The sequence below is a fragment of the Telopea speciosissima genome, chromosome 7, assembly GCF_018873765.1.
Source record: "Telopea speciosissima isolate NSW1024214 ecotype Mountain lineage chromosome 7, Tspe_v1, whole genome shotgun sequence".
Lineage (NCBI taxonomy): Eukaryota > Viridiplantae > Streptophyta > Magnoliopsida > Proteales > Proteaceae > Telopea > Telopea speciosissima.
In genome coordinates, this window is record NC_057922.1 from 46,169,880 (window position 1) to 46,241,968 (window position 72,089).

The 72,089-nt window shown below is 40.4% G+C and overlaps 1 protein-coding gene, 1 non-coding gene and 1 pseudogene across 3 annotated transcripts; all 3 read right to left on the reverse strand.

The window, feature by feature from the left end:
• Positions 1–9,186: 9,186 nt before the first annotated feature.
• LOC122666977 lies at positions 9,187–26,023 on the reverse strand (annotated as a pseudogene).
• Positions 26,024–35,473: 9,450 nt separating this feature from the next.
• TRNAL-AAG lies at positions 35,474–35,554 on the reverse strand. The gene has a single exon. It is a non-coding gene; the product is annotated as a tRNA-Leu (tRNA).
• Positions 35,555–38,524: 2,970 nt separating this feature from the next.
• LOC122669635 (40S ribosomal protein S14-like) lies at positions 38,525–53,253 on the reverse strand. 2 transcript variants are annotated; one of them, XM_043866438.1, is made up of 6 exons: positions 53,178–53,253; positions 48,567–48,689; positions 48,434–48,479; positions 45,948–46,033; positions 45,265–45,394; positions 38,525–38,803 (listed from the first exon to the last, which is right to left on the reverse strand). In XM_043866438.1, exons 1-6 carry the CDS (start codon positions 53,178–53,180, stop codon positions 38,739–38,741), a joined length of 453 nt encoding a protein of 150 aa, XP_043722373.1. In that variant the 5' UTR covers positions 53,181–53,253; the 3' UTR covers positions 38,525–38,738. The 2 variants fall into 2 exon arrangements, with proteins under 2 accessions (XP_043722373.1, XP_043722372.1); XM_043866437.1 differs by having other exon boundaries at positions 38,525–38,806; positions 53,178–53,235.
• Positions 53,254–72,089: the final 18,836 nt, after the last annotated feature.

Consider the following 72,089-nt stretch of genomic DNA (forward strand, 5'->3'; position numbering starts at 1 on the left):
GGTCACTCGAAGCTCCTCAGACACCTCTAAGAGCTTCCCGGACTCCACCGCGAGCTCCTCCGACGCCCTCTGTACATGGGCCTCGGCCCTCTCACGGGCATCGATATGTCCCTGGAGCTCCCTCTCCACATCACGCAGGGTGCGCTATATCTGTACCTCGCAAGAAGCGTGACCCTCCAGTCCAAGCACCACCTCAGTAAGACGGTGATGGACCTACAATCAGCATGACAAGCGGTAGACACTCTAAGTATAAGAGGAGCAGCGTACGTGACGAAACCAAAAGGAATAACTCACTGAAGCCATATCATGGTAGAGAGTCTGGGCCAGACACGCGTCAATAAGCCTCTGCAAGGCTACTCTCATGGTAGGAAGCCTCCCCTTGTCTACCCATTCCCATGACACGCCGGACCCAGCCAAGGTCGAACCCTCCGGCACGCCCAACGTGATCACCAGGGACTCATCCATAGCAGGAAGATCAGTGGCAGCACCATCGGAGGAACTCACCCCTTTCCCCTTGGAGAGGGGCAATGCAGAAGACCCGGAGGGGGTGACAGTAGGAGGCGGAGGCACAGAGCCCAAAACACCATCATCATCAGGAGAAGTACGGGAAAGGAGGACACGCACACCAGAGCTCATCACATGTGCATGTCCTGGACCACCCTTCCGCTTCGCCCCAACAGCCACAGGCATGGAAGAACCACCAACATTTGTTACTCCAGTAGATGAACCACCCTGAGAAGCGGCCTTCTTCTGTAGATTACCACGGAGCAAACTGAAATCCGGACGCATATTCACTGCATGACAACATCAAGCCAAGACCGCCCAACCAGTCAAATGACATATATATTAAAATACAAGCATGCCAATCAAGTACAAAAGACAATGCTCTTACCAAGACTCAGCTTCCAAAGCGACCCAGGCACTGCTTGAGGGAGTCACCCTCAAAATCACTCAGCTTAAGCCCCCGGTTGACCCTCTTGAGGTCAATGACTTCCCTAACAGTCGGTAGTGGGCATCGGGGGACCATGGCAAAAAAGAAGCGATCCCTCCAATACTTCACGTTGCTAGTGATCCCTGTGAGAAGCTCCAAAGAGGCATAGGACCCCTTGAGCAAGCGGTGAGCAAAGTGGTAACATCCATGATTCCCCTTCTTCAGCAGATAAAAGTGGGAGAACAGGGGAACAGTGGCGGCACGCCCCATGCGGGCAAAAAATAATAGAAACTCAGAATCACCCTCCAAGAATTGGGTAACACCTGCCCAGGGGTGAGGTGCCAACGCTCTAGCACCAACTCGACAAAGCGAGGGATAGGAAGGTGAAGACCCTGGAGGAAAAAGGTACAGTAGAGACAGATCTCGTTTGCATGGTGAGAGAAGGCATACTCACCAGGTCTGGGAATACGTAACATGACCTTAGCGGGAATGTGGAACTCCTCACGAAGGGAGACCAAGTCAGAAGGGGACAAGATACTAGCAACATGACCCAACATATCAGCAGGACCGGTGACTGAGGACGCCACCCCAGAAGGCCTACCAGGACCAGAGACACTAGAAGGTCCCACACCCCCATCACTAGCACTGGGAGAAGGTACAGAGGATGGAGTACACACAGAAGAAGGCGATCCTGGGGAACGCTCCTCTGAAGATCCAACCCCGATTGAAGCAGGGCCAGGGTCCTTAGGAGACGACATGAATGACAAGAGAAGAATAGACTACTTACTCGAGAAAGCGATCTCCCTCTAAGACAAGAAGCTAGCAAGAAAAATGAAATGAAGACCACCTGCAAAGTATAAACAGTAGATCCATCACAGACAAGAAGAAGGAGAGTGGAGAAGCATGAGGGTCCATCGCACCCACGGGACCAGCCTCCCATGGGCGCGGCCTCACACCCATAGGCACGGCCACACCCGCAGGCACGGCCACCCCAGGCGCAGCCTCAAGGTTCGGCCACCCTAGGCGCGGCCTCACACCCGCAAGCGCGGCCTCACCTAGGTGTGGCCCTGCACACACAAAAATAAAAAGGGGTTGAACTTACCTTAGGGGGAGGACGATCGCACGGGGGAGCAAATACACGACGACGCGACCACACCACGGGCACGATCAAGTGACAGAGACCACCAAATGTAAGGCACTTAAGCCAAGCACCACTTAAGCCCTCCAAGTAAGCAAGGCACTAAGTGAGCACAAGGCATGCACATGGACCCAAAACCAAAGGAAGGAAAACCAAAAAGTTGACACTAGTCTAGGTGACCCAAGGACAAGCACATGGTGGACACCAAAAAGAGGGCAAAAGACAATAGTGCAATGCAAAGGAGAAATTCAAAAAAAAAGCAAAAAGTGGGAGACAAAAAGTAAGAAAGAGAAATAATGAGGAAAAATGAGAAGTGAAAAAAGAGAAAGTGAAGAAGAGGGACATATATATACAAAAAACAAAGTAAAAAAGAAGAAGGAAAAGTGTAGGAGGAGAGGTTTGAACCTCCAACCTCTCCTACCTCACTATGCAATTCTGAGCAAGCCCACAAAAGAAGTTCATTCGCGGCGGACCCCTCACTATATAAAGGCATCTACTCTCTTGGACATTCTATCTCAAGAGAGTGGGGGGCAAATGATACATCCGAGATTCACCGAACCAGTCAGCGGCTGCCACGTGTCACAAAGCGACCCGCTCCAGAACCAAGGAGAACCAACTGGGGGTCCCATCCGGGCGCGGCCTGCACCCTGGCGCGGCCTCACCCAGGCACGGCCTCACCCAGGCACGGCCTCTCACCCAGGCGTGGTCTCACACCTAGGTGCGGCCTGCACCCAGGCGCGGCCTCTCACCCAGGTGTGGTCTCACACCCAGGCACGACATCATGGACGCAGACGTGATATACATGGACACCGAGGCCGCTCGTCTATGACCCAATTGTGTCACTGCAAACTTATGCCATCACCAGGACTCTGGGCCACCGCTTAGAAATCACGTCACCCAGACGGATTCAAGCACCAATGACGTTATCACCACACGCGAGTATCTATCCGCCAAGGATCGTGATACCACTAGGACACTCCCTCCCACGGGGAGATGGCCAATCAGGATAGAGCCCTACTACCCAGGGCCTCTATCCACTCAATGACACACTCGCCATCAAACTGGGACTCTCCACTCTGCCACAGACCACTATAAAAGAAGAGGTATCTCACACCCTCAACCTATCTAGAATAATCACTATTCATCTATTTGCTCAGGAGATCTGACTATGGCATCGGAGAGCCCTAGGCCGGAACCATACCTGTTCTTTCTGGTGACTTCTTAGTCCTCTTGCAGGTGACGGCACTCGCAGGACCGCCCGACGATTTCTTAACGCAACAAATATATAGCCTTTCTTCCTCGAGCTTTCCTCCTCTTGTTATATAATAGCAATTTAGCTCTCTTAGAGTCATTCCTTATTCCATCTTATTCTGCTATCGAGATCCTTAATAAAATCTCCATCTAAATAAAGCTTCCGTTTGTTCCCATTCCTTTGTTTTCTTTGTATCAAGTATCAACAACCATGATCAATTGGGTAGCACTTTCCTTTACTAAAAAGGAAGAAAGTAAAGGAGCTGATGAACAAAAGGGGTTTACAATGCCGCTCGGAGAGTCGCGGGAGATGAATAAGAAGTTACACAAATATGCCGAGATTTGCGTTGGAGTTTGAAACCATCGTCGTGTCGATGGAGATGATGATGAAGAAGAAGTAGTTGTCACCATCGATGCAGTTGCAGTTATGGGGACCTGGGATTTGCATTGAGATGGATGGAGTCGTAGTGCTTATGGGGACCTGGGAGCGAGTTTTGGACTCTGAGAGAGTTTAGTTTAATCTTCTTCTTCGTTTTCGTTTTTTGCCTTTTTTTTTACCTTTTCTAATTTTGGGTGAAACTCGTTTTCTTTACCTGGATCGATCAGATTCTTTTGGTAATTTCAATTTTATTCTGTTTTAGACTAGTAGATCATTAGAGGAGAATCACGTATTATTAATTCTTGCATCTTCATATTGATTTTATTCTTTCTTGATTTCGTTTCTCTCTCCACAATCAATTATCAAATTCCTTGTTTGCATGAACAGAGCATAGAGCAGAGATTTATTATTAGTGATCGGGATTGGGTTATATCGATCCGGATCGGTCTGTATCGGTGCAGATCAGACAGACTTATTACCCCTATTTTTCTTCAAAAGTGGGATTTTTACTGTTTTACCCTTGTTCCATATCGATAGGAGATTGATCAAAAATTGATATTGGTTAATGGTCTATGTCGATATACCTATACGAATCAGCTGATCTGACCGATCCAATCCTAATTCCTCAAACGATGGTGCAGTGAGCAACTAGCATATAGAGAAAAAGCAATCATGGATCCAACAAAAAGAATATGGTGCGTGACAACTAGGGGTGTCAAAAGATCGGTTTGGTCGGTTTCGATTTCAGTCTAGTACGGTTTCAGTTTATATTGATTTTTTTACTATCAGGTCAATATCCGGTTTGATCGTTTTATTTTCGGACTTAAACCATAATGAAATTTTACATTCATAACCTATAAGCTTTACCATCATTAAAGAGATAATTTGACTTTGCAAGTATCATTTATAGAGTCCTAGTACATGTTGATATAGGTTTAATTGTCATACTAAGGAAAGAAAAGCTAGGGACGGGTGGGGCAACTAGCAAGGTTGGATTTCATCACACCATTACTTGGAAAGCCATGCCATGTGGCAAATTTGGTTGGGTTAGATCTGTTGGATTTGTGAATATTATCGTGTACCCTTCCCCAAAGCTTCATAGATAGACCACAAAGGGATATATTTGGCCATGTCGGCTTGAGCCCACCCTAAGCCTAAACTAGGTTTGGGCTGGATTTTTCAACCTTACGAGTGGGTTAGGGTTGAAATTTTCAAACTCTAGGTTAGGGTTGAAGCCTTCGGTTGAGCCCAGTTCGCCTGTATTAGGTTATGTTTTCCCTTTTATAATTTTTTTCAAGATGTGACGTCAAGTATCTCTCTCTCTCTCTCTCTCTCTCTCTCTCTCAATCAAGGCCAGACCTGACAAAAATTAAGGTTAATGATCGGGCCAGGCTGGGCTTTGTTGGCCCGGTAGGGTTGGGTCTGGACTGAGATATCTCAGTCCGACCTCAAGGCTGGGTTGGACTTGGGCTAAGCTAAGAAGATTTAGGGTCGGGCTGGGGTTTTAAAAAACCCATCACAATCCCGTCCTATTTCACCCCTAGTCTCTTACATGACAAAATAAAGCATAGATTTTACCATAATAAATAAAGCATAGAAAAAGTCAAGATTAGATCCTCTACTGCCGAGACACAGCGAAACGGTGAATGACCACCTTACCCCTGCTTGGGCAAGGTGCTCGGGCAGGGGTAAGGCGGTCATTCCCTGCCTTGCTGTGTCTCGGTAGTACCGTCCTGCCGGGCAGCTCGCCAGTAGAGGATCTGAATCCCAAAAAGGACGCATGGATAGATGGGAGGAAATGTCCTTGCATAGGATGATAAATATATCTGATACATATTCAACGTGGACCATTCCCTCCAGTGGTTGAAACTTGCACATAATCCTTCCATGAAGCATAGTTAGATTTGCCACCTAAATAACTTTGGATGGGTGGTTCAACTAGAGAAGGAAAGTCTAAGGAGCCCGAATTTATTTTTGGAATTTTAGCAAAAGTTTGAAACACAGCTTTGGAATGATGAAACATCCACAGCCAAATATGCGGCATGTCTTAATGTTTTTTTTTTCTTTTTTTTACGTAGAAACCCCACAGATGTGAGGGGGCAAAATTTTATTCATCTTCAAGGGAGAAAAAATATGTATTACAATAGACATGTCTCAACTATTAACAATCAGCAAATCGATCATTACATTCATCAGTGTTCTTTCCTTTCCTTTCCTTTACAAAAACGGAGAAGTTCTAACATACGTTCCCATGAAAAGTAGTTGCTGGAACTGATGAGTCTCAACAACAAAGGCGACAGAAACTTTGATGGCCTTTCATCATCGACTATTACGGTGCTCATTCTGAATCAGTTCTTCTTCTTCAACTAAAAATAAATAAATAAATAAATAAATGATTAGAGAGCGAAAAGAGGTAAAGCAAACAAGTTTTGAAATCCGAACACAAAACCCTAACAAAAAAACAAAAACCGGTTTTGATGTCCGAACTCTGAACCACTAAAACCCTAACATGGTCATTCGAACAGGTTTCTGGATTGATATTAATAAATATCTAATTAAAAAGCAAAAGATGGAACAGAAACGAGAAAGAATTTCAGATATATAAAAGATTGATTTAACTGTCTCGCTGATTTGAGTTAGCTTTGATCTCAAACTATTGATGTTTTTACCGTTGGTTGCTATAATAAACGAAAGGCTGAAATCGACGGTGAGGATTTGAAATCCACAGTTTTCCTCCATGGATCAATAATAAGCGTGTATTTAATTCTTCCAGGTCTTAAAAAAAGAAAAAAAAAAAAAATTTCTGGCCGGTCATGGTCATGGGCAAGGACATGGCAATCCCAGGCCCATCTCACTAGATGCCCATGGTACCTTGGCATTTTAAGAAGGACCTGATCCTAAACCCCCCTCCTATAATTCATGGGCCTTCCAAAGTTTCAAACCTGCCCATAATCCAAAAAATGTAGCCTTATTTATTTATTTATTGGGCTCATGTTCTCTGTGCCACAGCGCAGGCTGCGCCCAGACACATGGGCCTGCCACTCACAGGGGCAGGGTGGTCATTGCACCCACCCCCATGTGTCTGAGCGCAACCTACACCCCCAGCACAGAGAACATTCTCCCTTATTTATTTTAGGAGGAAAGAATGCTACCTAGTTACGTGTTGCATAGCTCTTGCATCTAAACATAGGTTCACATGAAATGACCACTATACCCTATGGAAAGGCAGAAATTCCTGATGATGCGACGGTCTTTTTACGCTGCCCTATGTCAAAGCCACTATCCCCTGCTCTTGTTTCAATTTTGGGTCAAAAACCATTTATGCATGATTGGATGAAGTAAACTTATGAAAAAATTATAAATACCATGCAATATATGGTGGGCCATCTAATTTAGTTAGGGGCTGAAATTTGATACTTGACGGCCCGATACAAATTATCTTCTTTCATTTTGTTACTCACGGGCCTTATTTATTTTTTCTCCTATTTTTATTTTTGTTTATTTTTCTTAAATTGTAGCGTACACATGCACATGCACCTCCACCAAAGGGAGTATATACTTTCAAATATCTAGACTGATTTATGTCTTCGACAATATGCGTTTTATAAACTAATCTATTGGATAGGATTAAATTCAAAAACATAGATTTACATTTAGGTTATCATGTTAATTCAAAGTATGGGAAAATATTGGGTATGTTAGCGGTATACCGTATACTAGCACCCTATGTATCTAGGAGTGTAAATGAATGACCGAAATCCGTTACCGTATCCGTGTCCGTATCCGTTTAGCATTATCCGAATCCGTCCGAAAGCTAAACGGATGCGGATATGGATAGGCTATAGCTATCCAAAAAGCTATATTTACACGTAAACGGATAAAATATCCGACCCGTATCCGTGTTCGTATCCGTTTAGCACTATCCAAATCCATCCGATAGCTAATCGAATGCAAATGCGGATATAGCACTATCCAAGCCGAATCCGATCCGTTTACAGCCCTATATGTATCTATCTCTCTTCCTCCTTTTGAGGGGTGAGGGAGTCATTTTAAAGGGGGAAGAGAGAGATAGACACATAGGGTGTTATATTGATGCCCTTTCGTGCACAAGAGGGTGTGAAAGCAATGCCCTACCTCCATGAAATAAAAAATCACATTCTATGTTGATACCCTTGCATGCACTGTCTCATTGACCCCCATGCTGATGCAAGTGCTACACGACCAGAGTGATCTCTCGCCCTATATTATTTTCTTTTTATTGGGAGGTGAGAGGTAATATTTGGATCATATAATTCTTTTTAGAACAAGTTTTTTATCACCCACGAGGCCACCATGAAAAAGAGAACCTGTTCACTCATGGGTGGGAAGAACCTTGAAATTCATATAGGGAGGAAGGAAAGTTATTTTGACATCCACGGATTCCCTTCACTTAGTGAAAAAAAAAAACTGACTTTTTTTTTCTTAAAATACCAATACATAGTTAGTTTTACAACTTTTTTGTGACCAAAATGGTGAACTAAGATTCAAAAACAAAAAAATAAAAAAAATTTATAACGTTCTTTAAACTACTCATTTCTCATATTTCCAAAAGTTATTTAATGCAGAAGGACCAAGACCTATTCCCTGTGTGCCTCAAGTCAACGTGGGTTAATTTTCCCTAATATTTGTTGGTTGGGAAATTTCTACAAGGACCAATAGAAGGATTAATAGGCATACACGAGCGAGTACTTGATTGAATTTGAATCTGAAATTTATAAGCAATGTTTTCTCCTAAAAATTTTGCCCTTGGGAAATGGGAATTATATCCATGTACAACGTTCCATATCTTTACGACATAATTCCAGTTCAATTTACCAATCATGGATACGAATGATCCTCCCCCCACCCCCTTTTTTCTTAAAGGGTGCTCATGTAGGTCAAAGCTAGGAATCCAAAGCCGTGTTTCATATACATTCTTGGAATGTATTCTAGGTCGATTTCACATTCTTGAATGATAATAGAATGTAAAATCAACTTGAAATACATACCAAACACTGCCCAAGTGTTGTACTATCGTACCCCTAGCAAGTTGCATTCTGATTGGCAACATGATTTTGCATGCAATAACCAAGAAAAAAATAAATTAATTGTATATAAAGAAAGGGAAAAAGATCTCTACTTAGTGGTGTTTCCTGCACCCTCTCACAGACCACCGTGAGATGATGCCTCTACCTCTGAGTAGATACCCAGGCGTGGTCACCCATTGGCCTAGACGCTTGTGTAGAGACACCACCAAGTAGAGATCTCTTGCCCATAAAGAAATTAAAGGAGGGGACTATAATGACCACCCTTAATGGAATTGTTCAATCTACTTCATAGAGCAGCAAAAAAGACTGTTTTACAGCCCCTTCATTAATCATAAATGTAGCATCATACTCTCTGGAAAACAATAGATATTCCATTCCAAGAAAACCAATTAACTTCACCTTCAACGAAGACTTTACAAGATTCATGGCACCAAAAGATCTTCGGATACTTCTTTATCGAACTGTTATGAAATCCTTCACTTTATAACATGAAGATCCAGTGTTGGAAACAACCTAATTCTCCTCAAATTTCCAGTAGAAAGGATTTTAATTTCCTCGAGAGAGAGATAGTCAGGCCTTCAGAGATCCATCATATATGGCTTAAGAATCTGCATCTGAATTTGACTCTGAATCTGAATACAAATCAATGGATCTGGTTCTGTTCAGATTACCCTCCAGTGGGGCAAGACCATCACTGTCACTTGAATTCAATTCCTCAGGACTGGAAGTGGGTATTTCCATTTGCGACCGCTGTTCTGAAAATTTCTGGCCTGCATCAAGCATTAAAAGCAACCTCCAGAATAAATGGCAGCGAGTTCATCAAGCCAAGCTATTTAGTAAAATAATTTAATAATACTTAACCGAATAGGATTCCATAAGCTATTTCTGCATATTAACATCTCATACCCCAAGAGTATATCGAGTTCATCTAGCCAAGCTAATAACAATTACTCTAACAAAGGTGGTTTTAATATAGTAAAGGTAAAGATACAATGGAAAATATATATTATTGACAAAAATATGGTGGAAACAATGGTGGTCTGAAGACGTAAGAGCGTTTGGATCTATTCAAGATTCAGTATGGTTGATTTGGTTAACAAGTGTCCAAGTAGAATGAGTCATGACCACCATAAACCTCCAACCAAACGTAAGACCTGCATTCATTATAGGTCCTTCTATGTGTCACTGGATTCAGATCGTCTACAGCCAAAGTCTTGGCAGCCATCGCGCTGCCACGCCCATGGGAGCGACACATGAAGATATTACCATCTAACGGTTAAGTTATAAAAAATTCAAGTTTCATGGAAGTAACTGGGTTATCTCCACAACCAACCCGACCGGTCCGAGCTGACCAAGATTGACCGAACCGAAATGGTTTCAAAATACCCTAAGTTAGACAATGCGATGAGAAGAGGAACCAAAGGTCGTCTTCTTCCTCTCCTCACTGTGCCTCTCTCTGAACCAAAATGCTCTTCAGCCACTCTTCACCTTATCTCCGACCTGAAACACAACCAATGTCGTCTTCTTCCTCTTCCACCTTGCCTCTCACTGATTCAAAATCGTCTTCTTCCTCTTCCCCAGTCGTGAAAGGGCTTTGCAACCTCCGTAAAAGGGCTTTGCATTTACTTATTTTTCACCAAAATCGTCTTCCTTGATTGTGAAACATGTCACCTATATTCAGACCTTCAGGGCAGAGGAAACATTATTGTTGACCCTGATGAATGGGTACATCATCTTCTCTTTCTTTTCTGCAATGATTTCTTCTGGGTTTTACTTGAATATTTTTCCTCATTTTGAAGGTATCCATTTCAAGTTTCTAATCAAATTCATGCTTACTACTTCTTAGATTCTTCTTGTAGAATGAAGTTTTTTCTTCTCTCAATTGGGGTTTTGGAGTAATGGTGTTTAAGGATTAAATCACAAAGTTCTATTAATATGTTTCTGTTTCAGGATTTTGATCTATTCTCTTTGAGTATTGATGGGGATAAACTTCAAGGCCATGGAACAACTGATTGTTGAAGTCGAGTGTGGTTCTTAACACATCTCTCTCTCTCTCTCTCTCTCTCCTTCCACACCCCGGGCCCTTACATCACCCTGTTCCCCAAACCACCCACATGCTTCCCACAATCCCACCTCTCTCTCATGTGAAGAAACAGAGGTAACGCCATCAATATATAATGAAAAACAGTTCTTCCGCCTCTACCTACCCACCTCTCTCTCATCCAGTCATCCTGCACCACCCTGGGGCCCCTCGCTTCCATCTCTAGTGCCTCAGACATTTCTTGACTGAAGCTGGAGGAGTTTCCTCTTCTACAATCGGCAGGTTATTGTGGTTGTCGTCAAGACTCAGCTACAGGTATCACAGACATAACTCCCTTCCATCAATACGGCCTTTGCTATCTTGCGTCAAGAGGACATCGGTGGCCTCTACAGAGGCTTTGGCACTTCCCTGGTGAAAAAGAACTGTCAAAAACAGTAGCAACTTCCGGTCAGATTTGAAAACAGTAGTTGCAATGCAGCTACGGTGGGTGGGGTTTAGGCCTTGGATCATATTGACACTGGATCAAAACGAGATTGTAGGTTTTGGATGGGGGGTGTCGGCCCCAACAATTGGACAGACTATAAAGAAGTTAGTTAAAGGAGGAGGATGGCTGCTTGTTACAGAGTATTAGGCCCTCGATGGGCTTCCATGTCCATGTCTGCCACCACCATGATCACCAGTTATGAGTTTCCCAAAAGTCTGTCTGCTAAGAATCAAGAGAGCTTGACACGCGGATCCTTTCTTCAAGCTTTCTGGCATGTGAAGTGGCAGAACCAAAACTTGGGGCTTGGGAGGAGAAGTGAGTGGAGTTGAAGTCAAGGAAGAGAAAGGGGAATTTCAGTCCCAATTCTGTTAACCTCAACTGGAATCGAACTTCAGTCTCTTTTCTTCTGGAAGCGTTGATTTTGCTGATTTGCATCCGATGCAGGGAGCTGGAGAAGGGAAGGGCAGAGGGAGTTTGTAAAGATTACTTTAGAAGTGAATTTATATTAACTACCCCCTCCATTCCAACTCAGTAAAGATACATGTGAGGGTAAATGAAATAATAGTGAAATGAACTCAATTCACTGTTTACAATGAGTTTCATTATATTATGATTCAAATGCCAAACTACACAATAACTAAAACTAAAGGACTCGAATAGAGATTGATACAGGAAACAGGGCCACTTTTGGTTACAAAGTTCAACTCAAACACAAAATGATAGAGCATGGATCATGATTTCAACTCAATTAGAACAAAATAAGTTGTCAAGACTAGGCATATTACTTCCATAGTTCAAAAGTTTTGAGGCACCACTAAGTTTTCAAGAATTCAGCTGAGATTCATGACAGTTAAAATAAGTGAGGACATCTTTTTGACTGTTGCTTAATTGACTCCAATTGATTCTTTGATTTTTATTGCTAATACCCCAAGTTCTTAAATAAAAGACGAGCCAAACACTACAAATCTCGGCCCATTCAGTATCTTTCTCTCTTCTTTGCAAGTTATGGTTCTAAGAGGTGAGTAGTGAGAACATAGACGAAGAAACACATCAAGTCATTTGATTATATGCTAATTTTACAAGTCAATATTTTGAACTAGTGGAGCACGTAACACTGGAATAAGAAGACAAACCAATCTGTAGATTTCTGAAGCGCACGAACTTGCTCAAAAAAAAGAACTTGGGAAACCAGGCATGCCACCTTGCTGCCTGATTCAAGGGCCTTCTCCTTCCCACTTTCATCCACCACAACAAAGCTCCCTGCAGAAATCAAGTATCATTTAACTATTTGCTGGCATCAGAATTAATCTGTTTAACAAATCAATTTATGAATAGTGTGTCCAAGATAACCCAACCAACACATGCCAAATTCACCCAATAAATCTTATCTTGAAGCTCTGAAGGGCTGGCAAAGCAAACCATTTTCTCCCACTAACTTGGTATGAGAGAAAAAGAGTTTCCGACAAGAGTACAATAATTCTACAGCAACAAAGTACAGCATTCTATCCTTGGACCATCTAATCAATCATTACCTGCAGTACTCCCCAATGCTTGCCCTTTTGTTAATAAGACATGGAGGGAGTTCCACACTAGGTAAGCCACTATCCCTTCAAATTTGAGCTATGCACAGGATCATTAAGAAACTGACTGTGTTAGTGATGCTGAGTGACCATCAAACCGTTTATGAAACTGAAGGGCTAGCATTTGAACTAAAGGACAAAACAATGGAAGAATCTTCTGTGCCATTCATAGGCCAATTGAATATCATCTTGAGCCAGCTTTCCAGTCTCGCTGAAAGGCTAGTGAAGGCAGCATTTGTAGGCTTTATCATGTTAAGGACATGGAACAACCTCCATCTCAGATACACATAGAAACTTAAGTCTTTTCATGTAAATTGACTAGTACACATCAGTATGGTGCTCCATGGGCCATGTGAGTATAAAAACTGTTGAGATTGGCTAAGTTACCCACTAGGGGTAACCTAGTCCTAGTTGGCTTTTTTTACTTATTTTGTTTATGTTTTAATTGTTTTATTCCTGTTTTTCCCCCCTATACGATTGCTATTTGGGATTCCTAGTTATAGCGGGAATTCCTAGTAGGAATAGGATTGGGGGGAATTCATATCTTGCTGTAATTTGATTTTGTTATAAATAAGAGGCTAAGGTGATCGATCAGATCATCTAAGCATTAATTCCCAAGGTCATTAACATGGTATCGGAGCGAGGATCGATCTAAGAACGACTTTCTCGATTCTGGTTCTCTCCTTCTCGTTTTCTCTTTTTTTTCTTTCATTTGATCCCCTTCTTCCACTCGATCTTCTTCATTTTTTTGGTTTCTTCTTCGAATTAGGGCAGATCTAATGAGGTGATCTGTTGTTTAGATGCTGCCCTAATTAATCACCTCATCCCTTGATGCTCTAAGAAGCTTTTGGATCGATAGCTGCGCACCTTCCTCTGCGATTTTGTTTGGAGTTCTCCCCACTGCGGATCAATCTCCTCTATCAATTTGACACTTGGTTTGATTATTGGGATCCATTCCTGCAATTTCAATTGGACATGCTATCACGACTACTTCATCAACAATCGTACCATCGATGCAGATTTTTCTTAGCCTTTGAAGACCTTATATGAAAGACCTTTGAAGACCTTATATGCATTTTTTCTCGGCCTTTGAAGACCTTATATCTGCAGATTTTTTCAGCACTTGAAGACCCCTAAAACCGGATCGATTACCTTTTTAGGGTTTTTTCTTAAACCACTGCTTCTCGGTTTTGGTTTAAGGCGGTTGGTTCTTGTATTCCAGCTTTTGTTTTTTGTTACCATAGGGCATATCGATTTTTGCCTGGATGAATCATGGGTGACTCGAGAGATGACTATCGCTACGGAGGAGATCAAACAAGGTCGATTTTCTTCCTATCTTGTTGCCATTAAGCTTGATGGTACCAACTACTTAATTTGGGCCAGATCATTATCCCTGACAGTGGCTAGTAGGGGACCCACTGGCCATCTTATTGGCACCACCAAACAGCCTACTGAAGAAGGTGTTGCTCGTACTAAATGGGCTGTCAATGATGCAATGGTAATGTCCTTTTTCTGAACTCTATGACCACTGACCTCTCTAGTCAGTATCTTCTCCTTGACACGGCTACACAAATATGGACAGCTGTCAAGGGCACTTATGGTCGTTCAAGTAATGGTGCTCAGGTATATGAAATTAGGAAGACACTCCAAACCACTACTCAGAAGGAGATGTTTGTCACCAAATACTATGCTGCCCTCAAGTGTTTATGGCGCAATTGGATCACTATGCTCAATTTCAGCCTACTACTCTGCGATATTACGCCTACCACACCTATGTAGATCAATTCCGTGTCTATGATTTCCTGGCTGGCCTCAATGATGACTATGACCCTATTCGGGTGCAAGTTCTTGGACGGGTTCCTTTCCCCACTCTAGAGGAGACCTTTTCTTATGTTCATAGTGAAGAAACACGAAGGGCTGCCATGATGATTACTCCTAAAGTTGAGCGATCAGCCTTACAAACTGCTGGCCCCACTCCTGTTGTGTCTTCTGACAGTGTTGCTGCTTCTACTACTACTACCAAAGAGCCTGTTAAGTGTGAGCATTGTCACAAACCATATCACACTAAGGCTCAATGCTGGAAATTACACAGGAAGCCAGCTGATTTTGAGGCCAAACATGGTCGTGTTAAGTCTAAAAATAGAGCCAATCATACTGAAAGTGTAGCTCCAACTCCCACTGCTGACATTGGTTTCTCCCAGGAAGAACTTTAGGTCTATGTCGTATGTTGAACACATCAATTGACTCTATTACGTCTACTGCCAATTCAGGTTCCTTCTTTGCTCGTACAGGTATTTCTTTTGCTGGTCATTATGCATCAGTAGTATCCACTCCATGGATCATAGACTCTAGAGCTACTGATCACATGACAGGTTCTTCTAGCCTTTTTAATACATATTCTCCTACCTCTGGTAAGGACAAAGTTAAAATTGCTGATGGGTCCCTCTCCTCCATTTCAGGAAAATGATCCATTGGTTGTTCTCCTTCCCTTACACTGTCATCTGTGTTGGATATTCCCAAATTTATAACTAACCTTCTTTCCATTAGCAGTATCACTAAATCCCTGAATTGTAAAGTGACCTTTTTTTCCACTCACTGTGTCTTTCAGGAACTGGACTTGGGGAAGACGATTGGATCGGGTAAAGTGCATGGTGGATTGTACCTACTTGATGGCATACTCAGACTTTACCTTTGGCATCTTTCTCCTCTTACTTACATAAATGGCACTCTAGACTAGGCCATCCCCCCTTAGGTACTTTATCAAATTTATTTCTAGCATTAATTAAAGGCTGTAATAAGGAAGATTTTTTTTGTGAGCCTTGTGTCTTGGCTAAACAGACACATTCAACTTATCATATTTCTAATAAAAGATCATCTTCCTTATTTCATATCGTTCATACTGATGTGTGGGGGCCTAGTAGGAAAGCTTCCCTGACTGGCCATCAGTGGTATGTCACTTTCATTGACTTCTAATCTAGGTTCACTTGGATATACCTTATCCACACAAAAAGTGAAGTATTTTTATGTTTTCAGCACTTTCATCAAATGATTAAGACCCAATTCAATGCCCCTCTTCAAATTTTGAGGAGTGACAATGGAAAAGAGTATATGGAAGGTCAATTCCAAAAATACCTTGCTGTACATGGAATCCTCCATCAGACCAGCTGTGTCGACACTCCAGCCCAAAATGGTGTGGCTGAGAAAAAAAACCGCCACCTCTTGGAGGTGGCTAGGGCTCTTATGTTTGCTCGCAATGTCCCTTCCCTTTATTGGGGGGATGTTGTCCTTAATGCGGCCTATTTAATTAATAGGCTGTCCAGTCGGGTTCTTCTTTCAAAAGCCCCTATTGAGCTATTACTTCGCTCTTTTTCCTTTATAGTCCCACCTAAGGTGTTTGGCTGTGTTTGTTATGCCAAGGATACAAGGTCCCCTGGGAAACTTGACCCACGTAGCCTCCGCTGCATTTTCTTGGGATACTCTGCTACCCAAAAGGGGTACAAATGTTACTACCCTCCATCCCGCCGGACTTTTGTCAGCATGGATGTTGTCTTTCATGAAAATGTTCCATATTATGTGTCCCCACCTCTTCAGGGGGAGAGTGTTAGTGAAGATGTGCTGACTATTGACTCTCCACCTCCACTTCAGTCTATTTACCATGAGTCTGAACCAGTTCGGCCTGCCCCTAGTACTTCCCCTAAGTCAGGGGGAGACCATTTCTATTCAGGGGTAGCAAGCTACCCCGGTCCAGACTCCTATCCAGTGGACTATTAGTGAATTTCAGAGGAAGATTGATGCCAGTAATATGAAGACCTATGCAAGGAAACATAAGCAGGTTCAATCAACTGTTGCTCCAGTACCCATCCAATTGTCGAACCAAGATCCAGAACCTGCCTCTCCACCTAGTAATGTTCTTAATTTACCTATTGCTCTTCGCAAAGGTGTCGAACTTGCACTCAACATCCCATATACGTTATACCCGCACCCTGGATCATAATTAATTTTTATTTTTCCCGTGGCGTGTGGTTATCAACCCACGTATCTTTGGTGAATTTGTTCTCACTAGTGGTCAAACCCACTACAAAATTATTGACCACAGTGCGGGTTTACTGTGGAGGAAACTATTCGGGTCATGGGGGACAAACCATGACAAGGAAATAGTAAGTTCTAGCCTTGAAGTTTATTTATTTACCCTTTCCTCGATGCCCTCGAAGTGCGGGTCAAGATTTAGAGGCCGCCGGGCTATTTTAGTTGAGTTGGGAATATTCTATTTGTGGGTCCCACTTGCCCTGGGAAATGCGTGAAGAGCAATTATACCCATATCATGTGGGCTCATCTTTTAATTAGGTTCTTTCCTAATTATAACTAGTGGGCAGACCCATTAGCTTAAGAGGCTCATTGGGCTTAAGTGGCAATTTAACACGAGGGGTCCATCTAACTCTATTTGACCCAAAGATGGGTTAACCCATTCCTTTACCCTAAATAAGACCATGGGTCAACCCATTAAGCCCTCTTGACCCATTTAACTTAAACTATCCATTTGGCCTAATGACCCATTTATCTTGGATTCACCCATTTAACTCTTGACCCATTTAACTTAAAGTACCCATTTAGCTATTTGACCCATTTAACTTAGAGGACCCAAGGTCCATTTTTTTAAATAAGACAAAAGGGGAGAAGCTTTCTTTTCTCTTTATTCTCCCATCTAACCTAAATCGTGGAGGAGAGAAAGGAGAAAGAAGAAAGAAGAAAGAAGGAAAGAAGAAAGAAGGAAGGAGAAAGGAGAAGGAGGAATGGAAAAGCTTGGTTGAAGGCTTGGAACCTCACCTTGTGGAGTCCTCTACGTGGAGCTTTTCTACATTGGGGAGGTAAGCCATTGAAACCCACATCTCTTCATCTATTTTGAGTTTTGAGGTTTGGGAAATGGGAGAAATTCGACCTAGGGTTCTCTTGGAACCCAAGGAATCGATGGAACCTCTAAACCTACACTATAGTGGAGTTATTTCACTCCATTACAACCTCTAAGCCTAAGCAATCTCTTTCCATTTGAGAAATTTAAAGTTTCTACCCTATTATGTCATAAATTAGATTATCTTTGTTTTTCCTCTTAAATCCATGGGATTACATGGACCTAATGAGGTCTTAGAACCCTAATGGACCTAGGAGGAAGCTTTCTTGAAGCCTCCCTACCTTTAAACCCCTTGGAAAATGAATCCCTAGCAAGAAACCCTTCAATTTTCGATTCTGCGGTATGTGGTTTTACATGTGGTTTGAGACTGAGAAACCACACTGCAACCACCCTTAGCGAGAGACCTTCCTAAGCCCTGGTTAGTTAGGATTTACATGTGGTTTCGGACACGAGAAACCACACTGCACCACCCTTGGAGAGACCTTCCTAAGCCCCTAGTTAGCTAGGATTTATATGTGGTTTCGGACGCAGAAACCACCACGAAATTACCTTCGAGAAGGCCCCTGTGAAGCTTCGGATTTACACTCGGTTTTGATTTTAAGAAACCACATCATAACCGACCTTGACTAAAAGCTGTCACGAACCCCTGGTTTCCTAGGATTTACACTTTACACTCGGTTTTTTACGAAACCACACGCAACCGACCTTGACTAAAGCGTCACGAACCCCGGTTTCCTAGGATTTACATGTGGTTGCGGAATTTGGGCATGAAACCACTCCTGCACCACTTTGTTTACAAACCTTATACTTAAGTGATTATGGGAGACCTTTTGGGGATCCTTTCCCTTCGCTCGTTTAACCTTATTTCACTCTTTGTTTAGGTTAATATATTCATCTTATGGCTTATTGCTTGATCGGCGACAAGCGATAATCTTGGTGTGGCGTATAAGTTGTGAGTGGGTTTGGTTGGTTGGGCTTATTATTATTGCATTATATATTATGTAATCATTATAATTAATAAGCATGTTTGCGCATATTGCATACTTTTATATATAATTGTTATAATGTTGATTGGTAATGTTGTACCTTGATGGGTCGGTGCGGTGGGTACGGTCAGGGCCCGAACACTATATACATTTATGAAGAAATTATGTTGAATGTCATATTGAGCTGTATGCGCCGTGCCGTCTTGTGTTAGGGCACTAAACCGGATGAAAAGTTGATGCGCCAGATTACCTCTGGGACGATAGGACTTGCATGTAGCTATGGCTAGGATTTTACACCCTTATGCTACGACCCTTACCAACAGGGGTTTAGGTGTTGGGTAATCAATACACCGGATTACGTGGAGGTGGGAGAGGCCGATCATGGTAGTATTGGTTATCGAGTGCCGAGTGGTCTTGGAGGCTTCGATCGGCGTAGGTCCCACGTGACAATTGAGGTTTCATTGTGGCGATAAGTTAAGTGACCCATAGTGTCTCCCGAGTTGTCACGATAGCATATACCTCGACTTAGTTGTGATGTTAGGTGAAAAATTTACTTAACATATGCATGCATCATTGGACTATGTGAATTGTGTGTTTGTGCATCCCCATCCCCTCAGCGCTCGGTGGAGAGCTAACCCCTCGTGTACACAATTTTTAGATTATGATGCGGTGCGGAGGAGCCGGAAGCGTGTTAGAGGAACATGGCAACGGGTGTCCTTGTGACGATTGCGCCTACGGGCCGTGGGAATTCTAGGGACTTGTTCCCCTTTTGTTTATTTTAGGCGTAGGCCCATGTATAAACATTCTTGCTATACCCTTGTTGATCATTATTAGATGGTAATGAAAAATGGATTAACTACGGTATTTATCATCTAGGCTTTGATCATCTTGTAACTATTGATTTTATACGCTTCCGCAAAACTATTGATCTTTTGGAATGTAATATTTTTCTTTCCGCACTACGATATTATATTGTTTTAATATTGGTTATGGCGTGCGTTGGGACATCGTGTCGAGTGATCCTGGCAGCTTAGTAGGATGACACGCGTCGTCCTAGTCACCCCTTATAATGTATTGTATCCCTTGTCTGGGATGGGGGCGTGACAATATCTCATGTCGTTTTTTATTCTTCCGTGCCTTTGTTTTCTCTCTTTCTTCTATTCGTATTCCTAACAATTGGCGGGAAGCTTTATCAGACGGAAAGTGGAAGGCAGCTATGATGGAAGAAATGGAAGCCTTAAAAAAATAACACATGGGAGCTTGTGGTTCTTCCACACTGGGAAGAAAACCGTTGGATGTAAATGGGTGTTTGTGGTGAAACAGAAGGTGGATGGCATGTGGATAGGTATAAGGCACGACTTGTGGCCAAGGGTTCACTCGGACATACGGCATTGATTACCAGGAAACTTTTGCACGGTTGCCAAGTTAAATCTGTTCGTGTGTTATTATCTTGTGCAGTCAACCTCGGATGGGATTTGCAGCAACTAGATGTAAAAAATGCCTTCCTAAATGAAACACTGGATGAGGAAGTGTATATGGACATTCCATCAGGGTTCTCTTGTGATAGAAATCGAGGAAAAGTATGTAGGGAAGCGTGCACTTTATGGGCTGAAGCAATCACCTCGAGCATGGTTTGGGTGGTTCCATAAGGCTATAATTTCGTGGGCTATAAGTAGAGTAATGCTGATCACACACTCTTTATAAAGAGGGTTGGTGAAAAACTCACTATTCTTATAGTCTACGTTGATGATATAGTGGTTACTAGCAATGATGGTGATGAGATCAGACGGTTGAAGACCTTCCTTGGACAAGAATTTGAGATTAAGGATCTAGGAAAACTATGATACTTTCTTGGGATTGAAGTAGCCGGATCTTCTAAAGGCATTTTTCTCTCCCGGAGGAAGTATGTCCTAGACTTATTGGTTGAGACCGGGTTGCTAGGCTGTCTTCCTTGGATACTCCTATGGACCCCTACTGCTCGACTCAAGGAGAAAGAGGGTGAGCCTGTTGATAAAGGTCGGTACCAAAGATTTGTAGAGAAGCTGATTTATCTTTCACACACTCGCCCGACATTCGCGCCGTAGAGATCGTGAGCCGTTTATGCATGATCCTTACTCTTCTCATATGGAGGTTGTTCTTCGTATCTTGCACTATTTGAAGTCAGCTCCTGGAAAAGGAATTCTTTTATCTACGCATGATCATCTACGGATAGAAGCATACACTGATGCTGATTGGGCTGGTTCTTCAAATCGTAAATCTATTTCTGGGTATTGCTGCTTTGTAGGTGGAAATCTTGTCACGTGGCATAGTAAGAAGAAAAATGTTGTTACTCTGGCTTAAAGGGTTGCTACAAGATCTTGGTGTTCTTATTCGTCTTCCTATGATATTGTACTATGACAACAAGGCTGCAATCAGCATAGTACACAACCCAGTACAGCATGATCGTACCAAGCATGTTGAGGTGGATAGGGATTTCATCAAAGAGAAGTTAGAGGCAGGGCTGATTTGCATTCCCTTTGTGACGTCTACTGATCAACTTGCAGACATCTTCACTAAAGGATTGTCTGGGAAGCTGTTTCATCCCAATCTAGTCAAGTTGGGCATGATCGACATCTTTGCTCCAACTTGAGGGGGAGTGTTGAGATTAGCTACATTACCCACTAGGGGTAACCTAGTCCTAGTTGGCTTTTATTACTTATTTTGTTTATGTTTTAATTGTTTTATTCCTGTTTTTTCCCCCTATACGATTTCTATTTGGGATTCCTAGTTATAGTGGGAATTCCTAGTAGGAATAGGATTGGGGGGAATTCATATCTTGCTGTAATTTGATTTTGTTATAAATAAGAGGCTGGGGTGATCGATCAGATCATCTAAGCATTAATTCCCAAGGCTGTTAACAAAAATTTTCTATTATTTTTCAAATAAATCCGTAGATTTATCAAAAGTAAAAAGTTGGCAGTAACCCAATGATTTTACCAATCAGATAATATTTAAAATTGAGTCACTGATGGAATGAAATTGTCAACAAACTCTGGACAAAATCACAAAAATATCAGTTTCTGCAATGATAAATTAAGACATTTCAATGATTTTGGTTAAGTTCGGCTGAAATAATATAAAATTTAGTGACTTCAGTTGAAATCATTGAAATATTTCAGTTTGGCCATGATGCATCAAGACTGAAATTGATATTAGATTCGTAGGCACCAGCTAACATAATTTTTTGTCTCCAAGGGGTGAGGGCATGGAACATGAAAGCTATAGTTTTGGCAGCATGTTAATAGAAGCCACCCATAGAGGGGTTAATATTTGTATTGGGGTCATAGGGAATGCCACTACAAGGAGAGAATGAAAGCAAAAACAAGATATCTAATATAAAGAAAGAACACTAAAATGAGAAACCACTTATGAATCAAAATTGAAAGTCAAATGCTATGCTTGGTATAGCACAAACCTCGTCTAATCCACATACTCTTTTGAAATTTGGCTGGAAACAACGCCAGTGATTTCTGCCCTTCTGCATCCATTACCTTTGGATAGAAAAATAAAAATTAAATCAAAGAAAAACACATATAAATTAGATATTAAAGTATACATTATAAAAGCGCAAAAATTAAATTCACCAAAAACATAAACTCTCTTTTTTCTTACAAAGACAAATCCATGGTTTTCAAAAACATTATTAAAGCTTATTTTCTAAATTCTAAGTGCCTAATTCATTCAAAACAACTAGGGAAAAATGGAGCCTACTTGATGAATGCAAGTAGAAGATATCAAGCAGTTTCAAAGGAGCTTACACAAATGCAGCATACTTCAAGATATACCCAAAAACCACAACTTGGTTATTCTTGCAATAAAATTGTGTGAAAAAAATAATAATGAATAACACCAATACAGAATACAACAACTCAACCTTATCCCAACTAAATGAGGTTGGCTACATGGATCATTGCCCTCCCCCGGCTCTTTTACTTCCTTTAATCTGAGTCAAATCACTCCTCTGTACTGGAGCATCCAAAGGCCTCCGTTGAACATGGCCATGCCATCTCAAACGACTTTCTTGTAGCTAATCATGCATCGGAGCTGCTCCCAAACCAGCTCTAATATGATCATTCCTAACTTTATCCTTCCTAGTTTTGCCACTCATCCATCTCAACATCCTCATCTCCACTACACTGAGTTTATCTATACGATGCTTCTTAACTCCCCAAAATTCCGCATCATACATCATAGCCGGTCATGTGACTGTCCTATAAAATTTTTCTTAAGTTTAAAGGAATAAGCTGACCCCACAACACATCGTACACACCTCTCCACTTTATCCATCCTATTTTTATTCTCTGTGAAACATCATCCTCTATATCATCTTCTTTATTTATGATTGAGCCAAGATACCAAAAATAATCACTTTGTGGAATCTCCCTCGCATCAATTTTCACCACTTTATCATCCGTCCTAATGTAACCAAAGTTACACACCGTATACTCCGTCTTCATTCTACTTATCTTAAAACCTTTTGATTCCAAGGCTGATCTCTATAACTCCAACTTGGCGTTAAACCCTGCTTTTGTTTATCCACCAAAACAATATCATCAGCAAAAAACATACACCAAGGAACCTCGTCTTGAATGCCTCTAGTTAAATCATCTGTGATAAGCGTAAACAAAATAAGGGTTTAAAGATGATCCTTGATATAACCCAATTGTAATTGAGAATTCACTACCTGGCCTCCCACAGTTCTTACACTTGTCACCACACCATCATACATATCTTTAATTATGTCCACATATTTACTTGGAACACTTCTTTTCTGTAGTACTTGCCAAATTAACTCTCTAGGGACTTCGTCATATGTTTTTTCTAGGTCAATAAAGACCATATGGAGATCCATCTTACAGTCTCTAAATCTTTCCATAAGTCTCTAAAATAAGGTAAATAGCTTCCGTCGTGGATCTTCTTGGCATAAAACCAAATTGGATCTCCGTAATAGTAGTTTCTTGTCTCAAGTGGGTTTCAATAACCATCTCCCATAATTTCATATTATGACTCATTAGTTTTATGCCTCTATAGTTATTGCAACTCTGAATAACACCTAAACAAAATAATAATTGGTTTTACACTAAACACTATCTTTCTCTTTTGGGGTAAACATTAACAGGTTTCAATTTTCACACATATGAGGCCCCAAAGTGAAGATGAAGAAATCACGAATATATAAAACATTAATAAGGAATCCTTGAAATAGTTATCTTATTCTTATCTATCTCTTATTCCACCCCCCCCCCCCCCCAACAAAAAAAATCAGGGTTTCTGATTCCCAGGATCCCATTTGATGTGTTCTGTCAGGTGCAAGCCCATGAGGTGGCCTCACAGATGTTTATGTGAGGCTGCCAAAAACCCTAACATATAACCAACAGTTTGAGCGAGAAGTTAAGAAGCTGTCTTAATTTTTACATGTTAAAACTTTAAGGTTTGCTATCAAGATAAAACTGCAAAGAATTAATGTTTGCAAACAATTTTCACATGGTAGTGAGCTGGCAGCCCAAAACATGCTGGTGCATTCCTAACAATGTCTAATTTCTGTATGACAAGGTGTCAAGTATCAACCTTTTAATGGACTTCCACGTGGCAAAACTAACCACTTTCCACATGTTTAACTGACAAGATCCATAATATTAAATGGCTCTTATTTATAGAGCGAAAATGCAAATATAAGATGAGCCACAGCGCCGAAATTGATTAGTCATCTATACATGTGGCTAATATAAAAGGGCTCCCATGATTTGGATGGTCCATATCTGCCATAACGATTCCCATTATGGCACAAGACCCATTTTTATTATAGATTTTAAAAGTTTGAAGCCTGCATCATAAACAGAAGACTTAGGATAAAGCAGGAGGCAAATTATTACCCAATCAAATGTGTGGGCACAAACAAAGCTTTACAGAGGAAGGGGGTAAAAGAGCCAAACTGATGCAACAAAGGGCTATCAAAAGCATATATGGATGCTAAATGGTGGTTTAGAAAGTATGAAGGTAATTTCCAGTTTACAGATTTAGTGCACGGATAGGAATCCTCAGAATCCTGAATGCAGGCAGAAAAATAAATTTAAGGTTGGCAAAGCAGACCATGTGAAATTTGGGAGACATTTGTTGCAGTAACTCTCCTTCAAAGGCAGAGTCCCCTTTAACTGGCCAGCCTAAAGTATAGATTCACATTACAGACATATGCAAATATAAAGAAGAGATTAAACCTTTAGTTGTTTGGAGCGCAAGACTCGGGGAGTAAGTAAATGATTGGGAGGTAGATTACCTTCTTGAGCCTTTCGAAAGATTTTACTAAACCAGTATGGCCCCTCAAAAACACAAACACTAGCTACTGAAAGGTGATCTAAGACATCTTTTCTTAGTGAAAGTAAACCTTCCCCTCTTAACCAAAGGAGATACGGGAGGCTTCCTCGTGAAGTTTATTTGAGGTCCTAATGATCCATTAAAGGTTCCTTCCAATAGACAGCACATCTCAACAAGATACTGGCACTAAACTGTTTTCAATAGAGAAGGCAGGTGATGTTCCACTTAAGTTTCACATGCAAGATGTTTAAAAGCAGGTCCACTTGCTCATCATTGTCTCTTTGCTTGGAAGATCTGGCAGATATTAAAGTTGTTTGGGTTGATAGGTAGCTCCATGAAATTACCAGCTGCAAGAATTACCATGTTAATTGTGGAGTTCTCATTGTTGTTCATTTCATAGGCCTAAATTTTTTGGGATAAAGGGGGATTACTGCAATTGCTTTCAAATATGTTGGTTCTGCATTAGCTTTGAAGACTCATATGGCATAGCAACAGAGTATGATGCACATAGACTCCCTTACATCCTCTACATTTTTCATGAATTATTAGCCATGTATAATTTGTAAACAGGGTCCAGTCTTTTCTTCTTTAAATTTTGACCAACAACCAAGACATGCAAATACACAGACAGGATTTATACTTTTCTAGCATCCTAAAAATGGAGGGAAGAAATTGAGCACAAGAGAAAATTACATAAAATCCAAAAGACACACACAGAAAGTAGAATCAAAGAAGAAATGAAAAACAAGACAATAAATGAACAGGTTATGAACAGAAACCACCTCAATAAGATTTGAACCACGAAGAGATACAACTTGCATTATGATTTGGCCTTTGAGCAGGGTTGGAATTCTTCATTGGATGCTCTCTTCAGATTCTTGCGACCTCTTTTCATAATATTAGTTGATTTCTACGATTCCAGAATGCACACAACAAATTCTACAACTGGAGGTGAAACAGTTATTAACTACAAGAGTGGCAATAATTCAATTATAACCATTATCATCATTATGCTGGAACTTCTATGTAGGTCATCTGCAATCTGTGCAACTTTGAATTTAAGTTATTCTCTTGGGAAGTGCTACTTTCATTATTACAAGTGATTCTTACAGAAAATTAATAATTGCAGTAAATGATACCCATAGAAAAATGCGAGGAGATTCTTAAGATAAAAAGGGAAACTATTCCACCTTAAAAAAGGGAGGGAAACAGTCTAAAAGAAAAGAAATTTTCAAATCACAAAAAAAAAAAAAAAAAAATTTGCCAAATATGATTCTAGTCAGAATAATACCTAAGAATTTTAAAAAAAAAATCCCCAACATTAGCCCAGAGCAGTCACACAAAATTTGAGTGCTACAAAAAAAAATAAAGGATAAAAATGGAATTTACACCAAACATTTGAACTCCATTCTTTGCAGACATGCAACTCATATCACCTTCTTGTGGAAGTGAAATACACCAAATAAAATACACCATGTAACAAAATTGAACCTCCAAAAAAAATGGTCGAAATCATCACTAAAAAATGGGTTGATCGCTGAAAATAAAAGGGGGATGTCGAAAAATGACAGATCATACAGTTAATTTTGGCCACAAAACTTGCAGTGTAAAGAATCCCTGGTACTCCATCTATCCCATGGTTAGCATGGCTACATCAGCCTACTAAAGCTTTCTATGCAGTCCACTTGGAAAAATGTTCTATTCTTGTTGATTTTGTTTGTTAGCCATCATCATCATCATCATTGGATCAAGGTTAAAACAGTTTCACCCTTCATTTCTTTTCTTTCAAAGCCGCAGAGCATTTCAAATGGAAGATTATAGGATCTGTACGGCAACCAATCTGTTTTAAAAAATTGGTTTTGAGTCCGAATCGATTTTTTATGTTTCTGGCTTTTTGGAGTAATTCTGTACCAACAAATGTTGTATGGTAAACCAGGTAAAAAATTGTTTCTGCTATTACAGAGAAACAGAAACATGTATGAATTGCCATTTAAATTCAGTTATTCACAGAGGTAAACCCTAGATCAAACTAATGAATTGCAGATAAAGTTCCCTCTTTTAACAACAAAGAAAAAAAAACAGAAACACAGTAGCAACAAGTAAACAAAAAAAGAACAATTATCCAAAAGATTGCAGATAAACTACTCAATCAACATTTTGCACAATGCTGCTAAGAGAACAGAGCGAACTAAATAGCGGAAAGTCAATCCTTGTGCCAATAGATCAAAGATAATTGCCTAATGAACATCCTGCACAGCGCAAAGAGGAGAACGCACTGAACTAAATTGCAGGAGTCAACCCCTATGCCACCAGATCAAAATTAATTAATCTCAGAAATACAAGGCAAGCCATTAAAGTGAAACGACCAGGTTAGGGTTTAACGGCCACAAATTCATTATAAGGGAAAGAAAAATATAAAGTTTTCCACAAAGAAAACTACAATTTTTTTGAACTACCTCGCTTTCCGTTCTCTTTAGCTTTGGTCTCGGCCTTCAACTCCTGTACTGGTTCTAAATTGTTAGAACTCAGAGGCGCTCTCTAATTGCTCACATTTGTGTGTGAGTGTGTGTGGATCTCAACGGGTACTTATGATGTGTTTTCAAACATTATTTTAGGGTATGGTTTCTATTTCAATTTCAGGGGGTGATTTCTATTTCTGAAATTGTTTGGTTTGATTTTTGCACCTTATTTCAGTGAAGTAGAAATCAAGTGGAATAGAAATTCTGAAATAGCTGAGGAGCTGTTTTAGAATTTCTATTTCATTTGATTTAGCACTCTTGCTCTTGAATGAACACATGGTTAATTTCGTGGGCAAAGTAGTAATTTCATGTTACAAATAAAGGGAAAATTACATGATTAACTACTTTTGGGTTTTTATTTACAAAATTGTCCACCCTATGTTTGAATTAATAAAAATAGACAAAAACAAGTTAAGGTTTACAAAACTAGACAAAATAATGTCACTCTCTCCCACACTTACTTTTTTAGACATTTTTACCCTTGTCATTGCCTTCTCGCCCATGCATCCTCCTCCATTCCCTGCAACCCTACCCTTGTCCTAGCCACCGCCATTCTCTGCTACCCCAAGTAATAGAGGGAAAAAAAGAGATTTTTTCAGAGGGGAACTGCCGAGGAAGGAAGGAGAGTCACTGCTTTGTCTAGTTTTGTAAAACTAAACTTGTTTTTGTCTATTTGTGTTAACTCAAACATAGGGTGGACAGGTTTGTAAATGAAAACCCAAAAGTAGCTAATCATGTAATTTTTTCAAAATAAAAACACCACCCTTCCTCTCCTAATGGTCTCACCACTACCACCCCACTCTCACCATTGCCACCGCCACCACCACCACTACTACCCCGTTACCACCACTACCCTGCCATCACACCACCGCCACAACTGCCGCTACCACCGTTACCGTCACCACCACCACCTCCACGGCCACCACCATTGCCATTGCCACCGCCACCACCACAACCACCGCCACTACTTCCACAACCACCACCACCACCACCGCCACTACCCCATCGCCACCACCACCATCCTTCCCAAAAAAATATAGAGAATCTATTCTCAGAATTTGAACTATCAAATGGATTTTTTTTTATTCTTGAAATATTTCATATTGATACAACCAAAACAATTTCAATTTTTTGACCAAATATCTATTTGTTGACTATTTCAAGAAATCAATCCAAAATTTAAATAGAAATCATACCAAATCAGGCCTAAATTCATCAAAATTCAGTTATATATGACAAAAGTTTGAAATGACTATCATATCCCTTGGTCCTTTCCACCTTTCCAGGGGGTGTGCAGGTCATTTTGTGCGGCTATGCCTGGGCACAGGTACACACCGCACTACAGCACTGATTAACGTTCCTTTTTTCATAAATTATTAAGAAAGAGCCTTAATAAGTGAAAGTTAGTACAATGGGTTGGATTACAAATTTTAAAAAAGTTTACATTGATTTTACATCAATTTTACAGACAACTAAACAACTTAGTAAAATTGATTTCACTTTACTTCGTTTGCAATCACCAAACGACTTAAAAGGGAAAAAAAATTCCCTTCACTTCCCTTCCCTTCCCTTCACAGCCCTTCCCTTCACATCCCTTCCTTTTACTTCTCTTTCCCATTTCCCATGCAACCAAACAGAGCCAAAGGTAAAACAGAATTGAACAAAAAAAAAAAAAAAAAACCTGGCGCAATCCGAATGGGTACCTATTTACGCAAGGCGTCCCATGAGGTCAGTGACTCCATGGTTCGCTTCTGCTTTTGATTCTGCTTCTAATGAACCTTACCTTCTCCTCTGTCCTCTCTTTAATCAAATCTCTTATGGTCCAATTGGTTTGAAAGTAACAGGACAGAGGAACAAGGTACAGTAAGGAAGAGAAGAGGAAGAAGCAGAGAAGAAGAAGCATAAGAAGTAGTCTCCAATAACCCCTTTTTTTTTCTCAAAGCCCTACGGCAGAGGGTACCCTGTGAGAGATGAGTTGCAGGTTTTGGGAAGCTTAGGGATCACACGGTGAAGAGGATGGTGTGGGATGGGACTGCACAGCGGTGATGGTGTTAATGGTGGGTGGTGGTGGTGGTGGTATTGGGTATCTACATTTATAAAAGAAGAAGATGATTTGGGGAAGATGAGGGTTGGGCAAAAAGGTCTTTTCAAATTACAAGGGTGGTAGAAGAAATGGTAGTTTGGCCAGTAAAAAACAATTAACGTCTAACGATTGATATTAACGGCATGGACTTAAATGGCTTTAAGTTGAAAAGTAGGATATGTACATGGAATCTTCAAGGGGTGCGTGTGGAATTGTCAGAACCTTAGGGGTGCATGCGGAATATTGGGTCCATATTAGGGGGTATATGTATTTAACCCTTTTTTTAATGTGACACAATTGAGGGGGTCACATTGGACTTATATTTAATAGACAAGTAAGCTAGGAGATAGGGTTTTTTTTTTTGGGTAGAAAAAGCATTCATTGATAAGAAGGTCGAGCAAATGTCGAGGCATCCAAATTACAAAGATCTTGGAGCCAAGGAGTGGTAATGGGCTAAATTTTCTTGCTCGTAGAAGACAATGCCTGCCTGGCTAGGTAATCAGCAGTACAGTTTCTATTCCTAGAGATATGGTGGAAAGAACAGTCCACCAGATAGGAACCAAGTGAAGGATATCTTGGATGATAGGCGAGGCTTCATAAGGCGCAGGCTTTGAAGGGTCCCTAAGGTAATTCACCATCTCCAATGGGTCTGACTCCACAAGGACACAATCAAATCTTCAGCAATAGCATAGAGGAGGGCCGACCGGATTGCTAAAGCTTCTCCACACAAAATGGAGGTGAAAACTGTTGGTTCGGAGATTGTGATTATGCTAGCACCTGTGTGATTCCTAATCAAGAAGCCAAGACCACCAGATGGTGAATCTTTAATTTTGGAGGCATCACAATTGATTTTGAGGACTCCTTGGTTGGGAGGTGACCAACTTGAACTGTTTGGGTTTGGTTGGTGTTTTAAATTCCCCGTGTTTGCATCTGGTGTGGATGTTGGGTTTTGAATTAGGCCTTTGGCAAGAAGAAACTCCCTGTGGGCAGCTTGGGCTGCAGAAATCACATCCAACGGGCTCCAAAGACGTTGGCTAAAGATGAGATCATTTCTTGCGATCCAAATGTACCTGTAGACACCACATTTTGACACCTTAGAAGTGTGTCTTGGCAATGATGGCCGAGGTCGTAACTCGTGTGGTGACTAAATGGCGATTACCAAATTACCCCTACCCCACTTTTTGTAACCAAATTGTCCCAAGTAGAGCCTAAACCCCTAGCATAGCCTTATTTAACCATTTTAAGTCCACATTTGAAGTTTCACCCAAATCCGACACCATTTATGAAAATGACCGTTTTGCTCCTGAAACGATTCTCGATATCTGGACCACCCAATTTAGTTTGAAACACTTTGGATGACCTCATTTGGTCATATTAAGCTTTTATGTAAAGTTTCGATCAAATCCGATATCTTTTTATGGAAATGACCATTTTGCCCCTGGCATGGTTCTCGGTATCCAAGCCACTCGATGTGATATGAAATCATTTGAATGACCTTATTTGGTCATATTATGCTTGCACATAAAATTTCGTGTAATTCTGGTATCATTTGGACCTTGATCAACGTGAAACACCATTTCTATGTTTTCCTTGGTATCCATGCCAGTTCTAGGCAAAATCCGACCACATCAGCAGTACGGATGGAAAGTACATGTTAACACCTTTGCGGCGACATATGGTGCGTTAAAATCGGCCACATGAATTGAAAGGTATTGACGCTTGAATGTGAACCCTTAAAATGGAATAAAAGAAAATAAAAAATTGTTGACCAACCTGAGTCAGACCGGATTGTCCCAACCGGGCCTGTCGGCAGGCCACAAGCCCACCATTCCCCACACATGCATGAGGTCATGCCCACTTGTGCATGTGCCCAAGTCAAGGTTGCACCGGCCTTGGCATGCCAAAGTCGTGCCTGTCAGCCTAGCCAGCCCAACCTCTTGTTCTCTGCCATCAATGCCCCAGGGCTCATTTAGTCTTTTCATCGAACAGTTTTCTTGCTATAAATAGGAGGGGTTTTGGAGAGGTTAGGGTCAGATAAAATTCATGAAAAAGTTATCTTTGTGAAGATCGTTCTCCCATATTTGCATCCATGCTAGGTAGATCCCCAGATCAATCTCCCATGGATATATAAAATTCCTCAAATACCCCTTGCTCACCACTCTTGTCATACGGAGCAACCACATTTGGAACGGCTTTCAGAGGTTTCCATCGACTATTTGCAGTCAAACACGATTACCCAAGCTGAGCCCAGGACCTTCCACACTTCAAGGGTATTTTTCTATATTTTTATTTATTTTTATATATTTTCTTTGATTTTCTTTACAAAAAAGAGGTTGTTTATCAGTTACAAAAATATTAAAAAGCCAATTTTAATATTGGAAGTCATGTGAGAGCCAATTTTCAGGTTTGTCTCGATTGGCTCATGATATCTTGGTGACTCTGGTGTTCACAATTGTATCTGAGTCAGCATTTAGTGTTGGGGCTAGGGTGATTGATAAATATCAAAGTAAATTTACTCTCAAAGAACGTTGAGGCTTTGATTTGTTTGTGTCATTGGACGTATGATGTGACTTGTGGAGGTAATATTGTTTCTTCTAATTTCATATGAAAATCCTTGGACATTAATTTCATATTTTAAGTAATTGTTTTCTTTCTTTTGAAAGATGTATTTTTAGAGTCTATGACTCCTACTCAAGTATCCACCACAACTGACCTTGGTTGTTGAATGATGTGTTTTTAGTGTCTCCTGCTCTTTAACTCTAGCACATCAATAGTAACTTGTGTTCATTAACAAATTCTATTTGTACTTCTCGAATAGTTTAAGAGCTAGCTTGTTGTTTTAACAACCCTCGTAATGTTTCAGTTCTGTATATCAGTTTATCTTTCCATTGATTATTTATGGTAAAAATATTATTGTGTTGCCCAATAAGGAAAGGCTTCCTATGCAGCCCAACTCATACATGTTTTTTAAAAAAGGGGAATTAACCAGATTTTTATGAAAAAGTTTCAGTAAGGTATGATAGATAATTTCAATAAGAAATATTGGGTATTTAAGACTACAACAATTGAAAAAAAAATAATAATAAGGGAAAATTACATGATTAGCTACTTTTGGGTTTTTATTTACAAAACTGTTCACTGTATGTTTGAGTTAACAAAAATAGACAAAAACAAGTTAAGGTTTATAAAACTGGACAAAATATTATCTCTCCCTCCCTCACTTACTTTTTTAGACATTTTTACCCCTGCCATTGCCTTCTTCACAGGGAAGGGAAGGGAAGGGAGGGGCGGGTTTGGGTAGCAAAGAATGGCGGTGGCGGGGATAGGGGTGGGTTGCAGGGAATGGAGGATGCCTAGCACAGGGAAGGGAAGGGAAGGGACAGGCGGGTTTGGGTGAAGGGAGGGGCGGGTTTGGGTAGCAAAGAATGGCGGTGGCGGGGATAGGGGTGGGTTGCAGGGAACGGAGGATGCCTAGGCGAGAAGACAATGGCAGGGGTAAAAATGTCTAAAGAAGTAATTTTGGGAGGGAGAGACACTATTTTGTCCAGTTTTGTAAACCTTAACTTGTTTTTATCTATTTTTGTTAACTCAAACATAGAGTGGACAGTTTTGTAAATGAAAACCCAAAAGTAGCTAATCATGTAATTTTCCCAAAAAAATAAAAAGGGGAGGGGAGGGGAGTACATCTTTGCTTTGGATCTTATTCTATGGATATGATTTCTTTATATGCTTATCCTTTCTTTTACTTTGTTTTCATATATGACATCCTACTCTTTTTTGGGATTTTGATGACTTGACTGTTCATTGACATTTTTATCTTCAATTGCAGCGTAGTGCCTTTGTGAGCTCCAAAGTGATTGAAACGTCTAGTGGGACAGTGGGAGTTTCTTTTGGTTTTGGTGGGAAGGTCGATTCAAACAATAGGTTGCAGGCTAATTTTAAAACAATGGAAGTCAAATATGGATTGGTAGTAGAAGTATATGTGGAATTTGTATAAAATGATTGGATTAGATTGATTTAAATACATTAGTATAAACATATAATAGTATTCAATGTTTCTATGGAGATTTTGGTTTTTCTATGAGTTAGAATCATGTCCATTCCAATTAAAGGCTTGAGGACTTCCAGCCAGCATTAAATTCCATGTATAACAGGAAAACTGTTTACAAACTAAGTATGTAAAACCGTTTAAAAATCGAGAAATCGAAACCGTTTACTAAATGGTTTTGGTTTAAATAACTGAAACCGTTTAATAAACGGTTCGATTTTGGTTTCACCTAAAAAATCTTGCACCAAACCGAAGCAATTAACATACTTACTTGTGTCTTCTCCGGTAGCGGTGATTCCGACTGTGGATTCTGTGTTGCGACAGGCTATGGAAAACAACAGTTTCTCTTTCTCTTTCTTCTGAGATGAGGTTTTGGTGGACATATTTGAAGATGGGCTTTCAACCCATTGCTCTTGTCCTCTCTTTGTCTCTTCTCTCACCGATACCCCATCTCACACCAGCTCTCACTCTCACAACCATAGTTAGTAAGTTCGGGTACGACAATAATACAGGAATGGATACATATGGCAATTAATCCGCCCACACGGTAATAGTCCATTTTCAAAAACCTAGTGCAATAAAACGTGTTCGGCAATGATATGGTACGTGTTTAATGCGTGTTTTAATACGATTGCTCTGAAATAGTATGGGAGCAAAAATACGGGTATCCAAATAAAAAAAATTCTTGAAAGTTTCCTTAAAAACTGCGATTATTCATTCTATTGATACCTATATATTCATTAAGAATAACACTCAACTGGCCACCAAAACTATTAAACAATTGCACCACCCAACCATTTATAATCAATAAAATAAGAAAACATTAACATAGAATTTTATTAACCTAATAAAATACAGTAACATACCAATTTGGATATAGATTTAGGAGGATAGATTACTTTTTTTATAAGGTTTGTTATCATTGCTACCTAAACCCTAACTGTAAAATCTTTCTCTTGAGATCCAAAGGACTACAGATTTAAGCCAATGGAGGGCCACCATGACTTTGATCTCATATAGACCGTTACATACCAAGACATTGCTTTATCACAATATAAGTTAAAAAATGAACTCACATCTTATGGTCTTTGACAATTTGTAACTGTTCAAAAATATAGAGAGAACCTAGGGATTTATTTAGAACATCTACGTGCACAACACAAATAACTCTCTGAGAAAGTTGAGCAACGGAAGCAGTTGATCAAAGACAAATAAGAGAAAATTGAGCAGCGGAAGCGGTTGAAGACAAATGGGGTCCATGCAAATTCCAGACTAATAAGGTCACAAGCAACGAAGCAAAAGAAAAAAAAAAAAAAAAAAAAATGAATTACCCAGCACCGTGAATCGAAAACAATTAACACAAATATTAAAAAAAAACCCCTAATTTGTGAAGAATTGCAGATTATAAATCTTATCCATACAAACACAGATAGAGAGAGCAATAGAGATTAAAGATACCTGGAATTGATGAATTTGAACTGAACCAGAGTGCTTAAGAGTAGATGGTTTGCTAAAACCTAGAATTGAGTCTTCTTTTTTTTGGTGCAAGAACTAGGTTTAGCCCCCCGTGCCCCGTTTTATACGTTGGATGTTGGGGGTTTTCTCACCGATTTTTGGGTTTTTATGTTTTAAGTACGTGCAAAATTAAGCTACCCATAGAATACGGTTAGAGTCGGGTTAATTGCATGATGAAAAATTATACTTTTTTTTTGTTGAGAGTGGGATTTGAACCCACGCCCTTTCGGACCAGAACCTTAATCTGGCGCCTTAGACCAACTCGGCCATCTCAACTAATACTTTAATAAAATGTAGAGATTCATTCATAGTTTTAACCATTAGTTGTGGCCACATCAGCCCTATTTATAGGTAAGATGTAAAGAGATTCCTTTATACGTAACCATTAGGCTTGACCGCATCAACCCTCTATGTAGGTAAGATATAGATAGATTCCTTTATACATGCAACAATTAGACTTGACCACATCAACCCTCTTTACAGGTAAGATGTGGAGATCTTTCATACTTCCAACTATTGGGCGTGGCCACATCAACCCTCCTTATAGGTAAGATGTAAAGAGATTCCTTTATATATGCAACAATTAGACTTGACCACGTCAGCCTTCCTTATAGCCTTATAAGTAAGATATGGAGATCCTTCATACTTTCAACCAAGACTTGGCCACATCAACCCTCCTTATAGGTAAGGAGATTCATCTACTTTCAACCGTTGGGATTATACACATCAGCCCTTCTTATAGGTAAGGTATGGATAGATGAAATATACTAGCAAGCATTCTCTCAAAATTTATTTTATGTGTGAGAGGCTGAAACGAAGCTGGCCAGTACAATTGGCTATGTTCTTCCAAGTAAATCTGTCCCTCTCTCTTTTGGACTTTGATGTTCCCTTCATTTGGGCTGGCTATATTCTTTCAAATACAGTTGGCTATGTTCTTCTTTTTTTATATATTTAGAGAGGATGATAAGAGAGGCAATGTATTCCAATCATATGGCCAATAAAATCACCTAAAGGGTGGATCAATTCAATCCTTCCCTTCTCAATATAATGGACGAGTGAGAAACTAAATATTGCTCTCTCTCTCTCTCTCTCTCTCTCTCTCTCTCTCTCTCTCTCTCTCTCTCTAAACCCTTCTCCCTCTTCTGCAGTTCAGCCTTCCCTTCTGCTCATTGTCTCCCTTCTCTCTTGTCGATCCTCTCTCGCCCTATACCTATCTTGATGCTTTCCATCTGAGCAACCTATGAGCATCAAGGCTAGACTGCTAGAGCAGCTACAACTAACTTGTTCGGTCGCAGATAGGTGATGGTTTGATGAGTTTGAGAGAAAAAAAGAATGAGGGAAGAAGACACACAATCATAACGTGGTTCGAACTTCCACATGTGAAGCCATTAATGACCTTCACACATGAGCCTATTCCACGGTTCAAGCTCCCCCATTCAACTTACTTTGCTAGGGGAGGATTTGACTCCTTTAAAGAGAAAAGAATACATCTTGGAATGGTAAGTACAAGTGTCACACATTATGGGTTGATTTCCTTCCATATTATTCTGAGGATCTCTTTCCATATTATTATGAAGAAGGGCTGGAGATTTTACCCTCCCAGCTGTGCTGTGCACACACGGTTTTGGCTAACACTTATTAAGGAAAAGGGAAGGTTAAACTACATAAAGTTTTTCTTCTCTGTTGTCGACCTCTCTTGTCCTAAACTTGTCTTGATGCTTTCCATCAGAGTAGCTTATGAGCATCAAGGCTAGAGAAGATGCAGAAAATTTGCATCTAAAGCTGAACCTATCTGAAAGTTGGGATATTTGGGGCATGGAATCCATTTGAAAGCATTGTTTTTTTGTTAATGAAAGGGCTGGTCGAGAATGATAGTTATACAATATATCCTGCTTTTCTAGGTCTGACTTAAATTTGTAGAGTCTCCAATAACGATGATTTCATGTCCGGCTGTGTCTGGGTACAAGTACACGCCATAGCACACAACCGGATGACGTTCTTTTCCCAATAATTTATTTAGTATTTTAACTCTCTTGATTCTCAAACACTAATTTTTATTTTTTTTTCTTTTTGGCGCCACTCAAACACTTAATTGGGAAGGAAAAAGGCCATGCAAAGACTACTTGCAATTTTCATCAAAGAGGACGGACAAGCTGAATACTAGCCGAAAGTATCATAAAATAGGAAACTTGAAACCTGCTCTAACATGCCTACAATCACCTACTGATTTTGAACTCGGTAGACTAAGCCCCACAGTGTAGGTGCTTAGACCTTCAAACCCAGGGGCTCTACGATACATCTTAGTAAGAATCAGGTTGCGGTTAAATCACCAAGATGCAGGTTCAAAACTTGGAGACAACCTCTCCGCAAAGTAGGGGCAAGACTGTACATGTGCCCCTCCGTCTACAATTGTGGGAGACTTCTGCGCTAGGATACTCTTAGGTAAGAAAATCTCACACCCAATACTAAGAAAGTGAACCATTGGACTCCAGTGGAGGTTGATAGGATCCGTCGCTGACTTGCACTGCGTAGTACATACGAACTAGATTGACTTGCAGGGGCTACGATATTCTTAGTGAGCTTTAACAGTAATGTTTACCATCATTTTTAATTTTTTTTCAAGACCATAACTTAGGTTAAAGATTGATATTCTCAATGGATATATGTAAACCATTGAAGGTGCTTGGGTGTGGGGCGGGGGTAGAGGCAATATTTTGAGATGGACAAGCCCTCCATTTTTGTTATGCTTTCTCGTTATCTTAGCAGGCCTTCCAAACATGCAATCCCTGAAGCATCAACAAAATTGCAGAAACTGTGATGCTAATTAAGACAGCACAATAACGAGTAAAACACCCAACATTTATCTGAAATTACAGTAAACCACCCGCTTGTTTCTTAACCACAAACTAACAACTTTGACAAACAAATACATAACTGTATCCAAAAAGAGAGGGTTCTCAACAACCCCGCGTGAGGAGGAATCTGCATGCTACACCAAAGACACCACGGATAACTATATCATCCGTATGGGCCCACATGATCAGAACATGAGAGAATAATAAAAGAACCACGTGAGGAAAACACTACTCTTTGTGTTTTCCCATTTGTACCGGGAAAAAAATAAAGAAAAAGGAAAGTTTTTTCCCATCAAAATCAGGCCTATTAAACGGCACTCCATGCATTATAACATCCAATCTCAATCTTTACCATATTCAAATTAAGGTCCTGAGTCCTGACAATCTCTCTAAATAAGAAATGGATTTCAACCTAAGGTACCAATGATTACTATGTAAATTGTATCACATCCCAAAATGTCGCAAGAACAGACCAATGATATCACCATATGACATTAGCCTGGACTTGGAGCTACCAGCTGTAAAATTTTAATAGCTTTTCCCCAAAAGAAAAGAGGCTCAAGGGACAGCTTAACCAAACATTCTTGATGGCTGGATAAAGAAAACTACAGCCTCCTCCCTCTTCTCCCACCCTTTCTTCGGGTGCTGTCGGTGGGAATTGGGGTGACATCCTCTGAAACAAAGAACATTAGTCAGAAATGTGTCTGAAACAAAGAACATTAGTCAGAAAATCACATTTCAAACCCCCCCCCAAAAAAAAAAACCCATTATAACATGAACATACAGGTCCTCCTTTCAAGCACTAGAACTCAATTAACAAGTCAACAACAAATTGGCCCGCATATTCAAATTTTTAGCAAAGTATCCAGCCATTTGGTTCTAGACTTGAGAATCAAGTCTCTCCAGGCAGTTCACACAGCAAGAGGGAAGCGACGAGGAACATAGCACATAAAGCATGCAAAAATTGTTCAACACTATCATTTCCTGAAATAAACTGAGTAATGACATTTTTCAGCCAGGACTTCTTTGAAATTACCAGGTAAAATCAGTCCGCAGCATATTATGTCTGAGTCAGAAATATATATATATACACATACATACAGGCCAAATGTTTTCTGTACCGGGGGCACAAGCTGTGCCCAGACACATGGGGGGTTGGCAAAATGACCGCCCCACCCCCCTGAATGGCAGAAATACCTAGCACATGTGTCTAGGTGCAGACTGCACTGCAGCACACAGAACATCAGCCTATATATATCTATATATATATATATATATATATATATATATATAGATAGATAGATAGAGAGAGAGAGAGAGAGAGAGAGAGAGAGAGAGAGAGAGAGAGAGAGTCTCTGTTATTAAGGACCATTTCTGCAGGTTAGAAATATGGTTGGAAACATGGAAACACTAATCTCTCCCATCATTTCGCTATCACCCTCTTAAGGAGTCATTCGTATCTCCATCTCCCCCAGCATCCGACGCTGCCAGTCCTCATGGCTTATACATCCACACAAGCATCTCAATCTGAACACTAAAGCGCTTAGGGGAAAACTTTTAATTAAGAGCAGGAGCTGAGAAATTAAGATGTGCTTACGGGATAGGAAGGACCGTTGCACAAAATGTGCTTCTATAGAAGGGGATCCTATATGTATCTATATGAATAACTCATGCAAGGGGATTCTTTTTTGTACAAATAGTACTTCGAACTTGGAACGAGCATGAAGAAATTAAAGATAGTTCTTTATCTTTTGAGTTGTTCTGCCGGATTGGTCACTCAAGATCTTTGGTCTCTACCTGGACCCGATGAAAAAATTGGATCACTTCTTATAGATTTGTTGAGAATGATTCTGATCTAGTTCATGGCCTATTAGAAGTAGAAGACATTCTGGTGGGATCCTCACGAACAGAAAAAGATTGCATTCAGTTTGATAATAATGATCAAGTCACATTGCTTCTTCAGTCTGAACCAAGGAATCCATTAGATATGATGCAAAATGAATCTTGTTCTATCATTGATCAGAGATTTCAATATGAAAAATACGAATCGGAGTTTGAAGAAGGGGAACGAGCCCTCGACCACCAACAGGTAGAGGAGGATTTATTCAATCACACAGTTTGAGCTCCTAGAATATGGCGTCCTTGTGGCAATCTATTCGATTGTATCGAAAGGCCCAATGAATTGCGATTTCCCTATTGGGCCAGGTCATTTTGGGGCAAGCCGATCATTTATTGTAAAAAGGATGAGCTTCAAGAGAATGATTTGAAGTTCTTGCAAAATGGAACCATGCAATACCAGACACAAGATAGAACTTCCAAAGAACAAGGTTTTTTTTCGAATGAGCCAATTCATTTGGGACCCTGCAGATCCATTCTTTTTTCTATTCAAAAAGCACCCTTTTGCCAAAAGCGAGAGAAACCCCATCCCTCTCTTTCCTTTTTGCACCCCATGTTGCCACACGGGAGGGACATGAGGACGTAAAAAGGGGGGCTCCTATCAACTTGTTCTGACCCAGGATAATAAGCTCATGAGCTTGGTCTTCACCGTTGAGACACGAAAGAAGACTTCCATCTCCAAGCTTCGCTCATATGTAGCTCGCTTCTTTTTGGGTGTGAAGCAGTGTCAAACCAAAATACCCAACAAGCATTAGCTCTCCCTGAATAAGTAATCCAGTGACACCTTCCAATAAGACTACCTTTTTATGACTTTACTCAAGACTCCAGTCACTAGCCCTGCCTTCAGCATACCCCTCCTTGCGATTAAAGGTAATGACTTCGGGCATGAGCAGCTCCAATAGTGTGACGTGCGGTGTGTACAAGGCCTGCAAACAAACTCACCGTTGTATGGCTGACAACAATTACTAGCGACTTCGGCTTCATGTAGGCAACTTGCAGCCTGCAATCCGAACTGAGGACGAGGTTTTGGAGTTAGCTCATCCTCGCAGATCGCCACCCTTTGTCCTGTCCATTGCAGTACTACTGATACTATTACTATTTCTATTGTAATGAATGGAATGTTCATTTCCATAATGGCGGAGGAGCTTCTTCCAAACAACTCCAGCCCTCCATCACTTATCTAGACCGTATAAGCCAACCCTCTAATCTCCACGGGTTTGTTGGTCGGTATTGTGGTTTGATCCTTACCGTCCATAGAAACATTGTGTTCTACATGGTTGTTGCTTCTGACTGTAACCCAAATCCTGTTCCACGTCCAATTGGGTAGTAGCTTTGGGGTTGGGAACAACAATGAGATGCCTCCAATCAGCTAAATCCTTTCCACCGGAGAATTTGAGGCATCCAATACCAATCGCTTGGCCGCTTGGGCACATGAAGTGGTGTCTCTATCCGACCCCTCCAACAAGTCCCAAAAGCCTTGATCGAGTATGCTTATAGGAGAAATTGAGGAAGTAGAACCCTAAATTTGCAATAGTACGCCACACCCCTCATCGAGAAATGGATGTTTAGGGAGCTGAACTGCAATCCATCACTCCTTAGGATGTCTCCCGAGGCACTTGCTCAGAAAGTCCTTTGCCTCCTCCGACTACCCCTGGAAGACCTGCTCAAAGCCTCGGCAAAAATGGGGTAGGTCAAGGAGCGGACACAATTGCAGAGTTTCGGAGTTGGGTGGGGTCTTGGGGGAGACGTGGGAGATGAGATAGATGAGGGAGAAGGAGAGAGGGAAGATGAGAGAGAGAGGGGAGATGGAGGAAGTGGGAGCGGGGGCGGGGCTGATGCAAGCAGAGAGTATCTCACTTACTCCCGCAAGAAGAGGCAGAACCAGATAGGGACTACGTCCAGCCCAATTTGTGGACTCAGTATTAGTTAGTATTTTATTTTAGGTGGGCGAGCCTTGACGCAATGGTTAAGTTGCGCTATTACAACCATCAAGTTGCGGGCCTGAAACATGGAAACAGTCTCTCCACTAAGCGGGTGTAAGGCTGTGTACAATAGGACTCTCTTTTATTTTTAAGTTGTCTAATTAGTTTTAAACCCTCTCAGCTGGGCGTGAGCTGTTTCCTTTAAGAATTATGTTTCCTATTTGAGTTATGTTGCTATTAGCAAGTAGGATTTACATTCCTAGTCAGATTAGGATTGTTTATCAGCTTTTCTATATAAAAACAGATTGCAAGGGGCTTGCCCATGATTTGATCAATAGAGATTTCTTGTCTTCTTCAATGGAGCTGCTGTGAGATACAGTATAGGGTGGGAGATCCTAGGGAACAGTGAGATTCTGGTCTAGGTTATTGGTGGGAAGCCAATGGCTATCTATCTTCTTATACTCTGTTTTTTTCTGCACATCACTGTTTTAAATTCCTTATCAATCAATATTAATGATCCTAGTATTCTGTTGGTATTGACCTATATCAGAAAAGTCCTGTGGATGCTCTGTCTTAAAGACTTTTTACTGTCAGAATTGACATCTGAGATTGATCTGACCATCAGATCAAGGTTAGATTTAGGGGTGTTCTGTGTTCAAGGTTTCCCTAAAAGAGACATTCGACCAGGGTATTTTTCTGATCAGGTCTACAGATCTGATTCTATAAAGTTTCTCCTAAATCTGCCCTGTTTTAAGTCCAGATCTGAAGAATAATTTCTATTCTTAAATCTAACAGTTGGATCTGGTTTATATTTTCGGGATTGAAAGAAACAACCAGGACTGACCTTCGACCAGAATTGGAGACTGATCTGAGTCTCTGATTTTCTGCAATTAGATTTCCCCTATTCTTGAGAGTTTTGATTTTCAGATTTGAATATTCTTTGATTGTGATTAATCCAGCCCTTACATCACTGCTCTATTCAGGGGATCACCTATTTTAACTGTTTGCGAGTTTTGGTTAAAGTTTGACCTTCATCTGAGATGGTTGACTTTTGTTGACTTTTCAGATTTGGGTTTACTTGGGATCTTGTAAGAGGGGTGTGTAAACTGAACCTAAGGTTCATCCTACCTACCCCATCAACTTGGTATAAGAGCTATGACTGCTCTAAAATTCCAAATTCCAACTCTACAGATTAAAGAGATCAAGTTTCAATGCAACACTTGGCTGATATGTTCAAGAGTCTGTCTAATCAAATGGTATCTATGGAACCACATCTGAACATTGCGCTACGTGTTGATACATTGTCCCTCAACAACCCACTCCAGAGGACCATAGAGGGGAGCATTACCCTACACAGGCTGCATCTCAGAACACCAACCGAAACCAGGGAAAGAAGCCACAGAGAGCTATTACACCACAGACACCACCGGGTACGTTTGAGGAAAACCTGAGAACATACTTCGACAACAACGATGGTTTTCCCTTTAGGCAACCTGATGATTCAAAGAAGGTGAAGCTAGAGTTGAAGGAGAGTAACAAGAAGTTTGATCACAGGTGTTCCTTGACTGGGTATATGCGATTGACGACTACTTCAACTGGTATGACATGGCAGAAGCTAGAAAAATCAAGTTAGTCAAGACTAAACTTGTTGTACAGGAATAAAGGAATCAAGATAGAGGCACATCCATTACTACTTGGGATGATATGAAAATCGATCTAAAGGGAAAGTACCTCCTCCCACAGTCCTTCATGATTCACCTGCATGATCAGCTGAACATACTACGGCAAGGTACATAAACTGTGTCCGAATACACAGATAAGTTTGATGGTCTGTTGACACGGCTAGGATTGGAAGAAGATGACATGCAGTTGATATCTCAGGACAAACTAGGGCTACGACCAGAGGTCAGAAAAACCATGGGAACAACTATTGTCTATGATTCTTTAAGGTTGTTATTAGAGAGCATTAGAGGTAGAGGATATACTACAGACACCAGTCAGACCTTATGGAAATCAATCCAGCAAGTACAGGAGGCACCAGCTACTACTCGACCACCACCGTTCACAGGTAGATAGAACAACACACCTCCATTTGCTGATAATGCTGATAAAGGGAAAGCTCTAATGAATGCCAAAAACGGAACAAAGTGCTATCACTGCATCAAATAACGGCACTTATCCAAATTCCGTCCACAGAAGGCTCAAAGTACAAATGTTATTGTTTTTGCCCTTGATACTGAGGACATTGAAATTAATGATGAGCTTCCCCTCAAAGAATATACTGAAGAACAGCCATCAGATGAGATTGACAGTGGAAATCCGATTTATAAAGTTAAATCACTTCTATGATTTACGCGTATCCTGGTTGCTGAATCATAGGGCAAACAGACTGGAGGCGTCATTGTATCTTCTACAGTAGAATGGTCAGTGGGTCCAAGGTAGCGCAAGTGATAGTGGACAATTGTAGTTGTGTGACCGTAGTTTCAAATCTCTTCACCCAGAGAGCAAATCTTTGAAAAGAGAAACATCCACAGCCTCGTGCAGTTTTTCTCTTCAATTGAAACACCTTAGAAGTCAACCAAAGCTGTCCAGTTCCACTAAAACTGGGTTCCTACATTGAAGAAATCTGGTGTTACGTCATTCCAATGCATATGACAGATGTGCTTCTTGGTAGGCTTACGCTCTACGACTACGACAATGATGTGATGATTGAAAGCCAATCAAATCAGTGCACTTTCACATGTAAGGGTAAACGCATTGCGTTCAACCCTGTAAATGTCCCAGCAGAGAAGAGTAAGCATGATGCTAAAGTCAACACGAAGCCTGCTGCTGACATGGGGTATAAAATTGAGTAACCAAAAGAGTGCCCTAGTGTACAAGTGCACAGTTGGTCAAAACAAACCATCTAACGGAAAAAAATAGCTCCCAATTAGCTGCCTATATAGAAAACCAATTGCCAACAAAATAAAAGCAAATGCATTGAAACTTTATTAGGTGAAGCAATTTTTGCAACCGGTAGAGAGATGTTAATGGCCATCTGTCTTGTATGTCTAGCGTCTTCCTTGTACAAAATGGTTTTAATATTAGAAAACATAGAAAGCACTGGCAAGAGAGATCCAATAGCCGTTTTGCAGTCCAATTACAAACCTATTTACTAGAAACATTTTCTTTGATATCACTTAATTTTTCAGGAACATAAATAGAACATATTTGAAAAATTAGTCAAGAACCTAGTCTTCCTTTTATCTATTATAAAAAACACATGTTTGAATAAATGAATCATAGAAGTGACTGCAAAAAGTAAAGGCCATACCAATTCGACCAATTCTCATTCCAGACCGAGCCAGTGCCCTTAGAGCAGATTGGGCACCTGGACCAGGTGTCTTTGTCTTGTTTCCACCAGTTGCACGGAGTTTAATATGCAGTGCAGTAATTCCAAGTTCCTAAAAAGTTCATAAGTTTAGAAAATAATAATCAATGACGCTAATATGCTTCCACCAGTTGCAGAGTATAAGAACACAATGCAGTTCTAGGTTCCTAGTTCTTACATGGTACTGATAAAGAGTAGCATGCCCTGTCTAACTTTTCTAGATGTGACTGCCAACAGGGCAAAAGATTAACTCTAGAGAAATGGAACCCCTATATCAGAATAAATGCTAATGCTAATGAATTTAGCAAAAGGGCCATTGCTTAAAGCAATGGTAAAAGGTTCGGGCTGCCAGGGGCCAGGGGAAATGCCCAGGTCTTGAGGGTGGCCACTTTGTGCAAAAATGCCAAAGGTTAGGATCGACTCCAAACTCGCCCTTCCCAGGACCCGCATCGGTGGGACCAGCACTGGGTAATCCTAATGAATTTATCAAGATGGATCAACTTGTCCCTGTAAATGTTCCAATCCATCTAAACACATGCAGGAGATCCATCTGCGTACGCAATATAGACAAGATACAGTCCATCCCAAGATACATCAAATAGATAACCAAAATCCAATATACACACCTTGCATCTTTGTGCAACATCTTGTGCTGCAAGCATAGCAGCATATGGTGAAGATTCATCCCTGTCTGCCTTGACCTTCATACCTCCTGTTGGAATGGGAATAATGAACCATGTCAGACATCAGGAACATTACATCAATCCTCTACCATCTTATACCAGGATGAGCAAATAAAAACTCCACATCATTCTGAAACCTAATGTCCACAAATGAAATATGACAGCTTCATTGACCAGCATTTTTTCCCCTAATAAATTTTGATCTGCAAACACATTAGGTTACCCTATAGATATAACTATTCAGTGTACGCTAGGAGTATCTACTAGAGTAAGGTTCTTGCGTATGTTAAGAGTATCTAGAGTAAGGTTAAGTACCATGATGTATATTTCAGTACATAAATAAGAATTAGAAAATATAGATTTATGCCTATGGAGCATGCAATGATGTAGATCGAAGGAGAAAGAAGAGAGAAAAGCCAGCCCAGGCCAGACACAGACAGCCAGCATAAAGCCAACCCATCGTGCCTAGCAGCCCAAACTGGCCAGCCAGCATAGGCCCAAGTCTTCATGTTCCTCATGGGCCAAGCCTAAGCCAATACTATGCGTATTCAGTCCATGTGTGGGGGAATTTTTAATTGTTTCTATTTTCCTTTAAAAAAACTCTAAACTTCATTAATTTTGAAGTTTTATGTCTGCTCTCGTTGTAGAGAGACTACAAATCAAGTACAGAGGACGAAATCCTTCTCTTTCTTCGAGCCTCTTCTCCATTTTTGGTAAGGGGATACTTCAAAGTAGGGCTGGAGAGTACAAACCCCTAATATTTTCGTAAGATCCGAGTCATTGAGCCTTTGTGCTCTGTTTATTTGCTAACGATTTCTGGTTCTCGTTTCCCAGTTTGTGTTTTTGCTTGATACCAGATATGTGGATTTCTGCTTGCAATTAGCACATCTGGTCTTGCTATCTTGGTGCTCGCTGGTATTTACTTTTCTTGTCTTCTTTGGACGGGGTCCTCGTGGGTGGTGAAGGTAAGCTTCGGTGCTCTGTAAGTCAGTACTCTCCTCTTCGTTCTTGCTAGCTTGATTTTCTATGTTTCCTAGCCCACTTTCCTTTAAACTAGCCTGAGGTTTGGCTCCAATGCGCTCTATCCCGGTGGCTAACGACTTGAACTTAGTCTCTGCAGCTCCCTTTATTTGCATCTAGTTGTTTCTGTAGGAGGTATAATTTTGCGATATTTCTGTTTGTTCTAACCGGCCTAACTGTGCGGACGCCTCATCTGGGTGTCTAACTCACGACGTTGTACGGTTTTATTTCTCATTGATCTTCCCAGCAGTGCTGGTATTAACCCTCATTTTCATTGAGGACCTTGATTAGGAAGCCGATCCTGTTTCTGATCAGGTTTCGCCTTCCCACCAGGATCTCTACTGTGACTTTGAACCTGGTAGCTCAGTACTCAACTCCTTTTCGTGGATTCCATTGTGCTTCTTTGCTTATCTTCGGCCATTAAAGCCACGGGTGTGTTTCCACTTTCTTTTGAGTTTATGCTACTAGATTTGGATGTGTGTCCCCGGCCTGTTAAGTTTTGTTGCATAGATAGCTATCGTCCTGGATGTACTTTTCTCCTGTTGTATAGACATATGTTAGAGAGCTGTTTTTTTTTTTTTTTGCTTCATTCCCTGCCTTGATATCTTGCTGTTTCCTAATATACATCAATCTTTAACTGTTGGTTACTAAATTCTGTAGTGTGGTTCCTTGACTCGTCTTCTTTTTTTCTCTTAAGAGTTCCTTTCTTTGTGATTTATTAGTGTTTCGTTATCTCTGTTTGCCTTCTTGTTGAACTAATACAGTTATGTTTCATTTCCTTAAAGCGCATGCTTCCCCTGTTTTTTTCTGGTACGATAGGCTTTTGCAGGGTTACATTTAGCTTTTTTACAAAAAATGTACTTGGGGTTTGCTACTTTATTTTATTATAGTTTATTGTATAAGCTAGTCAGCATCCATAAGGGAGAGCCAAAAATCAAGAAGGCCGAGCTGGAGACTCACAGAGCACAGTTCAAAAGCATGAAGATGAATACAGATGAAGATATTGCAAGTTATATGCTCAAGGTGAATGAGGTTGTGAATGCTATCAGAGGCTTGGGTGAGACATTGTCAGACTCCATAGTGGTACAGAAAAATCTCAAATAACATCTTCCAAGGTTTGATCCTAAAGCTTCAGCAATTGAGGCAAAGGACCTTGATGGCTTGATAATGGATGCCTTACTTTGAGAAGTTGAAGGACCTAAGGAGACCTAGTAAGGTTACTAATTTGAGGCAGTGCCGACCTGTTCATTAGTTACTGGATTTATTCTATTCTGGTCTTTATTCTGGCCCTACTATTCTGCCTGTTGGGTTGGAATCTGAAATTTTCCTTAGGGATGAATTGATTCAATCATTCAAGCAAAAGAAAAGCAAAGTTGATAACTTCCTCTGCAGTTCAATATATTTCATACCAGTGATCCGAACAAGTGTTTCTCTCCCAGACAAGTCAGTCACATGCTGTAAGTGCAAAGAAATCATGAGTTCCTGAAAACCTGAGGAACCTTAAAAGAATGGGTGGAGAAAAAGTAACAAAAGCTAGCTTACAATAAATGTATCATTGAATGACGCAAAGATATGGGCAACACTGAAAACATGCTCCCCATCTCGAACAGTTGGTCCAAGGGTCACATTTTCCTCTTTGGGTTCCCTGACCTTCTTTCGTCCCGACTGTAGACCACCCACCAACAACATCAATGGAAAGATCAAGGAGTAAAAGAAGAAACAAAAAATCAAAATCAAAATCAAAACACAAATGAATAATTCTCAAAATTACTAGTCCAAGCACCCAGCTGTAATAAGTATCAATAAGAGTTACTCCTAGTAAAGAAATAGTAATTGTGTTGAATCTGATAAAAAAAGAAAGAGTTCACATCCAAGGATTATTCTTTAACTTTAAGTTTAAAGCTCAATCTGCACAGAGATTTCAAAAATAGCAAGACATACAAATAGAAGCTGCAGATTTCAACCATCATATAGGTGTGGCAAATGGTCAGGTCTTGGGTGAATATCACCTATGCATAAGTCCACCTTATAAATTGAGGTAGATCCTATAATAGGATTTATAAGCAAGTATGACTGCAGAAACGATAAAGTAGCAAAGCAGAAGCAACACCTTGAAGAAAATTAATTTTAGGTGGAACTAATATACGAAGAGTATATGACTGGAATTAAAATGGAAACAAGGGCAGAATAAATAATGGTTTAGAATCGAACAGGGAATAAATAGAAGCTGAGGGGTAAATCTAGAAAAAAATTAATAAAAGAAATCCAGAAGATAGCAGAGATCGATCAGTCCAAGTAGAGAAGAAAACAAGATAAAAATAGAGACTATCAAAAGAGGAATCAGATTGGTTTCAAATTAAGGCCAACCAATACTATCAGTCAACTCTTTCGAACCCCAAGAGATCTCAGAATTCTCTGTAAGAATAAAGGGTATGACAGATGGGTTTCTGAAAAGCAGTGAAAACAGAGTAAAGATACCAGATCTGTATTCAAAGTTTAGAAAACTGGAAAGCAATTTTAGAAGCCAAGAGATATTGGCAGCAGAACCTTAGATATCAAAATTCAGAAGAATCAGATCTAGAATGTAGAAGATATGATCAATTCAAGCAAGCTAAAACTGGAACCAAAACAGAAGTGCCGCCTATAGCACAAAAGAAAAGAAACAGCAGCAAAAGAAGAAGTGATTCAGTTACAAGATGATGCAGATAAGTCATCTAAGGGGCTTATTTTATTGGAAATAAGCTTTGGGTTGGGTTATGTATGTGTTGGGCCTTTCATCCCATAGGTTTTCTTTGTAATTGGCCACTTTAATGGGCCTAAAATGGGGGTCCAAAGTATGCATACGGGATTAGGCTTAGCAGTAGTGTTATTAGTATATTTCCATTCCTAGTTCAAGTACGATTATTTATTTATTAGTTGTATTTTATTTCACACATTGTAATAACTTAGTAGCTCTTCATAGTACGAGTATGTTTTAAGTTTTATTTGCTTGATTAGGAGTTTATTTTTCTGTCTATAAATACAATGCAAGGCTCACAACGCCAGATAGGATTGAATGAATTGAAGTTATTAAGTGCTACTTAGCCTTAAGAATTTGTGAGAGACAGAGTGGGTGAGATACCCTGGACCTAAGATAGGTTTTCTTCTTCCTTTGTTCTGTTCTACTGCCAACTACTGGTTGCTTCTGCATTCTGAGTTTAATTTATAGTTGCTTCTAGCGCTTCATACCTGATTTCAAGAGAGTTGATTGTTCCTTCATCATAAATTCATTCCTTCAGATCAGGTAAGACCTAAACAGAATTTAATTTCAGTTTAAATCAACCTGCAGCGTACTCTGTTTTCTGTGTATTTTCAGCATATATTGTTTGGGCAATAAAATCCAAACCCTAGATCTGTTTTCCACAAAACTTTGGGAAGTCAAAGTACTGGCCATGAACCGTACTCGACCACTGTTCATGTTCCTTCTGCCTGCTGGATTGTGAGTTACCAAAATTTCTCTTTTTTCCCAGTTCTCTTTACTTCAGAATTGGAGTTTTCAAAATTATTTTTAATCCATCTTTTTGGTTCATCGTGAAACCTTAGGGCTTTGATTTGATCTACTGGGATTGAGGTCTGATCCAAATTTCAGATCAATCTGTTGGTTGGATTGAATTTAATTTCAGTTTTGCATCACAGGGATCTTTGCCCGTGAGATCGCTGTTTAAAAACTCCCAAACCGTTCATCGGATCATTCCCATCTTTTGAAGGGTTCTTATCCTTCATATTATCTATTGTTTCCTTTAGTTCGGTGTGTTTCCAAGAAGTTCGAATTCTCAACTAATTTTCGGGTTTCTATCTGACTGGGAGTTTTACCTGGGATCCTATTTGGAGGGTTTAGAGTTGTTCTCTTGGTTCCCTCATATGATTTCTTGTTTACTGGAGGGCTTTCTATGTGATCCTGCCTGGGACTAGACCTATTCTGGTTCTAGTCTTACATTACAAGGTTGGTCCGACCTGACCCAACAAGTCGGTTCAACCGGGTTATATAAGAAATTGTTTCTTTTGTTTGGGATTTATTTCTCAACTGTTCTTTACCATTATAATCGTCGTTAGCAAATAGAAGTAGTAGAGTTTGAGTTCAGTTTTAGAGTTTGAATAGGTTTGGTTTCTAGTTTACAACTCTTTAAATAGATGCATGTAGTCCATCGTTGGGCAATTTCATCCTTCCTCTTGAATTTAATACCCATTGTGCCCCTGTTTTGTTAATCTTCTTTAAAAGGGTTCTAAAATTTTGATTTATTTACGAGATTGCCACTGCTCCTTTTAAAATTGAATTATTTATTCTCTGTGGCCACAGAGATCCAAATTTAAGAGTTTTGGAATCCGGGATCACATAAAGAAGAAGAATCAACAAGAAGACAGGGGAAGATATCAGATATGAGGAAGAGGAGAGTTCAGAAGAGAGAATCAAACCAGAGAAGAAGAAGAAATCAACAAAGCCTGAATGCTATAACAATAATTAACATATAAAACTCAAAATTAAGAGACATAATAATCAACATATAAAACTCAAATTATTTCATTCAACTAACTAAATCAATGGTGGTTACAAAAAAAAAAAAAAAAAAAAACTGTATTTATAGACTCTCTAAGATCTAATTTCAACTGTAAAGGATTAAAGGGCTCTCACTTCCCAAGTATATAACAACCATAAATTAATTGTGACAATTAAAATTATGGCCTCCAAACAATTTCTAAATACTGGACTATCCATAGTGTTATCATCAGCTCTCCCTGTTGGACCAGAAATATGGGCTTGCACCGGTATTTCTAGACCTGGTTCTTGGAGGATTTTGCCTCCAAATACAATATACTTTCAGCTACTACATCGTAAACTTTGGTGAACCCTAAACCCCAACCCATCCAACCTTCAGAAGCACCTAGACGCTTATAACTTCACAATGTAGCCACAATGGGAGCCTGGGTTTTTTCTGCAAACCATATCTGACACTCCTATATGGGTTACACAACCAAAACCATACAGGCTCGGCAAGGTAAACAACATGTCCAAGCAAAATGATTTTTTCTAAGCCAAAGGAAACCACACAATGAACATCAAGAAGGAAAGCTTCCCAAAGAAGCAAATTAATATACTTCTCCAACAAACAAAACGCATGCTATACCAAATACTATACCTTCCCCAGGGTGGGGAGAAAACATGACATGCTAGATAGATCAACTTTATTTTACAGTGCACGTATGCTGCAGGTGAATATCAAAGATATCAAGCTATCAAGGGATAGAATTTCCAGAGAACACCTATCAAAAGATTGCACGATGGTATGACAATATTTTGGGGCACATTAATTCCATAATCATGTCCACCTTAAGCACATTCCTCTGCTTCCCAAAGTTCAGATGCTCCTACAAAACTTCAACAAAGAAGCATCTGCGGAGGACCAAAATGAGGATGCAGCAAATCATTCTGATAGGCATGGGGTGTTATTCCAAAATCTCAGCATTTAGGAGTTTAACATATAAGAATAACCAGAAAATTATCAGCCATCCATGGACTTGAACTCTGCCAGAAATCAGGAGTTAAGAAGCGGTTCTGGATATTGTAGACTCTAATAGCAAGGGTCATTCGCAACTAACTTTTAATATCTTGAAATCATATTCCAGTGAAGCCGAAGGAAGGGAGGAGAAGATTGTTAACTGATACAGTTGATATGATATAAGCAGTCAGATTTTCAACTTTTTGGAATAATTTTCCCATATATTTTAACTACTGCGTGTAGTGGCATTTATTATACCAGATCAATTAAGAAAAGGCATGGTAGCTGACTGTCAGATAGAATGAATACTGAAGTGCAACTTTTGCGAAACATTCTTTACTACACCAAAATCGAAAAACAGCTCCTAATTTTTAACAAAGAAATAGAGAAAACAATAATCCCCCCCTCAAATGCACTTGTGAACGAGCTATCAGACAATCATATTTACAGAGTGCTCAAATCAAGCAAAGAAACTAAGATCTTCCAAATAATCCAACTGAAGCAACACTATCTCATCACAGAAGCGCAGAAGATAGAAGCTGAAGACTAGGTGTATGAAGAATAATACGGTTCAATGATCAAAAGAAGACAATGAGGGCCTCGACATAATCTTACTCACCATGGCTGAGAATCAGAATAAAGGTTTGATCCAGATTACACAGATGCCTTCTTTCTCTTCGGCGCCAACACCTCTACACAAAACAGAGGAAGCTATAACCTCGTTTTCGAAGTGTCGCACCGAAGAAAGGGCTCTAGGGTTTTGGGATGAATTGGGTCTGGGGGTGTCAACCGGTGGTTTCGGTCGGTTTTGGGTGGCTCTGGTTCGATTTTCGGTTTTAATCGCCTTTAACCAGTCCTTAATTGGTCAATTAAGTCATTCTCTATGCATTTTTTTTATTTTATTTTATTTTTTTTTTATTGGGGTTGGCAGAAGTATATTTTGGCTAAACGATCTTACTTTTTTTTTATGAAAGATGGCACATATCTATTTAGTTAAGAGAAGAAGGGCTGTACACTCTAGTGTTTATAGTATCAAACCACCAAAAGGATATGTTAGAGTTTTGCAGAAGTTTTGCAAAGTCAAAAAAGTAAGATAAGTTGTTCCAAGGTATCAAAGTAAAGGCCTGTTTAGACAAAAGTTCAAAAAGAGTCTTGTTGCAACACCATATCTCCCTTAGATTATGATCTGCAACTGTTGTCTTCCATCCATGTAGAATCCCACAGAGCTCTGCCACCAATTCATCCTTAGAAGTTGTTCGATCGAAACTGGTTTTAATTCTTTTTCCTCTAAGGAACATCAATGATGTCCACTTGGCTATTCCAAGTTCGGGATCAAAAACTCCTGCGCCCAGCAAACCAGGCAAGCCCATTGTGAGGTCAGTGAGAGAATCAACATCAAGTTGGTGAAGTATAGGTTGATAAGTTGTGTGGTGAGGTGTGTTGTGCATGAGAAATGAATGTATTAGTGGAGGGGGGGGATTAAATTTAGATCAGAGATCCAACAATTAACAAAATGGATGACCTTTATGGGGTCAGCCTTTAAACCATCATTTAGGACCTTGTTTCATACAGACCAAACAGAATAACAAGTAATTATAAAAATTAAAAAAACCAATGAAAAATTGTTTTTGCATGGCCCTGGAGCCAAGGAGGGAAGCACACAAACAGATAAGCGAGAGAGCAGATAAGTGCTCGGTTCTCAATCCAAGCGGGCCAGAAGCCTAGATTCGCTTAGTCCAATCACAAGATAGAAAAAAATGCCAAAGTGATTCCTTGTGAAAGCCACAGAATACACATGAAGGCTCAACATGTATCCATTTTGAAAGCGAATCTCTGACAAGCAGTCCTGCATTTAAGACACGTCAAAAGAAAATTTTAAATCGCGAATGTAAGTTTAGTTTCCAAAAAAAATTCCACCATTGGGTAATCGATCTTACTTGACACTTGGTTAATCGGTCTTAATTAATCATGTTTTGGTTGGTTCTAATTAATCGATCTATCGACAATTGTGTTGGACTGAGACCAACCAATCAAGCTCAAAAAAACATTTTGAAACTGATTGTCTAATAATGACAAGGGGAAAGTTTTCATACACGACTGTGTAAGCCGTGTATGTGAGAAGGTGGGAGTTTCAAGGCATTAATTAATGGGTGGGGGGTTTATGACTTTTCCAACTCTTTGTGAGAGGGGACACAACCGTGCATGTTTAAACATCCGTGTATGAAAACTTTCCCCTAATGATAATGTAAAAAGTTTTGCACAACGCCAGCTCAAAATAAAATTGCACACCCCCTTCACATAGGGGTGTCAATTCTAGGCCCGACTGAGTCCGCCAGATTAAAGCTCGATCTGGACCGGCCAATATGGTTTATAATCGGCAGTCCGGGTGTGGAGTCCTAACCCATCGAGCACTTAACCGAACCGACCATTTATAAGTCTGGCCTAGCCCGCCCACTAACAGCCCAACCTAGCCCGACCCTTCAATATCCCTTAAAATTCCGATTATTAGAGCTATGGGCCTTTGTTTTTTGGTAAACGGCTATAGGCCTTTTTTTTGGGGGGGGGGGGTTAAATGGTTATGGGCTCGTTTAGCTCAATGGATTAGGATTCAATGGTTTTTCAATTAAATGTACTTGATTACTCTTTTCTTCTCCTTTCAGGATTTTGGAAGTCATCTTCAAGAGGGTTTTATTTCATGCATGCATAGTCCCTTTAGCTATTTCCATTAGAGAATCCAAACTAATTTTTAAAGTTGCTTCGGGGTAAATGGATGGGGGTAATATATGGCCAATTTTAATCCATTTATTCCTTTAATTTTTAAACTAAATGACATAGGTATATGATCCTATGTGGGGGTAATATATGAACAATTTTAGGGCTGCATAGTTTAGAACCCGTTTAAAGACCGTTTAGAGTTAAACAAGCCTATAGCCCAGTTAAGGCCCGATTCTAGTACCCAATTGACCAATCGAAGCCCGACCAGGTGGGCGGCAAAGATCTCGTGTGTGTAAGCGAAGTGTTTTCGGGGTTGAAAGCACGGGTTGGAAGCATGAGCGATGAGCTTCTCGACATCGATCTTTGTCTTTGATAAGTTATGAGTTGACACCCCTACCCTCACATATTAGTGTTCATGTGAGGGGGTGATGTGGCATAAATGCCCTCCCCTTTTGTCAGATTCCAAAGGGGTTTCCTTTATTCGCCTGAACTCAAGAAGTGTAGGGAACATTCTCGTAATGATAAATAAACAAAATGTATATAAGCATGGCATTCAAAACTTTAAACTAAATTTAACTCATTTATGTTCAAACCAAAACTAATTAAAGTTCATCGTTGGACTAGAATTGTAAGTTGCGATGGTTTGTGGCCTTATATTGCAATTAGCTCATACTAATATACAATAGCAATTTAAGGACTCATCATAACCTAACGTTAGGCTAAAGTTATGATTTGCAATAATTTGTCATCACTTATCATCACAACTTGTCATTGGATTAAGACTACAAATAAAAATGATCGAAAAACTATATGATAAGACTATAGTGCATCACACCAAGTCAAACTACGGCGTTGGGCTATAGCTCTTGGGTTTTATCAATACTGTCTCATCCCAACCTCCATGCACACAAATAGCCACTTCTCATTGGGAATAAGATGTCTATTTGGTACAGTGGTTGCAAAATAATGTTTATTCTATATTTTTTAAAATTGCCTTTATTCATTCTCTAACACCAAAATCTAAGTATCACACCATAAATCTAAGTTTATTATTCTATTTTGCCACGTACACATCCACTCCCCCCCCCCCCCTTCTCTCTCTACCATAACACACCCCACTCCCATTACTACACCTCCTCTCATAACGCACACCATTACCACTCCCACTATCTCTCTCCCTTCCATAACGGATCCCACTCCCATTACCACCCTCCCCCGCACAACGAACTCCATTATCTCTCTCCCATCCATAACGGACCACCCCCCCCCCCCCATAACCACTCTTCCCCCCATAACGCACCCCATTACCACCTTCCCTCCCACAACGCACTCTATTATCACTCTCCCTTCCATATCGCACTCCACTCCCATTACTACCCCCCCTCCCATAACGCACCCCACTCCCATTACTACTCTCCCTCTCTTCCCTAATATATCACCTCATTTGACCATGCCACCATCCCACGACCAAGCACTAGCCTACCTCAGCCAATTACCCCCATCTCCGGAACTTGCGCAGGCTATTGCAAACCTGCTACCTAACTTGGCTGGATGCTCCCTGACCCAGGCTTCGGCCCAGCTAGCCAATCACCCAAACCCAGGCCATTCTCCATCATCAATCCACCCTATGGAGTGCAGTACCTCTGGAAAGCAAGCTCCCAAGCGCCCAAGGATCACCGAAGAGGAGAGTTCACTGCCAGACGAAGACGTCGATATGCCTACATGTGCTGTGAGCGTGACCCATTTTTTAGAGTTTCCCTCCGTGGTCACTGGCGAGGCCCAGCCCCACGGGCAACAATGAAGATCCTTGGATGGAATTGTCGAGGGTTGGGGAGGCCTTCGACTCTACGTTCCTTCTATCACCTCCTCCGATCTGAACACCCTGATATTGTGTTTTTAATGGAGACTAAGAACCGCCAGCAGTATATGAATAAGGTACACCACAGATCCAAATTTCATTCCAGTTTCTTTATAGACCCACAAGGTTTGGCGGGGGGTTTGGCTTTATTCTGGAATGATAATGTTACTCTAAATATTTTACGCTCTGATTCATATGTAATTGATATGGAGGTGGAGATGCCTGACCAACAGCCCTTCTTTTTAACCTGCGTGTATGGGGACCCAGTGAGACATAGGCGTCGCCTTGTTTGGGACTCTATTACTAATTTTGGCGCGTCTCGGCAAGGGCGCTGGTTATGTTTGGGTGATTTCAATTCATATTTATCTTGGCAAGAGAAATCTGGGGGTTCATAGCCTAATTCCCAGGATTCCTCTAATTTTCGTTCCTTTTTGGATACATGTCAACTGATAGATCTTGGGTTTCATGGCCCTGCGTATACTTGGAATAATAGGAGAAGTGGTGTAGATAATGTCAGAGTACGCCTTGACCGAGCTCTATGTAATAATGATTGGAGACTAATTTTCCCTGATGCCACTGTCTTTGTCAAACCAGCTTTGGGTTCTGACCACTGCCCGATTGTGGTAGACACTGTAGGTGGAGCCATTCGAGGTCATCGTCCATTCAGGTTTGAAGCTATGTGGATGCAGCATCCAGAGTGCAAAGATGTGGCAAGCAAAGGTTGGTCTATTAATCCACCAGGACCGGCAGTGCATCGGATTCTAAGGAGATTGCGCAACAGCAGATTTGCTTTCAAGAAGTGGAATAGAGAGAATTTTGGAGACATTCATGTGAAGATCAAGGAGCTCAAGACCGAATAAGAGTATGTGCAGGGGCTACCCGATTCTTCATTCTCACAGGAAAGGGAAGCTGAGATTCAAAAACTCCTTGATGCTAAACTTCTGAAGGAGGAAGAGTTTTGGAGACAGAAATCACGTGCCCTTTGGTTGGAGTGTGGTGACAGGAACACCTCCTTCTTCCATATGTCAACTATCCGAAGGCGCCACCACAACAGGATCTTGAAACTTCAAAATGAAGAAGGCCAGTGGACAAAATCATAAGCAGAAGTGACCAGTATTTTATGCTCTCACTTTCTTAAATCCTTCTCTTCTGAACCTGTTGATCCTAATGCCATGACTCAGATTTTGAGCTATGTCCAACCATCAGTTTCAGCATAACTGAATGAGTCCCTGTGTCACCCCCCTGACTTGGAGGAGGTCAGGCATGCTGTCTTTGCCATGGCCCCTCTTAAATCCCCTGGCCCGGATGGCTTCCCTCCTCTTTATTTTCAAAAATATTGGGATCTTGTTAAGGATGAAATTTTTGCATATGTTACTGACTTTTTTGAATCAGGCTACATCCCTGAGGAGTTGAATAGCACTCTAATTTGTTTGATTCCAAAAGTGAAGGCTCCAGAGAAAGCTGACCAGTTCTGACCAATCAGCCTTTGTAATGTCATCTTTAAGGTCATTATAAAGTTGATTGCGGACCGGTTACATAAAGCACTCAATGATATTATTGCTCCACTGTAGTCAGCTTTTATTGCTTCTCACTTGATCTCAGACAGCATCATGATTGCCCATGAGCTGTTCCACTACATCAAGAAGCAGAAAAATGGAAGAGACAAATTCCTGGCGCTTAAGTTGGATATGCGAAAGGCGTACGACAGAATGGAATGGAACTTTATTGAAGGCATGCTAGTGAAGGTTGGCTTTGACCCTCACTGGGTTAAACTGGTTATGTCATGCATTCGCACAGTATCCTATAGCCTCCTTGTTAATGGGTGCATAAAGGGCTCTATTACTCCAACCCGAGGTATCCGTCAGGGAGATCAATATCTCCAGCCATTTTCATTCTTTGCTCACAGGCTTAAAGTGCTACTATAGCTCAAGCAAAATCCAGCGGTGCACTTCATGGAGTGAAGGTTCGACATAGAGGCCCTCCCATTAGCCACTTACTATTTGCAGATGACTGCTTACTCTTCTCGAGAGTAAACCTTAGTGAGGTTACTGCCTTAAAAGATTGCTTGGATCTGTATTGTAAGGCCACAGAGCAAGCAATAAACCTTGATAAATCATGCCTTACCTTTAGCCCTAACACCCATGTTCGGTTTAAGCGGTGGTTCTCTAGACTTCTTAAGGTATCATATAGGGATGGGCCCACCAAATATCTTGGTTTACCTACAGAGTTTGGTGTCTCAAAGAAGACTCTGTTTCAAGACATCAAGGAGCGTTCTCTCAACAAATTGCAGGGATGGAAGAAGAATCTCCTTTCTCATGCAGGGAAGGAAGTACTTTTAAAATTTGCTCTTGCTCCAATGTCAATTTATGCGGGATCACACTTTAAATTACCTGCATCTCATCATAACTCCATTCAGAAAGCGAGCACCAATTTCTTTTGGGGCGACTCTGAGAAGGGCCCTAAGATTCACTGGGTTTCTTGGGCCAGGCTGTGTCGATCCAAATCAAAAGGTGGTATGGGTTTCAAAGATCCAAAATTTCAAAATCAGGCCTTATTGGCTAAGATGGCATGGCGCATATGGTCTTCTCCTGAATCACACTGGACTCGCCTCCTAAAGTCTATATATTACCCAAGATCGACCTTCCTGAATGCAACGCTGGGCAATAAACCCTCATGGGGGTGGCGTAGCATCCTTGAAGGAAGGCGTGTTCTGAAGATGGGGTTATGCTAGCAAGTCGGTGATGGTGCTAATATTGATGTTTGGCACGACAATTGGGTTCCAACTCTGCTAAGCTTCAAAATTCAGAGTCCATGTCCAGCAGGCTATTCAGTTACCCATGTTGCTAATCTCATTAACTCAACCTCTCGATCCTGACGACTTGATCTCCTCCAATAGCTCTTTTCACCTATGGAGATAGAAGCCATTCTTCAAATCAAACTTAGTCTCTTTGAGCAGGAGGATAAGCTTGTTTGGGGTGCCTCTAAGACAAGTTCTTTCACTGTCAAGTCAGCTTATCATATGCTATCCAACATGGAACATAGGGCCGCGGTTGGGCCTGCTGCAGCTGGGTTAATCTCTGGGATTCCATTCCGAACACGGAATGGAAGCGCATATGGGCTATTCACACCCTCCCCAAGATCAAATCCTTTCTCTGGAGGGTTTGTGTTGAGGGTGTAGCATCTGGGGAGGGTCTTCAGAGAAGACAAATCAGGTCTGATCCTGCTTGTCGTCGCTGCGGAAGCGCTTGCGAAACATTGAGCCACATTCTCCTTGAATGCCAGTTTGCTAGAGCCGTTTGGTTTGGGAGCTCGCTGTCGCACTCACCCCCAATGGATCAGACACCCATTTTTTCCAAATGGCTAGAAAATTGGGGCATATTTTTTCGGCAGGACAAGAGACTGGCTAGGGAGGCCCTGTCTCGGGCTTCTTTTGTTTGTTGGAATTTATGGCGTGCCCACAATGATATGGTGTTCAACACCAAGATATGGACCCCCCAGGAGGTTATTTAGGTTGCAGATAGGGCCTTCCATGAGTTCAATGTTGCTTCCCATAGAGACAAAACCATGCCTACACCTCAACCCCCTCCTTTGATGGCTTGGTGTTCCCCCCCCCATTGGAATTCATAAAATGCAACTGTGACACTGCTCTTCAACAAGGGTCCTCCTCGGGTGGGTTGGGAATCATTTTTCGTGACCACCATGGAAACCAGATTCACGCCCTCTCGGTTCCCCATTGTCTCACTTCAGCTGTACAGGGGGAAGCCCTCGCAATCCGCACAGCTCTCTCCAAGGCCATATCTTTAGGAATCACCCACCTTGTGATAGAATCAGACAATAGCGAAGTCATTAAATTTCTACAGGGAACCGGTGGCAGTCCCACCTTGGAGGCGAGTGTTGTTCTTGAAGATTGTATATCTCTCTGTGCCTCTTTTGTATCTATTTTGTTTCGTTTGATTCCAAGGGATCTGAATGGTATAGCAGATGCCCTGGCTAGGAAGGCCCTGTCTATCATGTGTATGACAGATTGGCCATCTTCCACTCCTTGGCTTCTTCATTCTTGCATGACTGAAGCCCAGCGCGGCTCACTTGATCAGTATAGCTCTTTCTTACCAAAAAAAAAACAACATGTGTAATGTAGTAAAATTTCAACAAAGTATTTATAATGTCTCGTGAAAATGTCATGAACTACAAGTCATTTATTTGCTTTCACATGACAATAGAAAATTACAAAAAATGGTATGTTTCATAATTCAAATAAGTCAACATAACACAAAATAACGTGTAAACCAACTTAAATATGGTTTAAGTACAGTGTAATTGTCTTGTTTTGAGTTGTTTATGCAAATGACACAATTTGGTCTTGAAAACATTACCATTGAATTTAGAATATCTAAATTTACTAAACCCCAGAACGACCACCATTAATTTCCCGAGTGACATCACCTGCATCTGGAAACATAGAAATGGTGCTATTGTGTGATATGTGACAATAAACTTAGTAGGATAATTTTTTGTCCTATTGGGACAGTTTAGAACCATACCGAAAAATGGGTCCAAACGTAAACGAGTTCAATCCTGGCCTGAATGGGTCAGAACTCAGACTACCAGTCAAGTTACTATAATCGTGTTAGTTTTTAAATCGGGCATTCTCCACTGTCTTTGAGTTTAGATCCTTTACTTTAGGTTACCTAATGGGTTAATAAAAAACCCAACCCAAAGACCCGAATTTTAAACCCAATAAGGTTTAGGTGCAATGCACGACCCTTACAATCATCATAATATGGTTTTAAAAATACTAAAAACCAAACATGGTTATGAAAATGCAACTGTTTCTTTAGCAATTTATCTTAAAGTTTCAAACACTTCAGTGGCATGTCGTCTTATTTTTCTAATACTTTAAGAGGGGATATTGGGAGAAGGAATATTGTTATACCTAAGGGAACACTAAGAGGAGGTAAATCTAGGGCTGCAATAGGGTCAAGTTAGGCCAAACTTTTTAAAATCCCAGTACAATCCTAAGTCTCCTTTGCTGGGCCTAAGACCGGCCCGAGCCTGACTCAAGGTCAGAAAAAATCCAACCGCGACTCACCCTCAAGGTCGGGCCGAGCTGACCCTTATTGGCTTGACAGTAAATAATCTTAAACAAGAGGACTAGAGGAGTACTAATCTGGGCCTTCTAAACTGGCTAACCAATCAGATTGGTTGGTTGATTAGAACTTGCTAACCAGATAAAGGATTTACCAATTACAAATGAAATAAAATTGGCACTCAAACATCTACTGAAAATATCACATCTTATGCCCACCCATGGGACTAGAAATATGTATAAAACATCATAGCCTTTAAGATATCATATCAGATTTCAATAGGAACAGCTAAAATTGAAATAAGAAATAGTTGGATAGTGCACACTCATGATATAACTCCTTGTCTATCTCAGCATTCAACGTTATACATGGCATTGGTAGAAGATGAAATATGAATTTCTAGTACAACTCTTTCAGGGAAGCGGGAAGGGAGATTCAGGGGCTAGGCCAGGCCGGGCTCAACCCAAAGCCTCATCCCTGGCCCGGCTCGGCTCAGCCCAAAACCTTAACCCTGGCCCAGCCCGGCTCTGACTCAAGGTCAGAAGTTCTAAACCCTAACCCACCTCAAAGCCAAGGTATCTCAGCCTAGACCTTGTTCGGACTCGGGTCGACAGGGCCAAAGTTGCACCCCTATGTGAATTAGTGATGCTAAAAAACAATGCCTCGTGTGTACTCTCGTACAGAGTACACACTCGTCGGTTAGTACTTGAAAGTAAATCAAACACCACAACACAAAGCAATATGTGGTTCGGTAATATTGTGCATGCATCCACGGTGCAAATGACCTTATGAGCTACCACCCAAATTAGGCCTCAGTATAATGCACAATATAGTTATTGGACCGCACCCATGGCTAGGAGCACCAACCCCCAATTCGTATCACACCCACAACATAGGAGCACTAACCCTTAAATTTGTGTAGCATCCACTACATAGGAGCACCAACCTCCTTACACAGTTCAATACATCACACATTGTGTTTGGAGCTACAACCCCAACTAAGCTTGTCACACACCCATGCAACAAAGTTTACAATGAATCAATAATAATAAGTTTACAATGAAAAATTAAAACATCCAGTCTACCCTTACCCCTTGAGTAAACTTACATAAAAATGACAAAGACAAAATCAAAACTTAAATCTGTCGTGTACCTGATTTGATTCTTTACCTTCAAACTGTAAACACCTCCTCAAATAAGATGTATCAATCATAAACAATATGGCAGCACCATAGTTCTAAATCTATGCACCACTTTTTCTATTAAATGTAGAATAAACATCATCATTTTTCTTACGGATCTATCACTATCTTCTCTCTTCTAATTCTTCAGTGATGGTACTCACAAATATAATAAAAGAGAAGAAGATTGCACCAACAACAACACACACACACATTTCAAATTCTGAGTTCTTTTCCTCCTGTGATTCTACTTATCTGCTATGTTGTCTAGATTCTCTTTCACGGTTCAACAACATATCAAAGGGGATAAGCTATTCTATCCACATGAATAACACACACACTCTTCAAATTCTAAGTTCTCTTCCTCCTGTGATTCTACTTATCTGCTATGTTGTTTAGGTTCTCTTTTTCGGTTCAGTAACACATCAAAAGGGAGAAGTTATTCTGTCCACATGAATTCAACATTCTTTTCTTTAATTCTGCTGCTCTCAGATCATCCTCACTGCTTCTCTGATACTCTCCCTTTTTCTCTTAATTTTGCAACAGAGGTGTGCAAACAAGAATTTTGCCAAGTACATCTTATATATATATATTGCATGTCATCATAAGACTTCCATTGCGTGAGAGAGAATCCTCATGCTCTTCTATCTTTATTCTCCATAATCCGCATCAAACCCTCACCACAAGAATCAATATTTCTCTTGAATTTCAACTCCACAAATATCAGAGCTCGTCATTTTTTATTTTTTCTTTCTTTGTTTAATCTCTATTGTTTTCTGAGTTCTACTCTAACACTTCTTCTTGTAGATGGACATCACAAGTAAATATAAATTTTTTATTGTTTTCCACTAGCTTGTCTTAGAAATCCTAATTAGACTAGGATTTAAAGAACAAGTTGTCCAAATGATAATCTCTTCTTTTGTTTAGAGACTTTACTGTACAGGTGTCCAAGAAGTAGATTGAATATTAATCTCCAGTGTTGCATATGTATGTATTTGGATGAGAAGGAGTCTACACATTTTTTTTCTTCTAAATTGCTAAAATATGTACTACAACTAGCACCAATATACTTGATTAATTTCCAAAATATTCAATAAGCTAGGTTGTAATACTTGTTTCAAGAAACATAAGACCTATTGTGTGTATCATACCATAGGTGCTGTTGTGCCCAATCATGCCCTTCATAATATTGGGATTTCCTAGGTGTCATGGTTGTACCAGAATTGATGAACCAATCACTGAACCAATTTGAACCAATCCAACATAGAATTGAGCCACTCAAACAAGTTAAGTCTGAACCAGAATTAAGAATCAAACCCAATTCAAATAAGCTATTAAACAATGTACTTGGATCAATAAACCCTTAAATATTAATTGAACTTCGTTCAATCACTTACACCAATATTGGCTCTTGTTTTGACATAAATTCCAACACATATAAGGATTGCTCAACATTGCTAGGGATAACAATCTCCCCCTTTGGAATTGGTGGCAACACAAACAACTTCAAGAGCCACATCCACAACTACGGGATTGAATTCTTGATCCAACATAGGAGTGCCCACCACATCTTACTATTCTTATGTGAACTCCTCTTATCATAGGGTTCTTTTAAAGTCTCTCTTGAAGTTGACTCTCTTCCCCTTTAATAGCAATTTCAAAAGGTCTGCACTATTATCCTTATCTTGGGGAAATAAACTTCCTTGGACTATGCCTCTACCAAAGAAATTGAGGAGCAAAAATGTCAAGTAATAAGCTTAAACTGCCCCTTTCCCACGTACCTATGTGCCTCAATGCCGGGAATGGATAACTACACCCAATTTTTTATGACGACCCTTGGGTAATGGTTTTATGAAAGTAGTTGTTACCTACTCAACATATTATTCCTTCATTGCTTTATCCTCTTGTTGTTCCGTCAAACAAGAGCTTTCCAATCCATCATATATAGCACATAAAGGTTCTCTGAAGTCCTCGATCTAGTTGTCATAAGGTTGCTATTACTTATCTTTTTAATATCACATCCATTGGCATTGAAGATCACATCATGCCCCTCGTTACATATTTGATTGACGCTAAGTAAGTTGTCTCAACCTTGTCACAAGCAAAACATCATGGGATTTGGCATTGCCTTCAAAACTGATTGCTCCCTTACCATCTATTTTGCCTCTGTCATGTTGCCATATTGTAAGAACCATGGAGAACAATCCACCCTGCTAAGGGGTTAGTTCTCGTGCGAACCGGATCGCGTCAGTGAACCCTAAAGCAAAGACCTTAATCCCTCCTAAGAGGGTAAATTGGTAAATAGGAGCCACCACTTAGATAAGGGTCTAGGACCCGCAAATTTCTCCCACTGACGAGGAGAGACTAATGACTCAATGGATAGGCTATGATCTACCCAGATCACTGGGTAAGTGTCAAGTTACGGACTGGGAAGGTTTTAGGCACCCAGTCCGCCTGACCAGAATCGATCATCCTTCTGTAGATCATTGCTTGAACTAAACTTGCTTGCAATCTTAAAAGTAATTCTTCTAATTCTAGGTCAACCTAAAACTAGGCATCTAAGACTAGGTATCTATATACGAGATGTGTAACCTAAGCCATATGTCTAAGTTATCCTAACTAAGGTGTAACATAAAACATAGATAAAATTAAGCTAAACATGATATGAAGATAATCACTAGAGAAATCATGGAGCATGGATCAAGAACAATCTTAATAAACATGGAGCAGGGAGCGTGGCACATACACAATATTTGCACTAGGAATGAAATACAATAACCAAAACATCCACGGGCTAGATGATGGGCTAGCCCAAATCTCGTCCTATACATAATGCATCTACGTCCCATGGAGGTCCCAATATATTGGGCATTTTAACTCAGGCCTCTGGTGGGCAATCTTCCTCACACACGTTCTGATCATTGGGCCAATGCTCAGGCGCCCATGGTACGATCGGATTCCTATATAGGGTCCCAAATTATCCGAATTGGGGGAAGGGACCAACATGAGAGCTATGTCATAAGATCGGAATTGGAAATCTCGATACAAGTCATAGTCTCATTGGTTTCTAAGGCATGATGTTGAGATCACATGAAACCCTATATTCTACCCAAATTCATCTTTTAAAATCATTTAGAATCCCGCAACCTCGATTTGAAATAAAATGGAGGGATATAACCTTTGGATCCCAAATTCTAAGTTAAAACACACTCATAGGCCCAAAATAATGGACCTAAACTCCCCACACATGACCTATCTTTAGTCAGTGGGCTTAAATCTAAGTCAAAGTCCAGATCCACTTGGCCCAAACCATTAAATCCAAATCACTATCACACGGTTTTATTACCAAAAAAGCCCATGTCCATTTATAATAGGAAAATCAGACTCATGCAAGGACTTCTGATTTGATATAAGAAAGGCAAAGGATGCCTGGAGTCCTTTGTGGGCTCAGGTTGGTGACCTTCCTTTACTTAGTCTAAGTTCCGACGATAAATGTTCTACTGGTTCTGTCCTCATGTAAGCAATCATTGGGCAAGCTTAAAGACCCATTAAAGTTTTAGAATAAAACCCTAATGGACCGAATTACAATCGGATCCGAATTAGAAAATTGAGGATATCATAATATGGGCCTTCCATGGATCTTCATAATCGATCAAATTGATAATTTAGATCAAAATCCGAATTAAATGCTAATATGGATTAGGGGGAAAATCATTAATCGGATTAGGATCAACCAAACTACAAACCCAAGTGGTGATCAAGACCCCTTTCAATCTATAAACAATTCCACTGTCTGAAGCTTATCCACCACTCAGACTTGGGTCTAACTAAAGCCCAGAAGCTAATCTAAGCCCATTTATAAAGATTCAGATCTGGTTCCCTCTTAACCATTTTCATTGCATGCATTTATCAACAAAAACAAAAGATTTTATGGTGCTAAAATCAATAAGTCCAAACCGAATTCCCCTTTTAACCATTTTCACCGTCAGCATTCATTAACAAAAACAGATTTTATAGAGCTAACATCAATAAACATAAATCAAATCAGAACTAAATTGTACATAACAGAAGGGAATGAATTATATCAAATGAAAAAAAATCAATAGGTATAAATTAGACTAAATATATGAACTAAAGAAGAATAAACATCTAAACAGAGGATGAACTATATTCAAGCATAAATCAAATCATACATAACTGTAAATAATGGAGATAGAGAAGAGAAGTGACGAAGAAGAAGAGAGAAGAGTTGCAGCCGTAAAACCTTCAATTGATTAATTATGATAGAGATACAGAAGAAATATATATTAGGGGTAGGGGTGAACAAGGAAAGAAAAAAGATATTAAAACATATCCTCTAATCCCAAGACCCACTAAAGGGGCTCAAACGAGACTTCTAACACTCCCCCTCAAGCTGGAGCATATATCAATCATGCCCAGCTTGTTACAAATATAATCGATACGCCCACCACCCAAAGACTTTGTAAATACATCTGCCAGCTGCTCTCCGGTTCTGACATGGCTTGAAAGAATTAAACCACTTTGCATCTTCTCACGAACAAAATGACAGTCAATCTCAATATGCTTTGTCCCCACATGAAACACATGATTTGAAGCAATATGAACGGATGCCTGGTTATCACACCATAGCTGCATGGGAACCGAGACTTTAAAACCCAACTCAGATAACAACTGTTGGATCCACATTAGCTCATAAGTCACATGACTCATAGCTCGATATCCAGATTCAACACTCGAATGAGCCACGACACTTTGTTTCTTGCTTTTCCAAGAAACAAGATTCCCTCCAACAAAAGTACAGTATCCTATAGTTGACCTCCTATCAACTAGAGATCCTACCCAATCAGCATCTAAAAAAACCCTCAACTCGATTATGACCATGATCACGATACACTATTCCTCTACCCGGAGCCTTCTTGAGATATCGTAACACTCTGATAACATCTTAGTGAGGAGTTTGAGGAGAAGAAAGAAACTGGCTCACCACACTAACGGGAAAAGTAATATTTGATCGGGTAATTGTTAAATAATTCAGCTTACCCACCACTCTTTTATATCTTTCAGGATCATCAAGAACCTCTCCCTCTTTAGCAGTTAGTTTTACATTGGGATTCATAGGAGAGTCAATAGGTTTGGACCCAAGCATACCCGTCTAATTTAGCAAATCTAAAACATACTTCCTCTGTGATAGGAACACTCCCTTTTGAGATTGCGCTACTTCAATTCCCAAAAAATACTTCAACCTTCCTAAATCCTTAGTCTGAAATTTCTGTTGGAGATAAGACTTCAAATCCACAATACCTGCTGAATCATCACCACTGATGATAATATCAACATACACGATAAGAAAAATCCTCCCTGCACTTGAGTGTCTATAAAAGAAGGAGTGGTCACCACCACACCTAGATAGATCAAACTCAATAACCACCTCAGTAAACTGACCAAACCATGCACAAGGGGACTGTTTTAGCCCATATAAAGATTTTCTTAATCGACAGACCATATCAGACTCCCCCTGAGCAATAAACCCGAGAGATTGCTCCATATACGCCTCCTCTTGCAATGTACCATACAAAAAGGCATTCTTGACATCGAGCTGAAACAAAGGCCAATGATGGGAGGCAGCAAGAGATATAAAAATACGAACAGAAGCAAGCTTAGCAATAGGACTAAAAGTGTCTAAATAATACACATCATACACCTGAGCATAACCCTTTGCCACAAGTCTTACTTTCAAACGAGCAAGAGAACCATCAGGATTAACCTTCACTGCATACACCCATCTACAACCAATAGTCGTCTTACCCTTTGGTCGGGGTACAAGGTCCTAAGTCTGATTCACATCTAAAGCCAATAATTCCTCTTCCATAGTTGTCCTCCTACCAAGACTAGACAATGTCTCTGCCACAGACTGGGGAAGGCGATGAGACTCAACAGTAGACAAAAAAGAACGATATGGGGAAGACAACTTCGAGTAAGAAACAAAATTAGAAATAGAATGTGTGGTACAGCTACGAGTACCTTTTCGTTGAGCAATGGGAATATCTAGATCAGTAAAAATAGGTGTAGCTAAAATAGGGGCAGCAGAAGATGAATTACCAGTAGGATCTGTAATTGGAGGAGTCATGGCAATGTCCGTGAGTGCAGGGGGCAACAGCTACCTTCGGGTGTCGATGGTAACCATGGATAATAACAGGACGATGAACAAGAGCAGCTGGAGCAGAGCCCTGATGCAAAGAAGATTGAATAATATAGATAGGAAAATCATCATCTAACGCAGAGGCATTAACCGGTTCAGCATGATAAGGGGTGGACTCAAAAAATGACACATCAGTGGTAACAAAATATTTACGCAAAATAGGTGAATAACAGCGATATGCTCTCTGAGTGCGAGAATAATCAAGAAAAATACATTTGATGGCCTTTGGATCCGGCTTGGACAGACCAGTCCGATGGTCACGAGTAAAGCATGTACACCCAAAAATTCGAGGAGGCAAGGAGAACAATGGCTCTTTAGGAAATAGCAAAGAATGGGGAATCCCCCCTTTCAAGATAGATGAAGGCATACGGTTGATAAGATAATTGGCGGTCATAACAGCATCAACCCAAAAAATTTTAGGAACTCGCATCTCAAATAACATAGAACGTGTAACTTTCAACAAATGACGATTATTTCTTTCCTGCCACACCATTTTGTTGAGGTGTGTCAGAACAGGAGGATTAATGAACCATACCTTGCTGAACCACAAATGCAGAAAAGGCTACAGAAAAATATTCTTTAGCATTATCACTACGCAATATTTTTATGCAAACACCAAATTGAGTTTGAATTTCAAAAACAAAAGCACAAAAGATAGAAAACAACTCAAAATGATTTTTCATTAAATATAACTAAGTGACCCTTGAATGGTCATCAACAAAAGTAACAAAGTATTTGAATCCCAAGTTGGAAGTAACAAGGCATGGACCCTATACATCAGAATGAAGTAAAGAAAAAGGCAAAGCTAAACACTTATGGACTCTAGGGGGATAACTCACACGATAAAGTTTCCCAAATTGACACGACTCACATTCAAGACTAGAAAGAGAAACAAAACTAAGATCTAATTTTTTAAGACTCCCCAACGAGGGATGACCCAACCGACAATGAATTTGATGATTAGAAGTTGTACTGGAACAAGCAACCGAAATCGAACCAGAACCAACCGCACCAGAACCTTCAAGTAAGTATAGCCATCTGACTCCCGTCCTCTACCAATTGTCCTCTTCATAGAAAGATCCTGAAAAATACAAGAGTCAGGGTAAAAAGTCAATAAGAAATTTAACGTTTTAGTTAATTTGCTAACCGACATAAGATTAAATGGAAAATTGGGAAGGTAGAGAACAAAAGGCAAGGATAGAGACGGACTGGGAACCACAATACCAGTGCCCTTAACCATGGCTAAAGATCCATCGGCTAAAGTAACATTGGAAGACGAAGGGGACAAAGGAGAAAAGATACCTAACATGCCAGACATATGATCAGATGCCCTTGAATCAATAATCCAGGGATGAGATGTAGCGGAGAGACATGCAGTGGCATTAGCATTACCTGCCTGAACTAGAGTAGTAGTGGAAGAAGTAGGCTGTGATATCTAGAACTGATTGTACCAGACAAACCCTTCATCGGACATGACAACTACCTTACCCTCAGATGGTTTAGACTGAGGGGTTGATTTTATAGCAGTGACTAAGTTAGCAAATTGAGTTGGTTTCCCATGGAGCTTCCAACAAAATCTCTAAATATGCCCAGGCTGACCACAATAATGACAAATCCGTGTATTACCATTAGGTGTAGTACCTGACTAGCCAAAACCTTGCTTGTTTTGACTCCTTCCTGTGCCACGGCCGCCCCCACGGCCACAGCTACCTCCATGACCACCTCCTTCTCCACGACCAACACCACCAGCCCCTGTTTGTGAGACCAAGGCTAAACTCTCAATAGGGGCAGCATCATGAGAGTTATCTCGAGACACCCTAAGTACCTGATAAAAAGTATCGATGAGGGATGCAATAGTTTCACCCCCAAGAATTTGAGACCTAACCGAATCATATTCCTGTCCAAGGCCTCCCAAAAAACCCATCACTGCCAACTGTTCCCGCTGAGTTTGCATCTATTTCACATCCGTGGAGATGGGAAGGAGAGAATTCAACTCCTCATACATTCTTTTAAAATAAGCAATGTGCTTTGTAATAGATCTCCCCTTCCTCTCTGTCCGATAGAAGTCCTGCGAAAGCTCATAAATTCGAGATAAATTATTCTTACCAGAATATAAGACTCCTAAATATTCCCAGAGTTCTTTCACAATGTCGATGTGAGTAACCAAATCAACTATGTGGTTCTCCATTGAATTCAGCATCTGGCCAAGAATCCGAGCATCAATAGTGCCCCAGGTAGAATCATCAACAAGTTTAATACCTGTCAGATGTGCCTGCTGATTATAACCTGTCAACACAAGCTGTACAATTTTCTTCCACCGCTGAAAATTTATGATCCCTTCAAGCTTTTTCCCTGTGATTTGATTGGAGGATGAAGAAACAACCTCAGTAACAATACTCTTCTTGTCACCACCCATGGTGAGACTATGTATAAGCAACCACTGAAAAATTCAGCAAGCTCCAAAAAGAAA

Coding starts and splice junctions, on each gene's coding strand:
- LOC122669635 (XM_043866437.1), bottom strand. Junction 48,480..48,566: donor CATTCAATGATACATTTATT/GTAAGCTAGCTT, acceptor TTGCACTTACAG/CATGTGACTGACTTGTCTGG. Junction 45,395..45,947: donor ATGTTGCACAAAGATGCAAG/GTGTGTATATTG, acceptor TGAACTTTTTAG/GAACTTGGAATTACTGCACT.